The sequence below is a fragment of the Ixodes scapularis genome, unplaced genomic scaffold (genome assembly GCF_016920785.2).
Source record: "Ixodes scapularis isolate PalLabHiFi unplaced genomic scaffold, ASM1692078v2 PGA_scaffold8__174_contigs__length_109621045, whole genome shotgun sequence".
Taxonomy (NCBI): Eukaryota; Metazoa; Arthropoda; class Arachnida; order Ixodida; family Ixodidae; genus Ixodes; species Ixodes scapularis.
The window spans coordinates 17,341,870-17,413,744 of record NW_024609883.1 but is presented as its reverse complement, the minus strand read 5'-3'; the positions used below and the strand labels follow the sequence as shown (position 1 = coordinate 17,413,744).

At 48.8% G+C, this 71,875-nt stretch overlaps 1 protein-coding gene across 1 annotated transcript; it reads right to left on the bottom strand.

Annotated features, from left to right (window-relative positions):
• Window positions 1-58,860: 58,860 nt before the first annotated feature.
• LOC120836281 lies at window positions 58,861-64,430 on the bottom strand. The gene is made up of 3 exons (XM_040218535.2): window positions 63,525-64,430; window positions 62,845-63,439; window positions 58,861-59,455 (listed from the first exon to the last, which is right to left on the bottom strand). Exons 1-2 carry the CDS (start codon window positions 64,428-64,430, stop codon window positions 63,392-63,394), a joined length of 954 nt encoding a protein of 317 aa, XP_040074469.2. The 3' UTR covers window positions 58,861-59,455; window positions 62,845-63,391.
• Between the last annotated feature and the right edge of the window lie 7,445 nt (window positions 64,431-71,875).

The window sequence follows — 71,875 nt, the reverse complement described above, 5'->3', positions numbered from 1 at the left end:
GGGTCCCTTATCTGACATCCTGTCTGTCTGACGAGTGATACGAAAAGACTTCGACCTCTAAATATTTTCGATGTCACCTTAAATCCCATCAAAACGTCACAACGCCCCTGTCCAATAAGGAGGCCCCTGTCAAAATTGATCACATGACGTCACAATGAAATGAACTCGTATTCTTTATCTGTAGGTGGTGGTCTTGAACATAAAAATTTACCACGCTGCTGTATGAAAGGACAATACGTACTTTCGTTGTAGGTTACCTCGTTGAAATTCGTGCGGGCAGCGTCATTTGGAATTTTAGAGAATAGTGGACCACCTGAAGCATCCTGGAACCAGAGTTGGGCAGTTTCACGATATGACTGCGTCGCCATAGAATTTCAGTCATATATTTCGTATCTGTATTTCTGTATCGCGATACACTTCTTCACCAGTATATGTATTCTTCTATCGAAATACATTCGAATGTTTATTTGTATTACGATACAGCCAAGATGAAATGTATTTCGTTACATTTCGTCAGAAGTACTCCCCCCCCCCCCTTTCCTCCCTTCACCTCCTTCCCCCGAAAAAAAAAAACAAGTCCAAACGCATTTTTTTTTTTTTTGCTTTTCAGGGCATTAGGGTCGAGAAGATGCTGGGGCATTGCTACTATCCTGAACAAGGTTCCTTCCGATACTCCAAACTATTTTTCTATGCATCCTCTTCTCTTCTGAGAAGTCTTGCGTGGTCGGGGATTCGAACCAGGTGGCGTGCAAAGCGTGGACTCCGAGCATCTCCTGCCGCAGATCCTTAGATGTATTTCTAGAGTCATCGATTGCTGGCATCCGATGTCCGCTTATACACGTCTCTTTTGCCTTAGTTTACACAGTACACCCAGCCGGCAAAGCTAAGTCACAGTCCATTGCAGTACGAGCGTGGCGGTGGTTGATTTTAAATAGTAGGATGATTCACGCAGTAAAGTACAACAGATGTTCAAATACGTCTGCGGCTGCCCCCGTAATATTGCACGGCTCAAGGGTACGTCATGAGCCGACTTGAACGTGACCCGCAGCTCTGGTGATCCAAAACCCAGGAAGGAGGCCAGACGTGGGCCTCGCTCTCTCGACCCAGTCTTCGTACACCTGCGACTCGTCTCGAGGGCGCTGCTCGCATTTGTGCCGGCAATACCAGGTCGTAATCCACGAAGTCTTTGTTTGGATGATGCTATGCGAAACTTGGTCAGCAACTCATGCATCGGTGGCGGAGGGTCGGCAGTAAGGATCTTCACAACAGGGATTCCACCTTGTCGTTTTTTCAACCGTAACAGAAGATAAGATATGTGTTCCAAGATACTTCAGGTAGTCCACTATTTCCGAAAATTTCAAACGACAATGCTTGCACGATCTTCAACGAGGTAACCTACAACGAAAGTACGTATTGTCCTTTCATACAGCGGCGTGGTAAAGCTTCATGTTCAGGGCCACTCCTACAGATAAAAAATACCAGTTCATTCCATTGTAACGTCATGTAATCACTGTTGACGGGAGACGTCCTTATTGGACAGGGGCGTGGTGACGTTTTGGTGGGATTTAGGGTGACTTATGGCGAATACCTTCGGTCGTTTTGGAGCGCGCCGGGATCGACTTTTCTGGAGCGAGCCTATTACACTCGGCGATCGGGGTCGAGACGGACGTGTTCCACTGGTCATTTCGGATTATCTCCCGCTTGAGATCTCGATCTGGATCCGAGAAAAGTTGCTCCTACGATTTAGGCGGATTCAACCGGAAACCAGCCGGGCTAAATCCCTCGGCGCACACACGTGACTTCCTTTCTCGCGGGGTCATCTCGCCTGATCTTGCCCATCTTGCCTCAGAAGAATCCATAATGGCCCCTTGCTTACCCCTCGGCTCGACAGGTTCGTTTTCCAGGAAGGAGAAGAGAAGGTTTTGCCGCGCTACGGGCATTCCGGCAACCTTTACTACCAGCTCCTGATCCATTCCTGCCGCTCGTGCGTCGAACGCGTGTTAGCGCCGCGATTGCTAAAACGTCTTCAAAACGACCGCGGCGGCCGCGGAAAGGGGATTCCCGGGCAGTTGAATGACGGGAAGGCATCCGCCGATCCCGGAACAGTGCTCATGCTCCACTGATGGATCCGTAGGCGGCTCGATCCCGTTCGGATCGTGTGCTCCATTCCGGATCTGGTCAACTGATCACGGCGCGCTCCAAAACGCCCCGTGGAATTGGCCGTTAGAATTTATTTAGAGGACAAAGTCTTTTCGCATCCCTCGTCAGAAAGAGAGGTTGTCGGGGAAGGGACCGTGGTCAGTCCTTGATGGTACGTTTTTTGAGCCCATTGAAGACTCCTCGTCGTCCGAAACCACTACCTTCAAGGCAAAGTGCCAAGCCCACGGGAAAGACATTTCGGGATAAAAACTCCCACTTCAAACTTCAAGCTTCGTTTCAGTTCACGTCTCAAACAAATGTGAAAAATGTATTCCAGTATCAGTATCTGTATTTGTATTTCTACCCTCCCTAAAATGTATTCCTGTATTTTTATTTCCAAAGACTTTTTGCCTCTATTTAAAATGTATTTTCGATACCTATCGCGATACATTTCTACAGACCTATTTTAGTATCAGTATTTTAACTACTGTTTTAATGTATTCCAATATTTGTATTTCCAAATACATTTCTCGGTATTTCTGCCCAACCTTGCCTGGAACACATGTCTTATCTTCTGTTACGGTGTGAAGAACGATACGGGGGCATCCCCGTTCTAAAGATCCATCCTGCCCACCCTCCCCCACCGAAGCATGGATTGCAGTCCTCAAGTTTCGTATTGCATACTCCAAGTAGAGACCTCGTGGATTACAATCTGATATTTCCGGCACAGGCGCGAGCTCTCCAACAAACAGCGCGCTCGAAACGAGTCGCAGGTGTACGAAGTCTGGGTCGGCACAGCGAGGCCACGTCTGACCTCCTTCTTGGCTTTCGGATCACCGGAGCAGCGGGTTACATTCACGTCGGCTGATGACGTACCCTTGAACCGTGCAATATTACGGACGCAGCTGCAGCCGCATTCAAATATCCGTTCAACTTCACTGCGTGAGTCATCTTACTATTTGAAGTCAACCACCACCAGGCTCGTGCTGCAACTCACTGAGACTTAGCTTTGCCGGCTCGGTGTACTGTGTACGCTAGAGAAGAGAGGCGGTTAGCAGCGGGTTTTGGATGCCAGCAAACAATGACTCGAGAAACCCCTACCTAAGGACCTGCGGCACAAGATTCCCTGACTCCACTCCTGGTACGCCACCTGGTTCGTCTCCCCGACTACGTAACACTTCTCAGAAGAAAGAGCACGCATAGTAAAATAGTTTGCACAATCGGAAGCAACCTCCGTCAGCATGGTAACAATGCCCAAGCAGCTCCTTGACCCTAATGCCCCCAGAAGTAAAAGGAAAAAATGCGTTTGGATCTTTTTTTTTTCGAGGGCAGGGGGGTGGAGTATTTCTCGAGAAATCTAACGAAATACATTTCACCCTAATCGTACGCGATACAAAGGAACAATCAAAACGTATTTCGATACAGGAATACTGATAATGGTGAAAAAAATGTATTGGGATACAGAAATACAGATACGAAATGTATTTCTGAAATACTATCGCGGCACATTTGTATCGCGATACTGCCTAACCCTGCCGTGAGGTCACGTGTCCCTCATGACCTCAAGGGGATTACGTGACCTCAAGGGTGTCATTGACGCCATTGGGGTCGTGCGACCTCGTGACGTCACGACGTGACTTCGTCACGTCACGGGGTCGTGTGATCCAGTGACGTCACGTGTCCAGTGACGTCACTGGGGTCACGTGAGCTGACGGGGGTCACGTGACGTCATTGGGGTCACGTGACCTCGCGGGGGTGAAGTGACGTCACCATGGCCGCGTGACGTCGCGGAGCTCAGGTGACGTCACCAGGGTCACGTCACCTCAGGAGGTCACGTGACTCGTGGGGGTCGGGTGACCCTGTGACGTCACGTGACCTCACAGGGGCCACGTGACGTGACCAGGGTCACGCGACGTCACCGGTGTCACGTGACCTCACGGAGGCCCTCAGGGGGTCTCGTGACCCTCCTGAGGTGACGTCACGGGGTCACGTGACCCTCTTCACGTGACCCTCGTGAAGTGACGTGACCTAACGGCTATGCCTACGGCGACGCCGATGCCGACGCCGCTCAAACCGGAAACGGGGGCCTAAGAGCTGCCCTCTTGAAATAAACAGAGAACTAATCGTGAATATATTTACATACGAAGGAAGATGAAGCACGGGACCCCGTAAGGGGCGTTGAAAGTCAGAGTCGTGAGGCTCACTCAATTGTTTTGTAAATAAGCCGCGACACTCAGAAAATGATGATGAGTATGAAAATGATGAGTATGATGTCGCGAATGATTTGTGATGAGGTGGTGATGGACGAAGGCAGCGATCTCTAGAGTTTCACTGCACGGGGGCCAAAAGACTGTGCATGGCGAAGTGTGCGGCTTAAGAGAGGTTGTAAGACAGCGGGGGAACGGGTTTGCTGCAAAAAGGACGCAAAAGGAAGAGTGGAATCGGGCAGAAGTTGAGAAGTCAGGAGCCGTGCAGTCGCAACATGGCGTCGAAGGTGAATCGAAGTTCAGCTAACTAGTTCGAGGAGCCCAACAGTCAAGAGCTCACGGTAGGGTGGTGTTAAATAAACAAGCTGGTGCCTTATGATGCCGTAGGCGGTACGACGCTCTACTGACTTGAGGGACACAGTGAGTTGGGCGGATGAAGGGTCCCACACTGAGCTACAAAACTTGAAGATAGGCAACACCAAATCGTAGTAGTAGTATTGGTTCTTTACTGGCTCAAATGCGACGAAGGCCATACTACGCCAAACAGATGTAATAATGTTGCTCAAGGTAATAGCCTTGGAAGGCTCACTGTGAAATCAGCTCTCCAACAAAAGTATTTTATTGGTAGAAGATGAAAAAGGGATATGGAAGTCAAAATCGACGTAAAAAAACACTCTTTTCCAAATACGGGATGACACGATTAAAGGGAATGATGGGATGCTCCCCCACTAAGAGTGCAGGAGGAAAAGGAATATTGTATGCGAAAAATTCCGGGAGGCAAGCTCGTCGGTTCTGCTCAAGACCTGAACAGAGCCATAGGATATGGAGGACCGTTACTGATTCGCCACAGTGCTCACAGACTGGAGCTTCCGCTCCAGAAAGGAGATGCCCATGTTTCAAGAAACTGTGTCCAATTCTAAGGCTGCAGTGGAGAACTTCGATAAAGCAATTTTCATGAGATGCACTCTCCCACAATCCTAAACCTGGTTTTACCATATGGAGCTTATTTTCACTTTCTTGGTCCCATTCAGACTTCCACGTTCGAAGGAGTGCTTTTTAATGAGGGGCTTCACATCTTGGTAGGGTAGGCCAGTAGCAATAACCTTAAATTTTTGTGTGGAGGTAGCCAACTGGTGTGCTTTTTCATTGCCAAAGAATCCATCATGGCTGGGTATAGAGCAAAACTTTATATCATGGCCACGAACTAAGGAACTATTAATTTTAAATCGTACTAATTGGGTATTTTCGGTATCTTTTAGTGAGTAGAGAGCTGAAACAACACTCAGTGAGGCCACAAAGAGAACAGCTTTCATAGTTTTGCTTGCCATAATGTATTCAATCGCCATCAATACGCCATAGAGCTCTGCGGTGAAAATACTAGCCATGCATTCGAGTCGTTGGGACTTCGTTACTTCTTCAGAGTAAACGGCAGTTCCTAATGAGGATTTCTTGGATCCATCAGTATAAAAGTGAACATAGTTGCGGTATTTCCTTTGTAGCTCAACAAATTCTTGTTGAATAATAGGTGGATAACCGCCATGTTTGCTGAACCGTGTAAATGTCCAGTCACAAAAAAACGGGAAGCAGCTCCCAAGGTGCAATACGTAAAGGCTTCTTAGGAGTTTTGTCCCATTAAGGTCGAGTTCAAGAGATTTCTGATCACTTCCCACAAGAAAACTTAAAGCTCTAACCGTTGTCCGCTTGTTCTCGAAAAGACGGGCGTGCCGAGATCGCTGCAAAGTTGTAAAGGCTGGATGATCGAGGTCATCCGGGAAGCATAACTCAGGCCTAAATTCTGCCGTCACTTGGCAAGGCACATCTGGTGAGATTCCACATACAATTTACAGGGAACGTACGGAAGGCGCCCGTAGCGAACCGCAAGCCAAGGTGGTGCACGGGGTCCAGCATTTTCAGGGAGGATGGCCGCGCTGAGTTATAGGCTATTGCACCGTAGTCAAGACGGGATCGCACCAGAGAGTTATACAAGCGTAACAAAATCTTTCTGTCTGAACCCTATGTTTTTGTGAGACAAAACTTTGAGAATGTTAAGGGATTTTAAGCATCTCTGTTTTAGTCGTAAATAGGAATTAAAATTTAACTTTTTGTCGGAAGTAATGCCCAGGAACTTATGTTCAGCTTTAACGGCTATAGGAGTTCGGTTTATTTCGAAGCTCGGATCTAGCGATGTCCCACGCCGGAGAGAGAAAGGTGGGCACACAGTTTTCTCAGCTGAAAACCGGAATTCATTATCATCTTCCCATTTGCTAATTTTGTTTATTGCTAGCCGCAGCTGGCGACCGCAACTGGAAGGATTGCAAAAGGAAGAGGAGATCTGCAGGTCGTCGACATAGAGCGAATACGCAATGGAACGTGGTATCACTTTAGCAATCGTATTGATCTTGACGGCAAACAGTGTGACACTAAGGACGCCTCCCTGCGGGACCCCATTTTCTTGTACAAAGATATCGAACAGAGTGGTGCCTAACCGAACCTGAAAAGTTCGTCCCGTTAAGTAAACTTTAATGCAACGGAGCATGCGACCTCGTACTCCATAGGCAAGGAAATCCTGTAGAATGGCAATCCTCCAAGTAGTGTCGTACGCTTTCTCTAAATAAAAAAAAAACGCAGTACTGCATGTTTACAAATGCGTCCCTAATTAATGTTTAAAGGCGTACCAAGTGATCCAAGGTGGACCGACCCTGTCGGAAACCACATTGATTCATATCCAAAATATTGCTAGTTTCAAGAAAATATACAAGTTGCCTGTTAATCAGTCTCTCATGTGTCTTCTCCAGGCAGCTATTGAGTGTAATTGGGCGGTAACTTGATGGACATGAGGGGTCCTTTCCCGGTTTCAGGAAGGGTATGACATGTGTACATTTCCTTGGGTCGGGAAAGTAGGAGTTTTCCCAGAGGCGGTTAAAGAATTTAAGCAACTGTACAAATGATTCCAAGAAGAGCCCACTAAGCATTTCATTGTGGATAGAATCGGGACCTGGTGAGGATTGTTTCTTGGTGTCAAGAGCCAGTTTTAGCTCACAACCCGTAAAAGGTTTGTTGTAAGGTTCAAAATTCGCACCTGATAACTTCAGTCGCTGACACTCTGCATTCCTCTTGAACAGTTTAAAAGCAGCATTGTAGTTATCAGGGGAAGACACACCCTGAAAGTGCACGCCGAGGGCGTTTCCTATATCCTGTAACGATGCAGGAGACGGGTCAAAGAGATGAGGAACAATGAAGCCACGGTAGTCACCCCTAATTTTACGGAAGCGGTCCCACACCTCTTTCGCGGCGGCAGCGCTGCTCAGGGAAGAGACTTATTTATTCCAGGATGTCCGTTTTGCCTGCTTTCGTGTCCACCGAGCCTTCCCCTTTCTTTTTCTAAACTCCACCATGTTTTGGGGAATTGGATACCTTCAAAAGGTGTCACATGTTTTTTTTTTTTCGCCTGGTTGTGCTCCACTCCTGGGTCCACCACGGCTTGCACCGTTTTGGGAGGTTTGCGGATGTCTTGGGGATAGAGTTGTGTGTCGCATTTATGATTTGCTCGGTAACATAAAGTAGTCTCCTCTGGTGTCATATTCTCAAGCATTAATGGGTGAAATGTGGCCTCCAGTTGAAACTTTCCCCTGTCACATTATTAAGTTTCCATCGGAAAATTCGCTTTAAAATAGTGGGCAATGGAATATGACTTTCTGAAACGATGGGAAAGTGATCACTGCCAAATAGATCATCAAAAACTTTCATGAAAAACGGGAGAATAATGTAACTGATAATATAGACAAGTCAATACATGTAAAATGTTTTTTTTTACTGTTTAAAAGGCATAGTGAAGACTAAAGTAAAAAAAAAAAAACGTTCAATGACTTTTCCACGATTGTCCAACCGAGCGCTTCCCCATACGGGGTTATCTGAAGTCAAATACCCTAAGATTAAAAAGGCTTCGGCAGCTGGTTCAGCAGGTCCTGCAAAACGTAAAAATCAGTCGGGACATCTGGTGGATCGTAAAAGAAGACAAGCGTAATGAGTCGATCTGCAAGAATACGCACTGCAACAGCCTCCAGGGGTGAGCGAAGAGGAACTGCCGTGCAAGCAATACAGCCTAGTACCACAACAGCAACTCCACCCGAAGAGTGAGTTGATGTACGGACTTTTTGAAAAACATGGTGACGACGAAACATGTTGATATGAGTGCTATTGAGATGAGTCTCTTGCAGAGCAACTGCTAGAGCTCGCAGCTCATCCAGAAAAAAGTGCACATCATCAATGTTGTGAAGCAGTGCTCGGCACTTCCATTGCATAAAACTTTAACTATTTATGGTGGAAATGTTAAAAGGGGTTCCTGCTAGACGCCCTCAGGCGGCTTGGGCAGGGTTACCCGTGGTATCGGTTTCTTCTGGGATGACATCTTTAGTTTTGAGTCATCAGGAGGAGCCAAACAAATGGGAGGAGACTCACTCACATCCATCCGCTCCTCTTCAGGTGAGACGATGGAGGCAGCAGGGGGGGGCCTGCTGCTCCTTAGGTTTGGACGTCTCTTCGAAAGGCTTGGGGCGAGGTGCTCGCTCCTTCCTCCTAGGAGGATACCGAGTAATCAAAGCAGGCATATCGTTTGACAGCCTGTCCCTCTGAGTGGGAGGGGCACCAGTGCCACCTTCCTGAGGTGGAGGGCACGCCGCCACCTCTGGTTTCTTGGTAGGTGGCGGCTGAGCGACGGCCTCCCGCTTCCCAGACGGAACCAGGAAGGGTCGAGGCTCCGAAGGTGGTTCAAGCCTCCTACGCACCACCTCGAAGAAGCCCCAATTTGCCAAGAAGGCATAGCGCTTCCTGGCCTCGGGGTATGAGAGGTTGTTATTGGCTCTCAACGAAAGGATCTCTTTCTCCTGTTTTCATGTGAGGCATGCGGGCGCGTAGGCGGGATGTACACCATCGCAGATCGCACACATCACTTCACTCTCGCAGATGTCAGCAACGTGATCAGTGCTTCCACACTTTGCGCAGATGTTCTTGCCTCGACAGCTCCGAGCGCCATGACCGAACCGCTGGCTCCGTAAACACCGCAGTGGATTCGGTAAGTATGGTCGGACACGGCAGTGCCTTCACGAATGCTGAGACACTGTGTCTTTCGAACGTGAGAATAACATGCTTGCTTGGAGTTTCCGCACCATCTCGTTTCAAAATGATCCACTTTAGAGCAACGACACCCGGTGGTCGGAGGCCATCGAGGATTTCCTCTTCACTAGAGTGTAGGAGGTCGTCCTCGTAGAGCACCCCTTCAAAGGTATTCGGTGTGCAGTGTGGGGCAGCTGTTACTCAGACATCTACGATGCGGGACAGTTTCTGGAGCGCCATGCTTTGATCCATGGTGTTCACTTCGACGAGGAGATCACTTGAGTGCATCTTTTTTGCTTTTAATTATAACCAATCAAGTTCTCAAGAACTTTTGCCACAACTAAAGGAGACATTTTTCCCACGGTGCGCTGTTCATCTTCCGAATGAATAACAAAGAATCTTGTGAAGGTTGCAGGTTCAACATCTTTTACTTTGGTTAGTTCAGCATAAAACCATTGGACGCTTGTCCTAAAAGGGTTTGGTAGAGGACGCTACGGAAGGCAGTACAAATTCAGCATCTGCGGCGTACCGCCCACCATGGAGCCCAACAAGGGTACTGGCAGCACCTCATAACAGTCAGGGCTTGTCTGAGTATGTTGCTCTGCCAGTACTACCAAGACGCTATAACCAAGTGTGGTTCTAGGAAAGAAAATCTTGCCACCCAAGGTTAGCCCTTGCCGGGCTAACCTTGGGTTAGCCCGGCAAGGAAGAGAAATCAGAAGAGTAAAAAGAAGGAGAAGACAAGTCTCTAAGAAAGGCGGGGATAGTAAAAGAAGTGCTAACTGACTGAATCATCCTGGTCGGGCGAAGCCAGGAGAGCCGTCTACGGAAAGCAGGGGCCGAAGTGGTGTACTGCCTCACCCGGGGGGCCCCGAAGGGTGCAAACCTACCCTGGGATCCACTCAACCACACGGATGCCTTTTTCCCGGACACGGGAAAGCCACGCACAGCCAGACGTGGGCGGGCGAACCCGCATGGCTCGGGGTCCGTGGAGACGCCACTCTTTAAACACCTGCTTTCACGGGTGCCCCCTGCGGGGAGCACCAATCCTAGGAACAGGAATGTTGGAACATTAGGGAAATCTTCTCTTGAGTATCGCCCTCGCAAAAATATGTACGGACATTCCTCGGACGTTCTATAGAGCACCGCTCATCGGCACATCATAAGGCATCAAACGGCAGACCACGACTATGCTGCCTTCGTGAAGTCGTTCTCTGGCTGCCCAACAAAATATTGGCCAACGGACGTTTTATGGACCTCCTATTTTATTGACGACGGAAGGTCATCCTATGCCCTCACTATAGTAAGACACCCTGTGGGTCGCCTAGCAATATCGCCCGATCAGGCCGAGTTCTACTCGCTCCGAGGAAGTCACATGGGGAGCGCTATCATGGAGAAAAACAATATCATGATACCCAAGTTGTGCGTAGGATGCTGCGGAAGGCAAAGGCTGCCTTGTGGTTCAGGGCTTCTGTCGAAATGGCTGTCCCGGCACCGGCTCTTCTGTTCGTCCACCACCCTTGGAACTTTCTCTCCCTCTTCTCGCGCCCGCCACGAGCCTCTCCCTTTCTTTCTCTTCGCCGCTCTCGGCGCCGTCCCTCTGCGTGCCGTGCGGCTCATTGTCCCCCAGAAGCCTCCGACGCCGGAGGGGGGGGGGGGGGGGGGGGGCGAGTCCAAATCATCCTGAGTCACTCGACCGTCCGGCAAGCACTCTTCCCGCTAGCCCATCTCCGCGTCGCTGGAGGCGCTAGACCCGGATGGTGCCACAGCCGTTTAGCGGGGGGCCGGCACCGGTGGGACCGGTGCGTGTAGGGGGAAGAGGCCGAGCGCCGAATCTTCGGCGACGGCTCCGTCGACGAGCACTTGGTAGGGGGCAAGACTCCGGCTTCCAGTACTTTGGGTGAAGCCGAGAGCCGCCGGAGCTGGAGGTTTGGCCGATCGTGGCGAAGCAGTTGTACTGCCGCCGTGACGCCGGCGGGGGGCCCATTTTTTTCAGGAGATCAGTGTGTCGGCGGCTAGCGTCGTGCGTGTCCCGGTGGACCACCGGAACCTGGCTCAGCCAGCAGGCGTCTGGCTGGTCGTCGGGCAGCGAAAAACGGGGTAGCGTATGCCCCCGGAAGGGCTGCGGGACTTGACTGTCCGGTTGAGTCGGGTTCGGTCTGGGCTGGTTCCGCCAGAGTACCCTCGACACAAAGTGGACGGCTTCTTGGTCGTCTTGGGCCGTCGAAGTTGCTACCATGTGTCGGGAGGCTTGCGCGGAATCTGATCTCCAGGTACAGGTAGGCCCCCTCCGCTGCGTGGGGTGGAGCCTCCTGTGGTCGCCTGGTCCCTGGGACTTTCCCGGTACTCCGCGTCTGCGCCGCCCTACTTTCGTTGACGTGATCGCGTCGGAATTGCTCGCCCCCTCTCTGCCACCCAGGTTGACAACCCTGACGGTTGGTCTCCCTTGATCCTTGCCATCAGTTTTGACCACCCTGTCGGAATGTCTGGCCGGTCTCAAGCCGAACGGGTTGACCACCCCGTCGGCTGGTCTGCTGGGTCTCCAGCTGGACGGGTTGACCACCCTGGGAGTTGGTACGGCTCGCCCCGCCGGTATCCCGGGAGGTGGAAGGTCGCCCTCCTGGGTGCCTCCGCCCATTCTGGTCCCCCCGGAGGCATTTCTGGATAGAACAAGCTCTATTAACATCTTGAATAGATTAGATCAAGTACTAGGCCGCAGATTATAGCGCCGCGCAGAGCCCATCTGGGATCTCTCACCGACCGGTTCGCGCACTACTCACGGTCTTCCGGATTGCAAAACCCATCTCGACAATGTGTTCGTCTCAGTCCCTGTGTCTCTCTGTTGGGGCGATCAGCATGCTCTTCAAGTTTAGGTTCACTCCTTCAGGGATATTAGCCTGAGGATGGAATGGTGTCCTCCTTTTTGTGCTTTATGTTTAGCGCCAAGCAGGAGTCAGTGAAAACTCTGCTGGTAAAATAACTAGCCTTTTCACTGATGAGAGAGGTGGGTGTGCCGAAGCGCATGAAAGTTTCCAACAACTTCTCACAGATGCGCTCCGAAAGTAGCTTCTTCAGCGGGTGCAACTCCACCCATTTTGTAAAATTATCGGTTATTACCAATAAGTACTGGTTCCCACGGGGACTTTTTGGCAGTGGGCCGATGATGTCGTGACGCGAACAACCATCTCCCACGGGCAGTGACTCACTACAGGCTGCACCAGGCCTGGGGGCTTTACCCCTCGCGGCTTCGCTTTCTGGCCGGCTGGGCAGCTACGGGCGTATCGGAGTGTGTCCTGTCTCATCCCCGGCCAGGTTGCGACGTGACATAACTTATGAAAAGACTTGTTGCCGCTGCCTTGACTACCCAGAGCCGAGTCGTGGAAATATCACATAAACCGCCTTTGTAGGCTCCTAGGCATCACCACCCTGAACGGAGAGTCGCTCCCCTCCCTGTCATCGATTGTTGTAATGTAGCGGAGCAATAAGGCCGTCGTGGCCCAGCAGGTATGAGTCATTATGTTCGTTAACTTGACCGCCAGCGTTCCCGGTGTTGGTTACCATTTCCGCAATTTTCCGCAACACCCGCGGACAAAAAAAAAAAAACCTGCCTTTTGGGCCTCGACAACCTCTTCCTTGCTCACCACTTCACCCCAAGCCATGATCCTTTGTTCCCTCGTGAGGCCTCCTAACACAGCGACGAGCTCCTGTTGCATCGATCCCTCCCCGCTCTCTCGCGTATGAGCGGCCGCGCGGGAAGCTCGTCTCTCGCAGTCCCCTGTTTGCGTCTCCTGCTTGCAACCACTATCAAGGGGCGCCCTAGAAGGTGAGTCTGCAACGTTGTTGGTGGAGCTCTTTCGGTACTCGACAGTATAGGACTATCGCTCCAAAGTGAGTGCGCACCGAGCTAACCTCCCAGCCGGCTCTTTCAAACTTTGAATCCAGGTTAGAGTTTAGAGCGGAGTGGTCTGTCTGAATGGCAAAGGTGGTCCCGTCTTAATGAAGTCGAATTTCTTTAGAGCGAACTTGACGGCCAGCCCCTCCTTCTCCGTTACGCTGTAATTGCGTTCTGGCGGTGTAAGGCTTCGGCTGGCGAATGCCACAGGGCGCAGCTGTCCGTGATGCTCTTGCAATAATACCACACCAACGCAGTAGTCGCTCGCGTCTGTCTGTATCACGAACGGACGGTTAAGGTGTCGCAGGCACAGGTTAGCCGTGGCTGCTATCGCCTTCGTGAGGCAAACGAAAGCTACCTCTTGTTCTCGGCCCCAGGCCCATCTGAAGCCTTTGCGGAGCAGCAGGTTCAGTGGCCGTGTGAGCCCAGCGCACCCTGGAATGAACTGCCGATAAAAACCGACCATTAAAAGAAACGTTTCTAGGCTCTTCGCGTCGCGCTGTGGTAGGTAATCAAGAATTGCCCTCAACTTATCTTCGTTCGGCCTCAAGGTACCATCATCTGCAATAAAATCCGAGAGGTTGACCCTTGAGGCCACGAGCTGTACCTTCCTTGGATTAATCGCTAACCCTAATTTATTCATTCTGCTTAAGATGATCTCAAGGTGTGCAAGGTGCTCCTCGAATGACTTTGAAAATACGACGACATCGTACATGTATGCCATGGCAAAGTTTATCTTCGCGTCCCCCAACACGATGACCATAAGCCGTTGGAAACTCGATGGCGAGTTAGACAATCCGAGCGGAAGACAGATTAACTCAAACAGACCACTGTGACAGGTGAACGCCGTCTTCCGGACATTGTGTGGTGCTACCTGAATGTGCAAAATGCCTCTGCTACAATCAAAGTTAGTGAAAACCCTCGCGCTACCCAACGAGTACATGATGGACTCAATAGATGGAAAGGGATATGAATCCCTTCGTGCCATCTGATTACGTCGGCGGTAGTCAGCGTAGAGGCGCGCGGTGCCGTCTTTTTTGACGCTAAGACCACCGAAAAGCCCAGGGGCTCTGTGACGGCCGCACTCCCATGTGTGTGTTACCTCATCGAGAGCCTTATCTAGGAGAGCTCGCTTGTGCGCATTCAGCAGTCTGGGACTACAACCTCATGATGTAGCATCTCCTGTGTCAATTCAATGTTGTAAAATGTTTTTAAGTCCCGGCCTCTCGGTAAACATAGCTGCGTGTCGATGCAAGGTGTCTGCTAACCTCCGCAGTTGTTCTACCGGCCCGTTGTAAGAAGCGACAATCGCTTCAACGTTTCCCGATACGACTCGCGCAGCTAATGCTTGCTCCTCTCGTGATCCGGCGAGTGAGCGTTCTGTGTCCTGACCGAAACTCCGTGGGACGGCAAAGGGGATAATGAGAATAGACGGATTATAGTGGTACCTTTTATTCAAGTATATGATAATCCGCTCCCGGCAGACGAAGTCCTGTCCTAAGATCACAGGAATTCGCATGCCTAACAGATAGAGAAAACGCTGCCTCCTTCGTCTGCCGTCGAGGCTAAGGCGAAGGCGTATTGCGCTTTGTGCTGTAGCCGATCCTGCTACTAAACGCCGCGCGGCGGAGACTTCCCGCACGTGCAGTACTCTTCGGCGACAATCTTCGTAGACTCTGTCGCCGTAAGGAAAAAGGTCGAACCGGTGTCAATTAGTGCGTAGTAAATGTTACACCGACCTCGACGCGCACGTACAATCCCTTCTCAGATGTCAAAACCTGAGTCCGACATGCCGACGGGGAAAACACCAACCTGTCGCTGACCGCAACTCCAGCCCCGTTGGCAGACTGATGAGGGACCTCGGCAGCGGCTGCCAAACAGCGAGTCGGGATGTCCAATTTGTGGCGCCCACCTCCCCCGTTTCCCTGCGATCCATGGGGGAGAGGTGCGGTCCATGTGCACTGACGCTTGATATGCCCAAGCTGATGGCATTTATAGCACCTGCCCAGTCCCCTGCCATTGTGTGCTGAGTGTCCGCCGCTACCATCACGCGATGCAGTGTCGCGCCAGGGGTCATTATAGTTCCTGCGACCCTCGTATGATTTGCGACTCCGTGGTGGTCGGCTGTTCCGCCTCCTTTACGGGGATGCGCCCTGGAAGAGCCCGCGTTGGATGCTCTGCGCCTCTGTTTAAAGGCGAAGGAATGTAAGGCGCGGGGCACAGCAGTTTCGCCACTCCTATGTCCGGTAACGGCCCCGTACGGCGTACGTGAGTCGTCGCAAGCTTCCGGGCCTCGTCCTGTCCAGGCGCAACCCAGCTCGAAAGATTCCTCTGCGCGTGGAATGGTGGCGATACGTCAACTGGGCGAGCAAGCTCGCCCGTACGATGCGTGCCTGTCTGGCCAGTAATTCCAAATCAGCGAAATCACGTTCGCGCAAGCAGGCTTTAAATCTAGGGTGACACGGGCGGATTACCCTAACAACCTCCTCCGCGTTTCAGGCTCTAGATTCAGCTCTAGAGTAGAGCTCCTGGAGAGCGCGGATGTATTCTACGAGGCTCTCGTCCGGATGTTGAATACGTCTGGCTAGCTCCTCTCTGATCCGCATCTCATAGTCGGGAGGCAGAAATTCCTCTCTGAATCGTGCCCGGAAATCTGCCATCCAAAGGAACGGCCTCTGTATTCGTCTCCAACGCGCTGCGTCACCCGTCAACGCGATTGGGACGATCTGTATCAGAGCCGTTTCATCCGACGCGCACAACGCGTCAGCGTAAGCGTCTATGTCCTGCAGGAAATCGTGAACCGATGCTGCGTCGGAGTAGCCCGAATATATAGGTCGGCGTCGGCACGCTCAACTGCGGGCAGGCGCGGGCTTTGACCTGGGATTCACCACCCCTGTGGCCAAACCCATCTGTCTAGCAAACGTCGCTAACATCGCCGTCATAGCCTGCATAAGTCCGCTGACGTCTCCCCTGTTCACCGGTGGAATTGGGGGCTCTAGCGCTACCATGAAGGTCGCTTTCCCACTCGTGCCTTCTCCCACGTCGCAGTCACTATCCGCCGCAGACTGGGTTAAGGCCTCGGGATGGGGGGCCTTCTTCCCTGATCTGGACATGGCGGCAGGTCGCAAACACTGGTGTCCAGCAGAGTAACAAAATTAAAATGGGAAAACAAACAAAAACTTAAATCTAGAAATCGCGATTTGTGGGATTCCCTGGGATCGAACAAAAAAAAAATGAAAGCCGTTTACAACTCCCTGTAACACCGAATTGGAGCGCAGCTCTTGAGGAGGAGGAGGGAAGGGTACTGAGGGTTACCTGTTCTCGGGGCGGGGGGGGGGGGGGGGTCATGTGACCTTGGGGCTCACGTGACCCCCCAGGAAAATTTTTCCGCTAGATTTAGCGGGAAATTTTTTCCGCTAAATCTAGCGGAAAAATTTCCCCCGCTAGATTTAGCGAAGACATTTTCGCACATTGATACTTTAGAGCCATGTTGTTGTAAAAAAAAACTATCTCCAAACTCCGGTCCAACAACATGCTTTTCGTGCAAGGCTCGTCAAATTATGAGGCGCTGGAGAAATGCAGCCTTCTGCGTTATGTCCTTATTTCGAACTCTTTTTGTTCGCCTTCCGCCCATTGAAAAGCATGCGGCAAGGGCCTTAGAACGCGCCTGGTATAGCTGCGCCGCAGCGTTCTTCCGCATCAAAAAGTTCGTCTGCTTTCCTCGCAGTCACCATGGCAACGAACGCCGAATGAATAGAAGCACGCACGGTACCGCCGCGTGAAGCCAGCAACAGCTGACGCCATTTTACGAACGCCGTCTGCTAGCCAAAGCCGAACGCGGTGTGTCAGATCAACCGCCTCCGCCGGTGCGCCGCTAGCAAAGACGACGAAGCTGAGGCACGCCGACGGCGATCGAGCAAGCAACAACACCGCGGGACGGCTGCAACGGCGGCATTTATTCGGATCAAAGGCCGCCTTCGCCGGTGCGCCGCTAGCACAGACAACGAAGCTGAGGCACGCCGACGGCGAATGGGCGAGCAACAGCACCGCGGGACGACTGCAACTGCGGCATTTATTCGGATCAAAGGCGCGAAATAAGCAAGAACAATTTTTATTTGAATCATCACACGCGATATCCCAGTTGGGGACCACATACCTTTGCTGGGTCTTTCCTGTGAACTTTTTACAGAGACACGGGGTGCCACATTCAAAACACGGCTCCGTTTGCAAAATATGGGGGCCCTGAGAAGGGCCTTTTAGACCGCTACCAGAACCTATAACTGACATAACGAGCACTTGACGAGCGGTTGGCGCATAAGTCGTCTTTATGCTCGCAGGCGGGCGACGGGCTCAGCGCAGCGGATCACTCGAAGTCACCGGGGCCGTCAGAATCCTCGTCCTCCGCACTATAGGGAAGATTCCTGTCTGCGTCGGGGCTATAGATTTTGGCGGCCGCGGCGACGAACGACTGGAATCTGTCAGTGTTTCCGCGCGCCTTCTCTCTCCTCCAAACCATGAACTTTGCACGGTGACCAGTGAAATGGTGGCTCTCGCGCCGTCCAGATGGAAGAGAGTTTTTGACGTGGGCCCAGGTGCCCTCCACCGTACTGGTGTGCGCACCAGTGTTCGGGTCGACAAAGTGCAGCTTGTGGTTAACGGTGAGGTGCGTGAAGCGAGCGTCATCTGCAAGCTTGCGATAGCCAGCCCAACAATCTGTGATTATTCTTGTTCCAGGGCGGACCCACTTGGCTATTAGCCCTAGCAGGGTATTAGCGTCACGGGTCTCCACGGGAACAAGAAAGCAGCACCCGCTGCCACGCTCCACACCGCCGAAAACCCACTGGCCAGGCCTTAAATACCCGCGATGGTACTTTCGCCGCCCGAACATACTCTCGTCTAGTTCTACAGTCACGCCTTCGCCGCCAATCATCTCTGAATGCGTAAAGACGGCATTTACCACAACCTCCCGACAAAGGCTCGTCCAATCAGTTATTGTCTTACTTGCGACATCAGTCTCCCGCTGAATGACGGCGCACGGTAGGTTCTGGCACCAGAGGTAGATGATCTTCATGAGTTGGGGAAGCGTCAGGTGCGATCCCTCGAAAAAGGAACCGCTCCGTACCGAGACCTCGCCCCGGCACTGAACCTTGACCGGCTTCCTCTTGGGCGCCTCACGAGTCATCCACAAACCGCATCTCCACGAATACCCATCTGCAGATCTAGCGCGGACTTGCAGCGTCATCGCAGCTTCGCACTCTGGGCAAGCACGAGAAGCGAGGAGCAGGCCCATGCCCTGAAGCAAATTAATTGCTTCAAGAGGGTCTTTCATGGCGTCATGAAGACGGCACAAGTTAAACGCCATGGCACTGCGACGCTCGCCTCTGGAAGAATAAAGCGCCAAGGGGGCTAAACGAGCAGAAATGCGCGCTTCTTTGCATTTATTATTTTTATTTGATCCGCCATTTTATACCTCGTGACACTCTTCTAACGAACTGATTGGCTAATCGGTCGGGCCATGTCATCGCGTGATAAAAGAAACGCCAATCGTATGACCAGAACGGTTGCCACGGTCGGCATCGTTACAAAGAAGAGAACAGTCGGACCCAACAACAAAATAAAGTAACAAAAAGAATAAAAAAAAGAGAAAAAAAAAAGAAGGGAGCCGTTTTCGGGCGGCGTGTTCTTTGATGAAAGGTGTTGCTCGCAATGGTTACTTGTTTTTCTTTTTTGTTTCTTTACCCTAGAGAATGCCACGTCCCTCATTTGAAACAAACCGTTGAAACGAAGGAGGAAGGGAGTCTTGGCGTCAGAATTCTTGAAAAGAGCCTCATGACGCCGTAACGCCGCCGACGACCGTTAGGCTATTTATTTTGTTTCTTTAGACTTTTATCGCGACCACTACTCCACCGTGCCTCAGATTTTCCAGGGAAGGTCCGGCAGTTTTTAATAATTATTAGTATTGTCGTTTGAAGGGCACTCTTTTTATGCTGCTTCGTTTTTGTTCCTGACGCCATAAAAATATTCTTTCTCTTTTAGATTATAGGCGCGAAAAATCCACGCTGACTAGGGAATGAGTAACAGCACCTAGATGTTGGCCTAGACTCTGCATTACTCAGACCCTAGTCCGTGTGGCTTTTTCGCGCCTACAGTCTAAAAATAAAGAATGCCATACACACACATCACACGCTCACGCACTCAAAGTTGGTCCAGAAGTTCAGTGTCCCTGACGTGTTTTTGTAGCGCTTTCAAAACGATACACTAATACCTCCAAGTGTTCTCCGGCCCAGGATTTTGGTGACATTAAATGGTCTACGGTCCAGCACTTGCAGCGTTCGTCTCATGTCATATCGTTGGGTGCTGCATTTCACGCATGCACACAAAAGATGCTAATAACAAAAACAAATAATTGGGCTAATTAATTATTGGACTAATTGCATCCACAAACCAATCCGACCTTGAACTAAACTTTTTTTTTTTTTATTTTTTTGTTTTACGTAGGGCAAACTTTTTCCGCCCATATTTTTATGGCGTCAGGAACGAAAACGAAGCAGCATGAAAAGAGTGCCCTTCAAACGACAATACTAATAATTATTAAAAACTGCCGGACCTTCGCTGGAAAATCTGAGGCACGGTGGAGTAGTGGTCGCGATAAAAGTCTAAAGAAACAAAATAAATACCCTAACGGTCGTCGGCGGCGTTGGCGGCGTCATGAGGCTCTTTTCAAGAATTCTGACGCCAAGACTCCCTCCCTCCTTCGTTTCAACGGTTTGTTTCAAATGAGGGACGTGGCATTCTCTAGGGTAAAGAAACAAAAAAGAAAAACAAGTAACCATTGCGAGCAACACCTTTCATCAAAGAACACGCCGCCCGAAAACGGCTCCCTTCTTTTTTTTTCTCTTTTTTTTATTCTTTTTGTTACTTTATTTTGTTGTTGGGTCCGACTGTTCTCTTCTTTGTAACGATGCCGACCGTGGCAACCGTTCTGGTCATACGATTGGCGTTTCTTTTGTCACGCGATGACATGGCCCGACCGATTAGCCAATCAGTTCGTTAGAAGGGTGTCACGAGGTATAAAATGGCGGATCAAATAAAAATAATAAATGCAAAGAAGCGCGCATTTCTGCTCGTTTAGCCCCCTTGGCGCTTTATTCTTCCAGAGGCGAGCGTCGCAGTGCCATGGCGTTTAACTTGTGCCGTCTTCATGACGCCATGAAAGACCCTCTTGAAGCAATTAATTTGCTTCAGGGCATGGGCCTGCTCCTGGCTTCTCGTGCTTGCCCAGAGTGCGAAGCTGCGAAGACGCTGCAAGTCCGCGCTAGATCTGCGGATGGGTATTCGTGGAGATGCGGTTTGTGGATGACTCGTGAGGTGCCCAAGAGGAAGCCGGTCAAGGTTCAGTGCCGGGGCGAGGTCTCGGTACGGAGCGGTTCCTTTTTCGAGGGATCGCACCTGACGCTTCCCCAACTCATGAAGATCATCTACCTCTGGTGCCAGAACCTACCGTGCGCCGTCATTCAGCGGGAGACTGATGTCGCAAGTAAGACAATAACTGATTGGACGAGCCTTTGTCGGGAGGTTGTGGTAAATGCCGTCTTTACGCATTCAGAGATAATTGGCGGCGAAGGCGTGACTGTAGAACTAGACGAGAGTATGTTCGGGCGGCGAAAGTACCATCGCGGGTATTTAAGGCCTGGCCAGTGGGTTTTCGGCGGTGTGGAGCGTGGCAGCGGGTGCTGCTTTCTTGTTCCCGTGGAGACCCGTGACGCTAATACCCTGCTAGGGCTAATAGCCAAGTGGGTCCGCCCTGGAACAAGAATAATCACAGATTGTTGGGCTGGCTATCGCAAGCTTGCAGATGACGCTCGCTTCACGCACCTCACCGTTAACCACAAGCTGCACTTTGCCGACCCGAACTCTGGTGCGCACACCAATACGGTGGAGGGCACCTGGGCCCACGTCAAAAACTCTCTTCCATCTGGACGGCGCGAGAGCCACCATTTCACTGGTCACCTTGCAAAGTTCATGTTTTGGAGGAGAGAGAAGGCGCGCGGAAACACTGACAGATTCCAGTCGTTCGTCGCCGCGGCCCCCAAAATCTATAGCCCCGACGCAGACAGGAATCTTCCCTATAGTGCGGAGGACGAGGATTCTGACGGCCCCGGTGACTTCGAGTGATCCGCTGCGCTGAGCCCGTCGCCCGCCTGCGTGCATAAAGACGACTTATGCGCCAACCGCTCGTCAAGTGCTCGTTATGTCGGTTATAGGTTCTGGTAGCGGTCTAAAAGGCCCTTCTCAGGGCCCCCATATTTTGCAAACGGAGCCGTGTTTTGAATGTGGCACCCCGTGTCTCTGTAAAAAGTTCACAGGAAAGACCCAGCAAAGGTATGTGGTCCCCAACAGGGATATCGCGTGTGATGATTCAAATAAAAATTGTTCTTGCTTATTTCGCGCCTCTGATCCGAATAAATGCCGCAGTTGCAGTCGTCCCGCGGTGCTGTTGCTCGCCCATTCGCCGTCGGCGTGCCTCAGCTTCGCTGTCTGTGCTAGCGGCGCACCGGCGAAGGCGGCCTTTGATCCGAATAAATGCCGCCGTTGCAGTCGTCCCGCGGTGTTGTTGCTTGCTCGATCGCCGTCGGCGTGCCTCAGCTTCGTCGTCTTTGCTAGCGGCGCACCGGCGGAGGCGGTTGATCTGACACACCGCGTTCGGCTTTGGCTAGCAGACGGCGTTCGTAAAATGGCGTCAGCTGTTGCTGGCTTCACGCGGCGGTACCGTGCGTGCTTCTATTCATTCGGCGTTCGTTGCCATGGTGACTGCGAGGAAAGCAGACGAACTTTTTGATGCGGAAGAACGCTGCGGCGCAGCGATACCAGGTGCGTTCTAAGGCCCTTCCCGCATGCTTTTCAATGGGCGGAAGGCGAACAAAAAGAGTTCGAAATAAGGACTTAACGCAGAAGGCTGCATTTCTCCAGCGCCTCATGATTTGACGAGCCTTGCACGAAAAGCATGTTTTTTTGGCCATCCCGCGTCCTGTTTTTTCTATCCGTAACATGGGTCTAAAGTATCAAACTGCCGCGTCAGTTATGTGGCTCGCTCATCAACATCGCCCGACCAGGCCGAGTTCTACTCGCTCCGAGGAAGTCACACGGGGAGCGCTATCACGGAGAAACACTTTATCAATACTCAAGTTGTGCGTGGGATGCTGTGGAAGGACAAGGCTGGTTCATGTCTTCTGTTGAGATGGCTGTCCCGGCACCGGCTCTTCCGTTTGTCCACTCCCCTTGGAACTCTCTCTTCGGCTCCTCGCGCCCGCCACGAGCCTCGCACTTTCTTCCTCATCGCCGCTCTCCGCGCCTTCTTTCCGCGTGTCGTGCGGCTCATTGTCCCTAACGCCCTATGGAGTCCATACGGGTTTATGGGGTGTCTACACATGATCCGCATAGTGTCTATAGGGTGCGCGCGGAAAACCCGTACAAGGTCTACAGAGAGTGCCGCAGGGAACCCATAGAGGGTCTACAAAGGGTCTTTATGGGGTCTGCAAAGAATTCATACAATGCCAGCACGGAATACCTACGGGGTCCGCAGAGAATCCACTCAGTCTGCAAGAGGTGTTAGTGGCCATATGTTTCGGTAGCGCCCTCCTATGGTTGCCTTTCGTGACGTCATTACCTTGGGAACAACAAGTTCGATAGTGATTGTAATTAGCGTGATTAAAGCTTGAAATCATTGCGCTCTAAAATAAACACTGCTAACACCGTCTAAATTGAAGTTCATAGATTACTCCTATTTCTGTCGAGAAAAACTTTTCTAGCATTCAGCCAATCGTGGAAGGCCGACAACAGCGACGCTTTCCATCGCGCACGTCGCCAATAGGAACTATTCATTGGACGACAAATTTGTGGGTGCTGTTTAGAGCACATGCTCAGAACAAACTCACATCAATAGGCTGCTAAGGCCGGCACTCTCGATGGTGCAGAATGCACGTTCCAAAAGAACTGTAGAAGCTCGCCATCAGCACGCGCTCAAAGTTCGCGCACGCAGTTAGGGCCGCCAGTGAATACTCCCTATAGCTGCGGAACACTGTAGCTGCGGGGTCCCCAGAGACCAACGTTACTAGAACAAGTAACTTCTGAAAATGCCAAAGAACCTGCTCAGAATAATTGGCAGCGATCCCTACTCGAGAACCGAACTAATTACATTTGCAACGCCGCCATTTCTCCCGCAGTGACCGCACGGAGAACTGCACGAGCGCGTGTATTGGATTGGGAGTGTCGATTTGAGACACGACAGGTGTAACTGTTCTATTTTGGCTTTAATCGGCCATTCTGGCTCCCGAAAATACACGGTAAAGGGGGTTTCATGGATGAAAAACCCCGTCTCCCCGGCAGACGCGCCGCGAATAACCGCCCAAGTTAGGACGCTTGAGGTGTTTGTATTGAGTTTTTTATTCTCTGCACGCGATGGTGCTTTTGAAGATCGGCCGATACGAACGAGAAACACGAAACGAAGCATTGACCAGACATTTGTGTGGTAGTGTAAAAACTTGGATAATAAAAGGAACTCCAACCAATTCATAAAAATTAGGGGCCAAAGTTTTAAAACCGGCTTAGTTGTTCTTCAGAAGCGGCTATAATTCTTTGGAGAGCAGCAACGTTTTCTACTGTTGTGGTGATGTTTTAAGGTGAAGGGTTTAGTTGTCCCATTGCGCAAAAATAGAGAAAAAATGACCATAAAATATGAATGAGCGGCACACGCTGCTCAATGGACGACCCTAGTTCTCCCATTACTTGGCGTAGTCCTTGCGGTCGTCCTAGAAGTCGTCCCAGACCTCTAGGACGACCTCACTAGTCACATTACGTAAAAAACTAGCTTCGTCAGCATGTGAACGAAATATGTTCATACAAATAAGTCAATAAACGTTATCAGCGTGATGTCATCAAGCTTCATCATTAGTCATCAGCTTGATGTGACCGCCGAAGCGCCGTGTGCGAAAAGTGCGCTTCGGACAACAACGTAAAAGGGGGGTTAGAGCAATAAACTGCTATTCCGTTCACCAGAAAAAAGTAACTGCCCATTGACTGTCGCCATGCTGTACGATTTTGACCACTGAATACGTGACCGCACCAAATCCTGCAGCTTTTGCACAAAACTGAGCCGAGATTTGTATTTCGATAGCTGCAAAGGATTATGATAAACTAATTTTTCAATACTGCTAGCCCCAGGGATCAGTGTCTGGGTTCGTAAAAACCACAAATACAGCATGGCAGCTGGCGGCCTGCAGCGGAGCCATTGCGAAGCTCCCCGAGGTTTTGTCGTAAAAGCACGATTTTGGCTTAGAAGAAACGAAACATAGAATATCTCGTCAGTACTATTACAAAAATCAACAAGCAATTATCGTTGCGCGGTACATTGCTAAAATCTAGACGGAAAACTATAACGTCACGTGTTTCGATGTCAAAAATGTGCAACGGGGCGGCCGGTTGAGGGTCACTTTCTGCAACCAGTTCATCGCTCTAAGCCCCTCTACCTCGTTGGCTGCAGACTTCATTTGTGCTCGTTGTATGCTTTGTGCAATGAACTGTGAGGCGACTCACCCACAATTTCGACCTTGACTGTGAGTAACTCGAGGAATTCTTGTGGAGCCGTTTTTCTGCGGATCTGCAATGGCAGTTTTTACTTCAAGTATTCTTTCTGTTTGGGATGAGCAGATAGTCCTCAAGCTCGATAGGATGGTTGATACCACCGATACTTTGCGTCATTTTACGTTAGGACTCTAGTGTTCAGGGCTTGGTCTGAGTTCCTTTTAGTTTCTTAATAAGCCAGAGGCATATTTTGTGTCCCCATTTTCTTTGTAAAGGTGAGTTACGAAAGCTTCATTCCAGTATTTGGATAATATGAGCGCTTACGATAGCCTCAGGTAAAACGGTCTCCTATCGAAACATGTTATTGGCAAGAAAAAAACAGTGATTAATAATTTTCGTCCAAATATCTGGTGAAACGCAGTTCACGCTCACTGCGTATTCGCGCGCCCAATTTTGTTTTTTCGTTAACAATTTTTGATATCTTCTAGTAGATGGCGTTGCAGTTTCGATCTTCATAAAGTGACTATATAGGCTCTGCTGGAGCAAGAGTATTGCGTTCTTTTTCATTCTGCCGCCATCTCCATATTGGCGGAGAAGTGGTCACGTGCGCCGGGCTGGATCCGACCGTCGTGCGGAAAAACGACCTTGCAGGCGTCGAGTTTCAGGCGGATCTTATTTCTCGCCTTGCGTTTGCAAGTTGTTCTTGACACATTAAAATAGGGCGAATCGGACGATTACTTGTCCATTCAAAATTATGTGCAGCCACTGGATACAGTAGAACGGAGTCGTTTTATAACGCGAGCGATGTTTTAAAGCATGTTTTGAAATTCTGGGATGAAGACACGGAGGACAATCGCGTAGCTCGCGTCTGCGGCGCTCGAGGAATGATATGCGTGTGGCACATCCGGGCACTCCGGACCAGACAAAAACGTGCAGGTATGGCTTGTGAAAGTACGACGTTTTTGTCGGCTACAACATTCTACCGAGAGCATACAGAGAAAGAGGAGACAAATGACGGGACGACGCTCCAGGCACACATGTCTCCGCACTATATCTTCTCTGCTGCGCACGACACCACACAGCCAAGACACCGGCGCATCCATGGCTCTTGCAGAAGCGACGGTCGGTTCCCGCAGTGCGGCTTTGGATCCAGCATGCTGTACTGTGCACCGCAGGTGGAGCGTATACAACTACTCTAAATCTTCAAGGCTGATGCCGGAATACGAGATAGAAAAAACGTGATAAAACCGAAATTGTTAGGAAAAAAAATAAACCCTGTGTGTGGTTTTGCTGCCTGCAGGAAACACTCGTCCGCAAAGTGAACGTCTCAGAGCGGACAAGTTGGCTTCCAACAGTATTCGTAAATTTTCAACAAATATCGGGCCTCTTAGTTCGTCTGGGTTTCACCTGGAGGGTTCTTGGTTAAATGTTTTATTGGCGTTTCAAGGAGGGGTTTTGAGGGGCTTTGTTTTTTATATTTAAAAACCGGAAATTCGCTGGGACGTCAGACGGGAAAGGAGTTGCGCGTGCATGATTTTACTGCGTTGTGGCAACAAACAGTCGCGAGTTACCGGATCATTCATGCTTCTTGCGAAGCTTGACAACCGATTCAAGACGATTGGGAAGCGGCATAAGACGCACGAATGTCCTGGTTACTCGGAGTCGCAACGCCGTACAATTCTCTCAAACAAAAAACACTCCACAGCTCATCGCGGCAGTTGCCCTCACGAACAATGTGTTCCAGCGATACAAAGGGTTTATTGTTGACGTCACCTCCAGTTTACAAGAGGCGGTGTCTCGCGAAAGACACACGTCAATTTCGGTTTCGTTGATTAATTTTACTCAAAAAGTAAGCTTAATAAAATTGTAAAAGATGAATGAATATATTTTTAGGTCCTTACAAAGTCTGAAAACGCACGTAAACTGTCTTCACTTATCATTATGGTATATTTAAGGCTGCACATATTATCATAAGAAACTGTTATAACTGTAAATTTATTATTTATTTTTGCAGTGCGATCCAAGAAAACCAGGAGGATGCCCAAAGAATTGCAAAGTCTGCTCGCCCGTAGGCGAAGCCAAGAGATACATATGCTTGGGAGACGCGTTTTATATGTCGTATGGCCGAAAGTAGGCGAATGCTCTTTGCTACCACAATAAAATGCGAGTTTTATTGAAACTAAGGGACCTTTATTTTTGCGGTCACTAACTGCTGACTATGTCGAAATCCGAAGGGATTGGTCGTCTTTCATAAAGACTGTAGTTTGTTGAATAAATTGAGACAAACCCTAGGGTATGCAAGTATCCTTTAAATGCCGGGATATTTTAATCTGATGAAAGCCTATTAGTTACTCAAAAGTCTGGTTTGTAAATTGTTTAACCGAATAAAAATGCAGCGTAGTCATCATGGCAGCATGTGTCTGGCATCGTTTGATGGCGAAACTCTTACCTGTTTTACCTGTGTCTAGATAATACAGCGAACACACAGTGCCCCAGGGCGCTTCCAGTTCTGATCAGCGACGCAATCTTCGGTCCTTTTCTTTTTCCTGCGAGACGTTGCGAAGGAGACCGGAGCACATCCAGGAGGCCCCTCACTTTCATTCAGGAGTGGGGTGATTGTGACACAGAAAAATTCATCATGGAGAACCGCATTTCAAAGAGTTTTTTGTCGGATGACAGACACTTGGAGCGAGCCACGACCTGGACTTCCGCGATGACAGAACAGGAGCTCCTTCCGCAAGGCCTTATGTACTCTTTTCATAAGCAGCAAGCAAACGCCGGAGAAGAGGAGAATGAATATGAGAAAACAACGAATCATGCCGAACAGAAACCGTGGTGAGGGGGCTACAGCGTAGCATGTTATGCTATTTTCCGTGGAGGTCATCATGAAGAAACGCCTTCGTATTTAAAATTGACATAATTTTACTAGCTCCTCACAGAAATGTCTCGTCCCCGGTGAAAGGGCACGCCTTGGATCAACAACATCCGTGTCGCTGTGGAAGCAAGATATTAGATAATAAGCTTTAGCATAGCCTCCCCTATACTGAAAAAGCCTGCAGATCGCCACGAGACGCGGCCGCCGAAAGGGAAAAGGTGGAGCGGGAGACAACGGATGAGAGGAGAGCCATGCAACAGGCGCCCCGCTGCGGTGAGATGCCGAAACACACTTGTCCCAAGCGATGGAATGTCCGTTCGTGCTCCTCGCGTTCCTCGGGCTACCGCTTCCTTTCTCGTCGGGTTTAAAAACAACAAAAAAAACATTCGGGTCTTTGACGCTGCAAAAGCTTTGCGCTGAATACCGGACTCTACGAAAAATGCACTGTGCTACCAGATCCTCGCACTCCAAATATGCGACCGGGGGTTCTACGGCTCCGTTGTTGAACTGTCAGGCTTTCTGAGTATAGAGGAGGCTATGGCTTCAGTTGATTGCTTCTTCTCCAGGTTGCTGGCCTCTCATGACGAACCACGACACGTCATTTAGAGAGGAAAACTGTCGTATGTGCTTGAAGTCGGGGTGACACCATATTTTGTGTTGGCATCGCCACCGACAAATCTCCAGCAACGGCATCGCAACAGTGCGGTGCCTTTTAGGCAAATAAAAGAGTCACACGTAGAGTAGATTGCCCTTATGAACTGATAGTTTAAACCTTTAATACTCTCCAGTGCGCGCTAGCATCTAACGGAATTGAGACAAACCTCTCTAGTCGGGGCGCTAGATAAAATGCTTTACTTCCTTTGAATACACAACCCAGAAGTTAAACAACATATCGTTGTGGAGTGAACACTTCTCGTTGAGTCCACGTAACTTCGTAAAAAATCGGGGCCTTTGAGGTATACATTTTTACTACTTTTGAAAATACGCTTCCTGTTCAAAATTGGACGATTTTACTGCTTTCGACACACTTCGGCGTAGCCTTTCTTTATACTATAAAGGCACTGAAAGTATCCTGTAAAGGCAGCTTGTCTCCTACTTCAATAACTATTTTAATGTACTTCTAGGCAGTTTTACAGGGCAGCTCTTAGTAGGGTGACCACCCGTCCCGCGACTCGCGGGACTGTCCCGCATTGAGGGCTCGTGTCCCGCGTCCCGCAAGAGAAACCAAAATCTTTAAAATGTCGCGCATTTCACATTGTCGAAGCATTCGACCACGCAAATTATGACGATTCCGAAGAACGGGCCACGGGGTTGCGCGGAGGTCACTGATAAACGTGTGAATCTTTGTGGTATGCCATTTTCTATACAAGCACTGCGGGAAGCGACCGTTGTTCTTGCAGGAGTTGGACGCGCATGTGCCGTTGTGCCACTACAAAATATTGCGTACGAAAATTTCTCTCCAAAAGTTGAAAAATAGACTCTTGTAATTACTTGTAAATTATGCTGTGTCATGCGAAGGGTTGTTATGGGAAGATTTTTTAGTGAAGAAGGCCACACAAGGCAAAACACCTGAAACTTACACGGGTTGTAAAAACAACAACATGAGGTTCTAATTTTGTGCAAGAGCATGTTAGTATAAGAGTATATATTATTATATATGTAGTTAGTTTATACCGACAGTAAACAATACTTCGAAAAAAGATTTACTGCTTCTTATTTACCTTTCATGCACTGGGGTCTGCTGCAGTCGATTTATATGTTTTCAACTTAGGCACTCATAATAAAATATTTACCATTACAATGAAACAAAAATATATCACTGTAATTGGAAATTATTTTAGCTTAATAGGTGACCGGCGTTTGGCAGCAGCCTCAAAGCACGCTGGGTATTATTCACTTCCGGTTCGTAGCTAGCAGCCGACGCAGCCCCACGAAGGCTATGGAAGCGTGTGCGGGTGTTGAAACCCGATCAATCCGGGCCACCTTCCTCTGCTGCTGGGTGATTTACGCACTTCTGGACGTCTCAAGGTACTTCTACAGATATGTTAAGTAGTAATCGGTACGCAGAAGCATCGAGAACAGCCACGAAAGCGCAGAGCGAGTGCGGCCGGCGGCAAGTTGCACTCGCAGAGCGCTTTCCGGATCTTCGCATGAAAACTCAGTTTATATGTTTCGTTTTCCTTTGGAGCCAGCGTTTTTCATTTGGGTTCTGTTTATTTTTGATGGCTACGTTAGATCAGATCCAAGACTGAGATAGGCGCGAAGGTAAGCCGTGGGACGCGGCCAGCTGAAATGCCCGATCTCTGGCGTACTTCTCTCATTTTGTTAGAACACCCGAGTCTGGGTAAGAAAATCTTCAGACAACCAAAAGTAGAAGACAGGGAAATAAGTCGGTCAGACAGCGTTTGAAACTCAGCTAATATGTTTTCTCGCGCGATTGAAACGCCACTTCCGAACAAAAATTAGTGTCGACGACATCTGACTACGTGACAATCCTTGCTTTTTAACACTTACGCTTTTTTGGTACTTCAACTAAGTTACCCCCCGTGAACTACCATAACCCTCCCTCCCTCCCCTTCCGGCACGTTTTTTTAATGATGTCGAGTAAGAAAGCCTGCGTAAACGAGCACCGATTTTGATATGAGCTACGCAGGGTCGTACTACTGCTTAATTATCAGTGAATATGAAGGTGCTGCCCATTTGCTTTTGTTTCTTTATACTACAGAAAGCTCGCCTGCCCTTTTGTTTATTTATATTAAGTCACCCATTTACGCCGCTTCGCGGGAACAGTCTGCGACGGCTCATCACAAAGAAAGTGAATCGGAGCTGTTCATGTAACGATTAAACGGCCTGGCGATGGCACTATATATCGACGAAACGTCGTGCCATGAACTGATGGCCTGCGAGATCGCATCCCGCGTTCTCACGGATATGACAAGTAGTGCAAACCTTTTCGCGGCTTAATCAAGAACTTTTTGGTGGGTGCCAAAAGTCTGTTACAGGTCGTTATTTCCCACAGAGAACACGTTGTACTGGCCTGTAACAATATTGGCCGCGCATAAACGGTCACCGACGTTTGTCTGTCACAGGTCACCTCGCTCCATCAGTCGGTTAACAGCGACGGCCCATCGCTGCTTCCATGCTTTGTTTCACGGGAACTGGAACATGTTAAGCCCTCTATGGCTCGCGTTAGAACAACGTACCGCGGAGTTGTAAACCATTTTCACCGCGAATACAGCACGGCTACCACGCCTAGAAGTGCTCTCGGTGCAGCTAGACGAACCACGGCCAGCACCGGATGAACCGGAAGCAAGGTATATATATGTGTACATGGGTACCGAAGCTTCCATAGAAGTACAGTGTACTAGAATACTTGGGTAGTGCTGGGACCGGAGGTTCCCGCCTGAAGCGCGTGGTATTGATCGCGACAGGTGTCGACACCGGCGCGCTATCCAGAAGGTGTGCGTGTGCGCGGCTGCACGCGCGAAAATATGAATCTTTGGTGCCGCTTTGGTGGAGTGCACATAAGATTTCTGATACAGCTACGACCTGCCAGCGGTCGTACCGCGGCACCAATTATGCTGCGGCACGATCGTTAGCAACATTATGCTTCAGTGTATTGGACGGTGCAAGCTACATTGCCCTTCCTTTACATAAAAAAATTGCGACTTTAAAGAAGCGGATTGCAAGTTGTTTCAACGTAGAATTAGCTACGACTTTCCGTTTGTCGGATGGTGAGCATTTTAAATGAAATGCCCATTTCCTTGGTCGCAAAGGACGAACTTTAGATATTTGAAAGGAATATCTAAAACCCAGAAGCAGTTTTTTTTTTTCTCTACCTTATTTTACAATGAAACGAAACGGCATATACTGAAGTCCGAGATTGTTTTAGTATCTTTTAATAGCCCAGGTTAACTTCTCTGTCTTCTTTACTGCGCGTCTTCTTTTTTTTCTCGACCTTTGTTAGCTCGCTTCACCTGTCCTCATTCTTGTGCTCATTTATGACACGAACCACCCAACCGACGGTCGCAAAGAAGTGAGAATGTTTCATTTCTTCGTGGCTGTCACAACCATCCGAGGACCACCCGACGTTCACTTGTAAGAAATGGCTTATAAGCCGTGACAATTTTTTTCACTTGTTTTAACATTGAACTTAAGTCCAAAAACTGAGACAACGGGGGCTGAACAAGTAATGCCTTATAAGATTCAAAGAAAACAAGGAACTATTTCACATTATTTTGAGCAGAAAACATGAGCACACGTAGATCAGGCAAGGAAAATGTTGTAATTGTTTACAGCATGGCATTGAAATAATAGTTAGAATGCGCAACGCGTACATTGTTACTATATGCAGCGCATTATCCTCTTGAGGGTAAACCATCTGAAACCCACACGCCCATAACAATACATTTAACCGACAGCTGCTTTCTGACAACCAGGTAAGTCTCGCCTGAGCAGGGTATTCGAAGGGAAAGACCCATGGTTCCACAGGAGGCGTATCTGGTTTACGCAGGCATACAAGGTGTTTTTGTTTTAGTCTTTAAAGAACTTTACATAGCTTAGAAAAAAAAGATGTGGCAGGTATGCCGTCTTCCGTTATATATGTAGGGCTCGGTGGACAATAAATGGGTGAATAACCGTTGCAATGTTTAATAATTAACTAGAATCTGTTATTAGCTTGTTTATTAACGGCTTAATTGGCCATGGTGCAATTGCAGTTTTAAAACGAGTCATTATTAAAGGCAAACACAATTTCGACAATCCGCGAAAAAGCAACGAGGTTCGCAAAATTTATTGTAAAATTTTACCTTTCTTCGCTGATTCAGAAACCGCGTTATGAAAATAATACGTAGAATAGTGACTTAGTCGTCTTGATGTGTGGCGCCGGCAAGTCGACCGAAGAAACGCTGTCGAGTTAGTGACGAGGGGACAGAAACCACTCTGTCATTCTTCTATGCATCAATATCAGCATAACCATATTCGCACTTTCAGTGCGCGGTTTTTTAAGTAAGCGAAGAAAGGCAAAATTTTAGCGATGAATGTCTAAGGACAGAACCAGCGGGTTGCTAGAGATAATTAAGCTTGAGAAAGAAAACGGGAAGGGACAGAAAAACACAACAAAAACGAGCGCCTTGTTGCCTTCCCTCAATGCTCGTTGCTTGTTCGCGAAATTTCTAAGTTGGGTTGGCATATAATAATGGCTCCCTTTAAAGCTGCAATTGCACCATGTCACATCAAACCGTTCTTCAACCCTTTGCTTACCTCAAAAATCAAAAAAAAAGATTTGAAATTGCCGATTTTTTTATGTGCCCCATAGGAAGTATTCACTGGACGCCATATTTGTGGGTGCTGTTTAGAGCACATGCTCAGAACGAGCTCACATCAATAGGCTGTTAAAACCGGCGCTCTTGATGGTGCGGAATGCACGTTGCAAAATAACTGTGGAAGCTCGCCATCAGCACGCGCTCAGCATTCGCGCACACAGCTATGGCCGCCAGTGAATATTCCCTATACTCTGTTTCACCTTGTGTTGTACCGCTGGAAAGGCTACAAGCGCGAGCTCCTTGCTCTAGGGCACATCTCGGCGGGACAAGCTCTCGTGCGGTAAGAGTAGCTCCCAACGCTATAAGCTCGCGCTTCTAGCCTTCGCTGCGGTACAACCTAAGGTAAAACGGAGTGTATAAAATCGTGGTACCGACAGGTGCACCGCTCAAAGTAAAAAAAAAAAAAAAGAAAAAAACGGGCTGCGTGAGGTTTTTCAGATAACTTGACTACAGCGCCACCACGAACTGTCAATACACGCGCCCTCACGAGCTCCCGTTGCCGAGCCGCTCCGGTCCCAACACTACCGAAGTATTCTAGTACACTGTAATAGTAGCCCACATGTCGAAAAAATGGCGGCCCATGGGGCTGCTTTAGCGCCATCTATGAGTCGTGGGGACACTTCCGGCGGAAAAAAAAATCAGCAGGAAATGACGACACTTCCGGGAAAAACGTGACGTAATGCGTGCGTGCGGTTTGGCGCGAATATTAAACAAAAATAATTCCAGAGACCACAGGTAAATGAACGACATATACACTAAAGAGTCTCAAACATTGCCCCGTGTTTGAGCTTTGTTTGATACTTTTTAGCATATATGTCGTTCTTTTTACCTGCAGTCTCGGGTTTTTCTTGGGGCGTTTACACCTTGTGTTTACTCTATACTGGAATACTGGATCGTTTACTCCCTTCTTTGCCCTTGCTCTTATATTTTGTTCGAAATGTTCTTTTTTTTCTGCAGCCGACTTTGTAAGCCGACCTGCAATGATAGTAGTTTCATTTCGACACACAATCGTGTCTTTGCACTGTGGTTAAACTCCAGCCGGAGTGTTATGCTTTTTGTTCCTTCAGGATCCCTTGTAAATATGTGAGAAACCTTAAAGCAAATGATGTAATGTCACAAAAAAAGAGTGAATCAAACTGCTGGAGTGTTGTTGGGCGTATCAAATACACAACAGTAACTCTAATGTTAGTCCAACGTCGCTTCAACAGTCGCGTTTTATTTGTTTTATTCACTTACAATCATTCACTCAGATTACTCACTAGAATTATACAATTGGTATCAACTAGTTTGAAAACGTCATGGTCGAAGAAAACAAGTAGATCGCTACATAAGGCACACTGTTATAATAAGATATTGTACAATCGGCTGGATGTTGTGAGGACATTGACAGCTTATAGGCAGCCACTAATAACTCGGAGGTTCCACAGTGTTCCGAGGACAACTAAGGCCACCGCTGTAATACAAAGAACAAAAACTACACTTTTCTACACATTCCTTGGTCAAGGTACCATAATGTTGAAAATATCTTAACTTGCATCTGCTGGTGCTGCTACACTGCACCGCAGCGATTGTTTGGTGCAGGTCAAGGAAGCCAAGTGAAGTAAACCGTCTTGGAGCTCTGTGGCATGCTGCACTTCATAAGCCAGTGTTGCTTCACAGCTTTAAACGCTATATATGTGAGTCAGTTAGAAGACTACATTACTCCTCAAGAAACCGAAGAAAATGAAAGGCTCGAATAGAACATGCCTGCACAGCTTTAAGAAGTACTCTGGGTGATCTCACATACGTAGCCTGTGGACTTGCTGCCTAGCTTTACACTTTGGTATTGTATAAAATATTTCAGCTTTTTTTCCGCGCGAACCAGTGCTGAATGACTCTTGCTCTCAGAGAAAAAAAATCATCATAAACACTTTCGTCACATAGAGGAATAGACTTTGGAATCTTCTGGTGAAAAAGGACACAAAGAGTTCCCATACGTTCTCCTTTGAAATTAGGTTGTTGATGCATGTCTCGAAGACTTCCTCACAAGCTTCAACAAATAATCTGAAAGAAGCAGAAGGAGCTCAGAGGATTCCAAAGTGGGAGTCGGCAGTGTCTTTCACACTCAAATACAAGAGCACTTGATTTACCTCAGAAAAACACGCATTTTCTGTCCTCAGCTCATATTTCTGGGATGTTCCTACACAGGAATGAACCTTAAGAAAGTTCCATGCCAACCACCCAGCAAAATAAACGATGTTGTTCTTTTCTATTGCCAAAGAGTAGTCTGAAGGCGAATCGTCTGCCGTGGTAAGAAAAACTGCGCTTCCTAGGGCAAGAGGAGGAGAAGGTGCCAAAAGGCGTGCTGGGAGCGTAGCAAAGAGAGGCATGTCGTCAGCACAGTTTGATTTTTTCCAACAGCTTAAATAGGTTTCTAATCGAAAGGTGCGTGAACGCGGCCTGAAATTGACGGAAAGTGGAGTTCGTGTTTGCACCTGATATTGAACGTATAACAGCAAAAGTGTTTTCAAGGGTGTCCTCGTTCAAATGGCGGGTTTAAAAGTGGGAAAAACCATAATTAACCGCGAGGTGATTGCTGAGCAGCAGCAGTGACCTAACTCTCAAGCGGAGGCCACGAATGCACTGCGGCTGTCTTCTACATCCGAGCACTTGCAGGCTTTTAAAAACCAGAATGCACTCTTTCAAAAACTTAACATCGATAGAGCCGTTACACATTGCAGAGGCATATGGCGTCTTTGCAGATTTCTGCAAGCTATTTAGGCTGTCAAAGAGACGGTCGATTCTTTCGACGAATCTCGCTGTATGAACAGCTGTGGCTGGCAATTGCCAGCCACAGCTGTTCATACAGCGAGCCACAGCCAGCACATCTTTGACGAGAAGATCCAATTAAAATACTTCTCCTTCAGCTTTGGCATAGAACGGATGTCATGTTTGCGGTCCTTCTCATAAGCGTCCTTGATGTATTAACTTTTCACTATGTAATCACCAACTTTTTAGTCGTATTTGAATAACATGTTTCTGAGTCACTTCAAAAGGTGCGGAGCATCGAAAAGGAAAAAAAAGTGGCTAGCCATTGATCTCTACGTAAGGCTTTTCGGCAGTTACGTTGCTTGAAAAAGAGACACGTTCTGACACCCTTCATCGCATACAACAGCTACCGTCTCTAGGTTAGCGTCCACAAGGGCGCTGTAGCACTGGAAAAAGAGAACTTTTAGTACATCTAAAGGTGTGCCTTTGTGAGCGAAAAAAATAGCCAAGCGGCTGCTTCCACGGTGTTCCGACTCCTTTCGCCCTGAACATGAGAATCTTCTTTGCCAGCTTTTTGCCTTGCTGCCCACTATGTTCTTCAAGTCCTTCAAACCTGTCAGACGAGGGGTTGTATGAAAGCTTTTTTTTATATGCATTTCAATCAAAGGCTATGCTGCAGGCGTTATCCGCTCGAGAAAAAGAAGCTGCCCGCCTCTTTATCAGCTCGAAAATAACAGGGAAAAATCCAACCTTCAGTGGCACATGCTGAAGCCATAGCTGCAGTGACCTTACTGATGGCAGCCTAAGCAGTCGCCTGCAATACTTATAGCCTTTGGGGCTATGAAAGTAGAGGCCTAAAGTCAAGGCTTTGTTGTGGCTGCACCATATCTGGCCAAACCGGCTCACATTGCTCATTCTAAGCTGGGCTTCAACGAGTGCGGCGACAGGAGGAGACACATGAACGCGGACCCTCCCAGCGACTTCGGCAACAGTCTTCATCTGAAGTTGTCTTTGCAGCCTTTTTTGCAGCCTCTTGTTACGCTCTTGAAGCTGTTGCACCTCGGCTCTCAGGGCGTTCACCTTCTCGTTGTCGATGCTGCGGCTTTTGCAGAGTGCTGCGATTTGACAAATGACCCAGATTAGGTCTCCAAGAAAAACTTGCATTCGCCATCAATTTATTAGATGTGCTATTCACGCTCAAGAATATTCCTCAATAATTTTAAGTGTCTTTAAACAAGAACAGAAAGTGTGACAAACTACACATATGCAGTTCAAGTTTAGGAAAGCAGCAGTACATCTTTATGTCGGACAGGGTGCTTCATGTTGGCCAGAGACCTGACAGTCCAAAAAGACAAGGGTGCACACAGAAAAATTCAAGTCAAAATAGGCATCCAAACTGTGAAATGCATTTTCTTAAAGCTTGGCCATACGTTACCTATGCCCATGGCACTGTAAGAGTGAAGCGCTCGCACAACAACAGGCAACTAAAGTTTGGCAGATAGGACAAGGGACCATGACAGGCTCAGCATTAAACACATCTGACCACGGCAGCTTTTCGATAACTTTAAAAAACACTGTCTTACGTGAGACTTTGTGGGAAGACTTATGATTCAGTGAAACCGGTTCAGCTGTTTTGATTTGACGGTGTTAACACCTGCGTGCGGAACAGTTTTTTTTTTGTGCTCGACAGTGACAATACTGTGAAACAAGTATGTGGTGAACTTTGAACAAACTTCGATTTGTAACTGCTAGCTAGCCGGTCTGGTGTTATGTGACCCCAGGCGTCATCTGCTCTCAAGATAAAGTTTAGTATCCCCTGGTGTTTTTCGAACCTTGGCGTTTTATGTTTGCGGCCTGACCTTTTATAACTTCACAAAAAAAAATTGCAAAAGAAAAAAATGTTCGCGTCATAGAAAGCACTCACATTTCTGGGAATACCCAGCTGCACAGCCAGATAGAGTTCTAGGCGACGGTGAAGAAACCAAAATCTCCATGTCAGCCACGTCCCCGCTGGACTCTTGAGCAGGAGCAGCATCTTGACGTAGAGCGTAGCTGTGATCAACCGCACAAAAAGAGAAAAAGAAAGAAAGGATTTTGCAAAAACTGCAAGTAAGAAAGCAAGTTCAACAGAGTGCAAAGTTGGGCGAGTTGGTCGTTCATTTAAGCTGGCAGAAACAGTGCCTCTCTGTGTACATTTACAGCGCCTGTGTGTATACTCCTTGTTTCCTGTCCTTCGTCAAGTTGCGCTGTTTCTACCACTTAAGAAAGCAAGCTCACAAAGAAAAGGGAATAAAAAGGTACCACAAGTAATATTCGGCCACCACTTATTATGGGCCCCTAATCGACTGTTCTCTAGTAAGGTGCACGATTATGTGTGGTCCAATGAAGCCACCGAAATACGCTCTGCAAATTTAATGCGAACTTAACAAAGGTGTAGAGGTTGAAGTCCTCCCTTATTCCTCTATATGAACGCATAAAAAGTATATTCACCTTCGTTCATGACAGGTTTAATTCAGAAGACTGGTCGTCAGGGTGACTACAGGAACTCCACCAGTCTGAGTGGCCGGAGTACGTGCAGCTCGATGAGGCTGGCGAAATCCTGTCTGCACATTTAGCATGAAGTTAGCCATGGAATAGTAGTTGAGTTCCTTCCTGAGTCTATTCTAACACACGACAAAGGAAATCACCTTGTTCCCACGAAAGTTTCATTTCGGAAGACTGGTCGTCAGGGTGACTACAGAAGCTCCGTGAGTCTGGAGTGCCGAAGCATGTGTAGCTCGATGAGGGTGTTAAACTAACCTCTGCAAATTTATGGTGAATTCGTATATTTTAACACAAAATGTAAATCACTTTCTTTAATATGCAGCTTTATTATGGAAGACTGGGTGTCGGCAAGGCAAAAGATGCTCTGTGGACCGATATTGACGTTGATTATGTCACTTCAAGTAAAGGATGTCATTATAAACGGGCCTGGACTGAACTTCTAGCAGTACCTCTATCCATGTTCTACCAGCTTTTCCCAGCTAATCTCACCTAGTTTTTTTGCAAAATGCTCAAGTCATAAAGACCATGCATGAGGTAATGCAGTGGTGCTGGCAGTTGCTGCCACTTTATGTTGGTTAAAGTGAAAAAGCTCGCCATGCACAACTGCTGAACCTGGAGAGCTTTTGCTGGAAATGTCGCCATGTGTCGTCTCTGCAAATAATAACAAAATGTTATGAGCCCACAAAAACAATATTTCAACCCCGTGTGGTGACTATTTTTCTAAGAGCGGGTTAACCATGCTTAGTTACAAAGTACACGGAAGGTTTATTGGTCTGCTTATTTTTTGTGGGAAGCACATTTGGCAACGCATTGTGACGCAGGTGTCCAGGGCGCAGGAAAGCTGACTCCTCAAAATGTAAGGAGCAAACTACCCTGCTTCGTAGCTGCCATGGAGTCTTCCCCTGTAGACTTTGGGTTTTGCAGAACCGAACCCAGGCTTCGCGCGTGACGATAAGGCATGGTGCTATGAGGGTGCCGTGAATACTTACGAAAAAAAAATGGCCAAAATGTCCACAGACCAAAGCAAATCAGAGCAAGGGCATTAACAAATGCATGACATCAACGCTCTGTGTACATCATAAAGAGTAAAAACACGAGTCTTATGCACAGGTACCCTATTATATATTTGTGTTGTACCACTGATAACCACGCCGATGATCACGACTCTAGGCTCCTCTGAGCCAGGCCGGTACAGGTAAATATTAATATCGTGGGCACTTTTATAATGACGGCACACAACACTGCGAAGTCAACATTCCTAGTATAGCATATTACGCCTTCAGGTGTAGTTTCTTGTGCACATCCAGACAACCTTAATATTTTAAAGTAAAACTGACAAGACTTAAGAAAAGACCGAACAAGGGGGCATACACATCACACAGCAGGCATGTCACTGAAAGTAGCGAAGTCTCACCTTCGAGAGTCGAGGGGAAACCGGTGTAGCGAGATTCCAGCCGTGCGGATGTCGCTTTCACACATTTCCACGGAGCACCGTTTCTTTGCGTATCGCGCTGTGCTCAACGTCGCAAAAGACGTTGAGCCCCTTCGGCGCAGTTGCGTCCAAGATTCAAGCGCACGACAGCCGAGTTCCCGCGCAGGTAACTGGGCTAATCACGCCCGAGAAAACAACAAAACTCCCCAAACGGTGTTAAAGGGGCCATGAAACGAATTTGGGTTCGGATGAATAATTTTAAATTGGGACTTTACTAATCGCATATCGTTCAGTGGGCCAAAAGAAAGAGGCTAGCAAGTCAAAAGCCAGCTTTTCGGTACGAAGATTTGAAAATATAGCGGACTATTTTGTACCTTCTTGCCTTCGAAAGCTCTCCGCCTTTCCACTATGATACATCCGCGGTTCCCAAAATGCGTCTCCGGCGCAAAACTGACGTCACCAGAGCCCAGCTCACGCATTGGACACGAGAACTGCGTCACTCGGACGTATGCGCTCGTCAACAATCAATCCGTCGACGAATATTTGGATTCGCGTTCGTGGCCAATGAGTGCCCTGACGGAACTTATTGTCACTGGGGAATGACAAGTTCTATGGTGTGCATAAAAAGCACGGTGGAAGCTAGGAGTCATCGCACCGGTGCCGAGGGAATGTCACGACCACGTGATTTCACAATTCGCATTTGAGTTGAGGACTAAAGCTAAGGAGGAAGAAAATAGGAAAATCGTTTCATGACGCCTTCAACTGGCGCTAAAACAATTAAAAGCGAAGAGCACGTGGAGGCCCAAACACAAGCAAGCAGACGGACGTCAGCAGCCTGCCTTTCCGCGCGCCACGAGGTCTACAAAAAACTGCAAATATCGCTATTGCTAGTCGGCCTTTTTGCTAGTGGCGTACAGAGGATGCTAATAAGAAGTATGCATAGTATTAGCAAAAACACAGACAGTTTTGAATTTTGTAGCGCGTTAAATATGATTCATATTATCTAATAATTATATTTAGCTTGTTTCAAAATACTACTGATTATACTTCGAGTCACAAACTAATTAATTTTAATAATGTTTGTCCCCACCTCTCCTAGTCGCGCTTCAATCGCATCCTTCACGTGACCCCCCAGGTCGATGTCGCTGGCGATTTGTTTTGAACTGCTTTTTGGCCGAAGCTTCGCTACCCATGTACATTACCTTGCCGGAAGCCTGAAGTCACGCGGTGCCTCGCTTCGGATGACGAAACTTCCGGCTCAAACGCCGGTCACCTATTGCCGACACAATTTTCAGGTGTATAATGTGCTTTCGGACTGCACAGGCTATCGGGATTTGCGGGATGGTCAATTTTTTTAATAGTTATTTCTTGAGTCGTGAAAATACCGTCCTAATCTTACCCCTTACACCCCCCCCCCCCCCCTCCCCGGTCAGGGTGTCCCGCGTTTCGCCTGCAGGAAGGTGGTCACACTAAATAGCGCCCGTTTACACATTTTACGGCGTCGGCGTTGCCGCCGGTGTCAGCGTAACCGCGCTAAATTTAGAGGAAATATTGACCCAAAACCAATTCAATTCCCTGCACAATTTAGCGAGCAATTCAGTTTCTACGCTAGATTTAGCGGAAGAATTAAGTTTTCCTGCTAGATTTACGTAGAAAATTGAAGTCACTTCACCTCAACAACAATTCAGTTCCTTGCTGAATTCAGCGGGGAATTAAATTGGTGTTGAGGTCAGTGACGTCAGTTTTCCCGTTTAATTTAGCGCAGAAGCTGAATTTGTTCAGAGCTGCCCTACTCCCCTCCCCCCCCCCTCAGCCCAAAAAAAAAAAAAAATAAACAAATAAAAGTTTGGAAATAAACCTGAAAATGAATTCGGTGTTTCAGTCCGCCATGTGGAAACGGAGGCAATTTCGGTTTCTGGAATCCGGAAAATAAGCCGGTCCCTAATATGGACAGCGTAATATATTCATATTACGGTAAAAGCAGTGGAATTCCATACCGCATAAATCTTTATTGCATCCCCATGTGACGTATGGGGATCCAACAAGGATTTAAAGTTCAAGTGTATTTAGCGTATTATGAATATTAGAATCCCAAGAAATGACTCCTGTATTCTTGCGAACACCAATAAAGCTATATACGAGTTGGAATATCACGTTCAGCACGATATCTCGTTGGAACGCTAATTCTTCTAGTTTGTACTTCTGAGTGATGAAAAACGAAAAAAAAAAGTTGATGTCGTCAAATTATAAATGAAGAAGAAAAACACTGTGCATATACATACCAAGTATATTTAAGAATAATCGTAAGCTGGAGGAACCGGCTTTAACTGCCAAATATTGTATTCCTTAGAATCCTCATTCAAAAACTTGATGTTTGAAAACAGATTGTGAGATACGTTTTAATGAAAACAGCACCTGCTAGCTGCAGCCATTTAGAAACTGCAAGATAAATTTTTGTGATCAGTTCGCGACAAGTAACAGTTCCTCACTGAGACGGATTGATTCAACATTATGTCCACGTTCATTTCGGAAAAATCAGCTTCACAGAAACTGCCTCGAGTCATTCTGAGCTCGGTCAATGAAATATACGTATCAGCTGTCTGCTCCCAGTATTCCGGCTTCGAACCGAAATAGAGTATCTGGAATGCACAGCTTTGAAGAAAAACGAACTGGTGCCTGCTGGCTTGTAGGCCGTGGAAACTGGAAGAGAGATTTGCGATTAGCTGCGTTCAAAAAGCAATTACTTTGGCAAGCCACCTACAGCACGCTAAGGCAGAATGATTTAGAAGTACATGAAAGGGACGTAGATATCCTCTTCCAACGTGACTGGGCACACGTCGTTTTCGTCCGTGCGTATTACAGAAAAATAAGCTTTAATGCAGGTGCCACCAGTCGCTTTCAGCTTCGTCAATTAAAAATGCTGTACCGGTTGTCTGTCTTTAGTATTCCTGCTTCGAACCGAACTAGAGAATCTGCAACTCTCACTTTTAAAAAAACAACTGGGGCTAGCTGGCTTGTAGGCCATGGAAACTGCTGAAAGATTTGCCTTAAGTTTCGTCCAAGTAGAAATCCTTTCGAGTAGCCACGTAAAGTAGACTAAGCCGGAAAGATTCAAGATTATAAGCGCACGACATACATATCCTCTTGCGACGTAACAGCCCTATTGAAAAAGGGCAATATGAACTCGGCTTATTGGAACTATTGTATTCCAATGAAGTTGATGGACACCGACAAAAACTTAATGTTATCCGATTAACTTTATACGCACAATGTGAATTCATATCGGATCACAATATCCCGATGTAATATGCGGTTATTGGCATACAACAGGATATTGGAGCTCACTACCACAATATAACTTTCGGGTATTGGTATAAACACGATGTCGGAGCACAATACCGTGATTTAATGCGCGGTGATTGGAATAGAATACGACACGGCGCGCAAATTGGTGACCGACATGGACATATACTGTATATCCAGACGATATATAAATATCGGTCGTCGATCACGGGCCCAAAGCAGAATCCAATATGATGTAGCTTGCATATATCTTTTAACGAATTCCAAACTACCAACATGAATTAGGTCGGCATACACTCTTAGAAAAAAGGGGACCAAAAGGAGGTAACAGACCACCTTTACCACCCTCCTCCCGGCCAGGGGGGAAGCGCTCCGCTTGTTACCTCCTCAGGCGCAGCGGACACTAGGAATGCGGTGCTACAAGGTGAAGTTCGCCTCGAAGGGGCACCAAAAAGGTAAATATTACCTCCCAGAGGGTGCACGTGTTCGAGCATTGCCAAAGCCTGGGTGCTGCGATTGGCTGTGGAAAGGCGCAAACCAGTTCGCTAATTGGTCTCCTCATATGACACGTCATTCTTCGCGCATGCGTGGGAGAGCTCTCGCCCGGCCGACCGGGAGCGTCGGCGCCACAGGTCCGGCGCCTTCCCCGTCGACGCTCCCGGTCATAACGGCATAACGTTCTTTCTTCTCGAACATTCGACGGAGGCGTCCCTGCGCAGGAACGTTCCTTATTGTTCTGTTCGGCTCAGTCTCTTCTTACGAGGTCACTGAGAGCACTGCATTGACTTCATTCGAAGATCCAAGTCGTGTGCACCGTATGCAGGTAAGGAAATATTCTGCGCGGGCGGCAGTTTGCGTCGGTTATGACCGCCCGGGAAGGCGACCTCCGTCTTCCTTAGACAAAGGCTTGGCGGACATGTTGGCACGTTTGAAGGCGTCGAGCGTTTGATAAAATTAGTGTGGCGCGAACGCAGACACGGTTTAGGCCATCGAAATTCATAACGAGCAAGAACAGAAATGACTGTCGCTTGCACTAGCGCATATTTAGAAGGTTGACATTCGCCAACCAGTGGCGTAACCAGCGGTTTTTCCCAGTGTATTTGTGTGCGGGTGGAGGAAGGGGAGAGCGGCGGTTCGGCGAGCCGGGCGGCCGGGCGACAAGGCGCCTTTTGGATCGGGGGTCGCCTAGGTTTAAGTCGTGAGGGGGTAGGAGGTTTCCTCTTTTTGGGGCCGTTGGTGTGTCGCATCGGACGTTAAATTGAGGATCTGATCAAATATTTGAAAATCTCATCAGGTGGTTGCTGTCTTTTTTTTTTCGCAGAGCAGTAGTCGATCAGGCATTCATTGGCGGCACCGGCCAACAGGCGCGATTAATTCTCAACGTCGTTGATATTTGTAAAAGTCAGTGTTGAACACTGATTTTTAATAGCAACGTTTTTGTTTGTTTGTTTTTAATTTAACGAGGTTTAATAGATAGTTTGGCAAAATGTCACGTTATGAAATGCCGAATATAAATGTCTGAGCTAATTATTCGTGCGCTTCACAAACATTAATAGTAGTATATTACGGAATGAGGTCATGAAGGTGTTACCGGCAGCGAGACTAGCAATTATATTGTCTTGGCATTTTCTTTGCGTGTGATCAGGCATTTATAAAACATCTTCAGTAGGCGAGTTAGATATAACTCAAGTTTGCATTATTTGATGTTGATTGAATATATTTCTTTCGTCCTGCGGCAACGTTGTAGGGTGATTTCGTCGAGGGTACTGGATGCCTGCTACCTTGGACTCATCTCGTGACAGTTCTTAACACTGTTAACTGCAGGTAAGCGTAGTTCGATATTTTATTCTGATTTTCTAGTTCCCATCTGTGCACTTGAAATGGGGCTCTTGATCTTTATGTTTATTTTGTGTGTGTGCTGTTTGTTCATTTTCGAGAGAAAATTGAGGGTATTTGGAGTAAATAAATTAGGGTAAGACACACAAGGCGCTTGAGTGCGTCTCTTTCGGTGTTCGTTTTTTGTGTTTTCGTCCTTGTGCGCTGTTGTTCTCAGGTCTAAATAAAACATACATTGAATTTTAATCAGGCAAATCACTTCGGCAAAACTATTTACATATTTGCCGAAGTTCGACATTCGGCAATTAGAAATTATTCGTGCGCTCCGCAATCATTAAAAGTAGTATAAAATATATTTAATCAACTTCAAATAATGCAAACTTGAGCCATCTGACTCGCCCAATGAATGATCAGCTTTTAAAAATGCCTGATCAGACGCAAAAAAGAAAAATGCCAAGACAACAATATACTTTCTATTCTCTCTGCCGACAATAACTTAATGACCTTATTCAGTAATATACTACTATTAATGTTTGCGAAGCGCTCGAATAATTTCTAACTGCCGAATGTTGAACTTCGACAAAGATGTAAAATTTTTTGCCGAAGAACTTTGCCAGATTAAAATTTAAAATTGAATGTATGTTTTATTTAGAGATGAGACGAACAGCACAGAAGGACGAAAACACAAAAAAGAACACCGAAAAAGACGCACTCAAGCGCCTTGTGTGTCTTACGCTAATTTATTTACTCGAAGTATACCCTCAATTTTCTCTCAGAAATGAAAAGAACAGCACACACACAAAATAAACATAAAGATCAAGAGCCCCATTTCAAGTGCACAAATGGGAACAAGGAAATCAAAATAAAATATCGAACTACGCTTGCCTGCAGTAAGCAGTATTAAGAACTGTCACGGGATTTGTTCAAGGTAGCAGGCATCCAGTAACCTCGACAAAATCACCCTGAACTTAACGTTGCCGCAGGACGAAAGAAATATATTCAATCAACTTCAAATAATGCAAACTTGAGCCATACCTAACGCGCCTACTGAAAGATTCGACTTTTAAAAAAGCCCAAACACGCACAAAAAAAAAAAAAAAAATTCATGACGACATTATAATTGCTAGTCTCTCTGCCGGCAATAACTTAATGACCTTATTCCGTAATATACTACATTTTTACCATATTTGGTCACTTTAGAAAGCGTTAAAGCATGCAAATGAATTATTCACAACGTTTTACAGTTCATAATTTATTTAAATCAAATCAAAAGATTAAAAAATAGCCCAACCAGGGCGGCCTAGGCAGGGTCGGCGGCAGGCTCTGCAGTAGACAGCGCAGAAGGCTGGGCAGAGGGCTGGGTGGAGAGCTGGGCGTAGGACTGGGCGGAGGGTTCGGCAATCGTAGCCGCAAATCTCCTCTTCCTTCCACCGCCCCGGTCCACAGACCCCGGCAGCCACTTCCCGATGACTGCTAGGGCCGTCGTCTTGTCAACGGCCTGCTTCTCACAGATGGCATCTGCAAGCGGACACCCAATTTGAAGACAAAATCGAAAACTACTTTTTAGTTCGTCAGTTACAGCTTAAAATTCAGCAACTCAACCCAAACGCAATTCTGAATATTAACTCTTTCAGTATTGCAGATGTACCTAGAATACTAGTGACTTCTCGCAGGGATTTTTGTTTTCTCCGCTCGAGTGTATGTCCTGATGGTATATCATTTTCTTCTGGATAGTTGTTTGCAGTGCTGCAAGATTGGAGCAGTAGCATTGCCTTTAAATTATTCAATGTGCATGCTAGGCTTAGTAGCCGCCGGGAGGTATATGCAGGACGAGATCTGCTCCTCTTCATTTTCAACTAGACCCTGATTCAAGTTGTCTAAAAATTGTGGTGGCATCACTGGGACACTGTGAATATACTGTGGTTATCACCATTGGAGTGGTACGCTGCGTGATAGGCTCAAATAAACTTCCGAGGTCACCCGACTGGATCTTGCTTGCTTCTCTGCTGTCTGTAGTTATTGAAGTTATCTTACTTAAATCATGTTCTCAAAGCAACCTTCTTCCACATGCAGAACGAGTTGGCATGAAATGGGTCCTGTTTATGCTTCAAAACAGCTCACTGACATTGAGATATAGGGCCATTTGTGGTGCCATCACATTAATATTGCTCGCGCAGTGACCAAAATGTAAATAGCAGTAAGAATCTTTACTATACTGAGAAATAGCGCACAAAATGCAATGTATGAGCTAGTGCGCGAGTCACCAGGACATGTCTTTTGTATAATGCCTGCAACGTATCCAAGAAGAGGTTAGCACATAATATGCAAAGTATGACGTGCCTGTGACCATTTTAATAAAAAAGATAGTCTTCCAACTAAGCCCTTATCCTGGAAAAAAAAATTTGTGCCATAGCGAACTATTTTTTTTTTTTTTTTGAAACAAGATTGAGACACTTAAAACAGCTGCATAATGCTTCGAATCTACTATGTCACCGAATACTTAAGCTGTAATGTCTATAGCAAAGCACACTGCCAGCCACTAGGAGTAAATGATGAATTAGGTTTGCAGATCAAGATGTAGAGATAATATATCACCTGTTGCCACTCTGCACAGCTGCCTGCCGCTAAATGGCCTCTTTCCTTTGCGCCCGTAAAGAGAAAATAGCACTTGGACAGAGTGGCCCATTAAATCTTTCATGATGTTGGCTGTAGTTTCCAGCAGGGTCCTCCTCCAATTCTGAGAAGCTGCTCCTTCTGCAAAACATGAGATATGATAAAAGAAACTAAAATTATTACATGGATCATACACCTTTGCAATGTCTTCAAATCCATACCATAGCACGCAATTTCCACTGGCCAGCATGCACATGTTTGTGGCTGCGGAAAGCAAACGAAGTATGTGTCTGAAAACACAAATTCCGATTAGACGATTTGCAATTTTCCCAAGCGCCCCGGCCCGCGCGCGAGGAATTGTGGGGAGAGGCTGTCCCTCGCCTGGGGGCCACTCTGCCTTCATATGGCATTGCCTTGTCTCTCCTTAATCCTGTGTTTTTCGATTCCATTACCTATTTTATCTATTACAGTATATTTGTTATTGCTTCTAAGTGTTTCTATTTCTTCTGCGCGTGATACTTGTATATATATATAGAGTGTTTGTGTCTATTTTGCCTTTTTCGACGGGAGTGCCGACAAACAACACGCCGCTTCGGGCGTCGTCCCCGGGTGAGTACTACCGTTGCTACCGATTCCTATTGCGCTGTTAGCTGTTCATTTTGGTTCATTTGACCCGCGTGCGGTCGAGAGGAGCCGTTTATGAACACCCGAGCCTGTCATAGGGGTAGGCAGAGCTCTAAATCGACAATCGCGACGTTCGAGAAGAGTGCGCCGTGGTTTGGCCTCCCGCACTCGCTCCATTCACTCGCACTGTAGCGAATGCCTTCGAGTTCCGCTTACTTAACCAAGATACTGCGCGCCGCTTTGTCGCCGCGAACCATTTGTCCGAATGTTTGCGAAGCTGAGGCGTATGCAACGCTGCGGCGCCTGAAAACTGCGTTCAGCGACGCGAGCTCTTCGCAAGCGCCGGTGGCCCAGAGTCGCGGCTTGTATGCGCTTATAGTATGCCTTCTTAATATCTATCTGCTAAGCGGTTGTCAGTTGCAAACACCCTTTTTCAAGTGCAGAAATGTGCTGTCATCCAGGTAGTTATCTTAAAACTCGTAGTTCCTTCTATAATTCTATTTTTCTAAACAAGATGTCAGCTTAGGGTATTTTATTTTTTTCGGTCACCCTCAGAAGCAACATGCGCGATGGCACAGTTTGCTGTGTGCCAGGCTGTGTAAACAATACTGTCAGCGCACAGCATGGTGCCTGGCACCGCTCTCCAAAAGACAGCGTCCAGCGAAGCATTTGGGTCAAGACATCTGCGTGCAGTTGTCTTGACCGAAATGCCGATTGGTGTTACAGCTTCGCAGGCATTCGGACAAACGATTCGCGGCAACACATGTCTGCACTTGAAAAAGGGCGTTGGAAACTGACAACAGCTTAGCAGTTAGATTACGAAGGCATGCCATAGGCGCATTGAGGCCGCGACATTGAGCCGTCGGCGTTTCAAAGGGATTGCGTCGCAGCGCGCAGTTGTCAGGAGCCGCAGCATTGCATATGCCTCAGCTAAGCAAACATACGGACAAATGATTCGCGGCGACAAAGCGGCGCGCAGTATCTTGGTTAAGTAAGCGGAACTCGAAGGCATACGCTACAGTGCGAGTCAATGGTGCGAGCGCGGGCGGCCAAACCACAGCGCTTTCTTCTCGAGCGTCGCGATTGTCGATTTAGAGCTCTGCCTACCCCTATGACAGGCGCGGGTGTTCATAAACGGCTCCTCTCGACCGCACGCGGGTCAAATGAACCAAAATGAACAGCTAACAGCGCAATAGGAATCGGTAGCAACGGTAGTACTCACCCGGGGACGACGCCCGAAGCGGCGTGTTGTTTGTCGGCACTCCCGTCGAAAAAGGCTAAATAGACACAAACACTCTATATATATATACAAGTATCACGCGCAGAAGAAATAGAAACACTTAGAAGCAATAACAAATATACTGGAATAGATAAAATAGGTAATGGAATCCAAAAACACAGGATTAAGGGGAGAGAAGGCAATGCCATCTCAAGGCAGAGCGGCCAGGCTAGGGACAGCCTCTCCCACAATTCCTCGCGCGCGGGCCACGGCCATTGGGAAAATTTCAATGCTAGTAGTGGGCACTTGTTAGGAAATGGGGGCTTACTCGGCATTTTACAGTAGATGCAACTTTGGCTCTAACCACTGCAGCGCTGGTAGCGCTAATGAAAACCGTGCACAATCTCCAATCCGGAATACGTTGGTTGTACAAAGCACATTATCGAAAACCAGGCTCTATGTCGAAATCCGGAACACACTCAGTCGCTCTCGGCGATTACAGGCACAGGATCGATGCTCTCGAAGCGTGTGCTTCCATAGTTGCCGTGACATCCTGTCTTCACAATCAACGAGATTTGCGCATGCTTTCCTCCTTGTTAGCACATCCTCCACTTGCATTCTTTTTGGGGGCCTGGCGATTCCGGGCTTCTGTGCGGCTTTCTTTTTATACTACGGCCTTGTTGCTGCACTCAGCATGCACCACTGTGGCATCCTGTTGCTTCCTTCGTATATTGTGGATGTGTTAAATGCATACAGAAAAAAACCACATAACTTTTTGAAGCTCAAGTTGGGGCTGCATTAATTATGTGAGTGCATTGAGTATGCAAGTAAATATGGTAGATTAGTACTGCAAATATGGTAGAGTACTGTCGACCAATCGTTTGACATTTAGAAAAAATGCTTTCTTCCCCCATTCACTGTGCCTCAGTAGCTGCCATCTTGGTTTTTACCGCTTGGATAGATAAAGCACCCATATCAAGTTTAACCATTTCTTCATTAAAAGAGGGGTGGGCGCTTCGTCAGTATTGTACAGTAGGCGTAAAATTTCAAGATCAAGGATAGTGTGTAACAGCGCAGAGAAATACAGGATAGGGATAGAGAGAATCAAGAGGTTGTTAATACCAAGACTGTGGCTACAGTCTCGTCGTGAATGGCTGCCTCCGCTGCTTCCAGCTCCTTCAGGCTGCTGGCTGGCAGCCTCGGAAGTTCCCGTGAAAGAATCGCAGCCGTCGGGATCGATGCAGCTTGCCCCATTGGCACCTTTAGAACTGCTATTTGGTCCGACAGCTGCTGGACATCCAGCCTCAGCTGTGTAGTCTCGTGCAGCATCTCACGGTTCTGCTGTCTGCAGCTGGGCCCCTGAAACACGAGGGGCTTCGCGTGGCGAGCCAGAGTCAGTCTCGCCTTGGCGTTCGATCCTGCTGTTTCGCCGCCATCGACGCCTGCGACGCTCTCCTTTTTCTGTTCTGTTGTTTGGGCACAGTTCGCCTCATTAAACGTTTAGTTTTTTTTAGCTATTCTTCGCCTTATCATTTGTCATTCGTGACAATATGCCGGTGAATCTCTAGGATGATAGCCCCTTAGTTTGAACTGTGTATTGATTTCTTGGGACTTTACTTGTAGTCCTATTACATTTTTTTCCCTTCCATACTGGTATCTTTTTTTGTGTGCGTGCAAATATATGTCCGGCTCTTTTTAAACGCTGTCTCTCCCGATTCTTTTCTTACCTACCCCGGACGAGCCTGTGACATTAACACATTTTATACATCTCTACAAAATATCCGCAGAATATAATTATATCTAATAATTTACTCGACTGTCATCTAATTCCCATTTACAGCGAAATCATATGAAGCAGATATATTCAAAGAGCCCAATGGCACGACTCAATTGTGCTCGAACCAATGTCCTGCCGTTGCCGACACTTAGACGCCGACAAGGGCACCATGACAGAACAGCACAGGACATAACAGCACGCGACAAAACAGCACGGTCAAAACAGCACGGGTCCAAACAGCACAGAGTCAAAACAGCACGGCACCAAAACAGCAAGCGTCAAAATAGCACGCGACAAAACAGCAAAACGTCGAAACGGCACAGCGACAGAACAGCACGTGCCAAAACAGCACGACGTCAAAACAGCCTAGCAACAAAACAGCACAGCGTCAGAACATGACAATAACAATATAGCTAGGGTTCGGCGTTTTCGGTTTGTATTATTTGAAATTCCGTGCACTTTTCTTTTCGGTTTTTATTCCTAACAAAGGTTTTCGGTTTATTGCGGAGAATATTTGTAGACTCATAAACTTCTCAGCTACATTAGGTTTATTGACGAAAACCAGTTTACTAACGAAAATGCAATATTAAAAGCGTTTGTGTAAAATCTATTTGAGTACCAGGTACTGGTCTTATTTGTTGCCGTCTGTGGCAGCCGACGCGACGTGTTTTGTAAGATGCACTGGGGCCTTATCCTATATGACATTATAGTCGTGTGCTCGTATTTGTACACAGGACAAGCATGAGCTTCAGTACCACTTCGGTCGGAGTGGCAAATATCAAAATGAAGAAATGAGCAAGCATTGTACTCGGTGCGTTTTCCCCCATTTTCACGCCTAATTCACGCTGACGGCAGAAATGACAATAAAACACTCGTAGTTTTGCCCTCCTCTAGTAGACGGAAGCTAGGGGTGTTAAACAATGCGCGGCATTGACAGACGCTCTTGATTTCCGTTGTTTGATTTCACGATTAAATGATTTTTTTTTAACAGAGAATTCGGCAAAAATCTCTATCAGGTGAAAAACCCAGATTTCGTCCTGAAGACCCCTGCGCCCCCGGAGCTTATTTTGAAAGTTGAACCGATCTCGCAGACAAGCTGAAAACTGCGAAAGGAAGTGGTCATATGGTCAGTAATGAGTAGGGTTCCGTGTTTTCAGAGTTTAGCTTTCGTCAAGTTCGGAGGGTGTTTTTCTGAGTTTATTTTTCGCCGAAAATTCGGAGTTCATCGGAGTTTATTTTTGTTTGATTCAAAATTCTCCGAAAATCGGAGCTCAATTTTGCAGTGTTTCCTATTAACAATAAACAAATATTATCCAAATATAAACGTATGCTGGAAAAAAAAAACGCGATTGTATCAATTAATGTTTTCTTCAGTTGGATTTGGCGTTGGTGCTATTAATACTGGCAATACTAATTTGTCCTAGAACAAAAGTGGCACACAAGTGTTATTTCGATAAATGTCAATACATTAAAATCAGTAACCTACTGGAGGTAGTCGCTGGGAAGCCTGTATTCATTCCATGCTATTCCATCAACCTACAGCGCGGCCGCAAGAGGTAGAGTGGAAAAGGTTAAAATAGAGAAGTTTCAACTGTCCTCTTCCCCACTTTATGTAATTTCTATCGTCCATAGCTTTCACGGTTACAAAAACACAACCTCTCTTTCCTCTCAGGCACAAATAGTATGACCCAAACCAAAAACATAAACAGTAACTTTTTTCTTGACCTGATAGTAAAATGTAGTAAAATGACCCGTTGTCCTGACCGAAATTTGAAACATAAGTGTGGTGGCATTTTCCCAGGACCATTTACTCTACGCGCTGATTAAACCATTAATTGTAAAATATATTTGTGTGTGTGTGTGGGGGGGGGGGGGGGGGGGTGGGGGGGCGGGGATTGGCACATCGGAATTAAGAGTTTATCAGATAAATACGAATAGACGAAACTTTTACCGACGGGTGTTTTTCGAATTTATCCGAAAACTCGAAACCCTAGTTTTGAGTCACATCCCCCCCCGCCCCCCCCCCCCCCCCCCCCCCCACACACACACACCACTCCAAACGCCCTCGAAAATACTGAACTTTTTCAGTTAAGACCGAATGTCGAAAAATGAATTCGGCGTACTTTTACCGGTTATATTTGGTTTAACCCGAAAACGCTGAACCCTAAATATAGCGTTTGAAGTTGAAAAATATACGTCTCAAATAAGGCCCCGTAAAGGAATTGAGGTTCTAGGCCAATTCGTCGAAAGCCAACTCATCGACGGCCAATTTTTCGAATCTGTTCTTTTGGAAGCAAGTTCGTAGTGGGGACTATAGGGGGTATTCACTGGCCGCCATATTTGAGGTCACTGTTTAGAGCGCATGCTCAGAACGAGCTCGCATTAATAGGCTGCCAAGACCGGCAATCTTGATAGGGCGGGGTGCACGTTGCAGAATAACTGTGGAGGCTCGCCATCAGCACGTGCTCAGTATTAGCGCACACAGGTAGGGCCGCCAGTGAATACACCCTATACTCGATGCGCGCATAACGGTTCCCTGGGCAGTACCGAAGCCCCCACTGGTGCGTATTTTGGCTATTTTGTAGCATGAGCTACACTGGCCGAGGTTCAGCAGTTTCACTTGACTCGCATAATGAGCCCTGCTCCGTGCTGCGCATGCGCGAGGAGCAGTGACGTCACACGGCGCACAGCTGGCGCGCCTGAGCCGCCGCCGCCGTGCCCTCCTCGCCGGTCTGCGCATTCCAGAGGAGTGACGTCTGAGCCGCCGCAGACGCACTGGCGCCGCCGCGTGCCCAGCTGTGCGCATCCGTTGCGCAGTAGCCAAGTATGACGCTGCACCGGAGCCGATTGATAGCGCCTCTCATTTTGTGCGCATAAGCTCACGCTACCTATATCCTGGCATAGCCGAGCTAAGCCAGCGCAATTTTTTCGAGTAGTTTTGCTCACTTTGACGCACAAGTTTGTTGGTGATATCGTCTACAATAAATGATTCAATCGCACGGTAATGTGCTGTCGTTAGTTGGTAAAAGACAAAAAAAAAACAACAGAAAGCGCGTGCGGCAACGGTGTGTTCAGTCCATGCTGCAGTGTAGGGCCACAGCATTCAAACTGCGGCATGTTACTGCTTCACCGGTTTCCACTTGATCAAGGCCTTCGTCGGCAATAATTTGTGAATTTAACTCAGAACGTACAACTTCTCGCCTGCAAGCTCCAGCCGCTTCTTTCCATCAGATTTTATTCACGGCGAATGAACCCCGCAGAATCGGTGCCCATAGTCCACCTTGAATACGCTCCACATTAAAGTCACCTTATCTTACCGGTTCTATCAATGCATCTGTAATCGGCGCATCACCCGCTTTTTTTTTTCTTTTTTTTTGATGGGGAAGGGACGTTTTACGCTTAGGTGGTAATTATGAAACGACGAGTACTACGAAACCTCACCGGACCGCCACAAACCAGGCAGTTCATAACTTTAACTTATGGATATCTTTTTCCTAATAACTTTTCCTCTTTCCCTTATACTTAAAGAAAGGACCAGACAACGCAGCCAACATCGACGGGAAGGTATCCCCTCTAACTACCCAGTCTCTTCAGAGATTAGCGTAGTTAGGTAGTAGCAACTACTGTTAACTTTATTTGTTTTTAGCATTCACACAGCAGCAGCACTCGGACACTGTCTTGAGTGCGATCCCGTCGCCGCCAGCGTACAGTTTTTTTTATTGTTTCTCCACTAGCTGTTAAATATTGCCATGCAATGTCCAACCCTTTTTCTTTGCGTTCTGTTTTATTTTCATTAAACGCTACCTATTACAGCCTCTTTACATGCGTGCTGTTTTGTCGTTGTGCTGTTTTGACGTCGTGCTGTTTTGGCACGTGCTCTTCTGTCCTTGTGCCGTTTTGACGCCGTGCTGTTTTGTCGCGTGCTATTTTGACGCGTGCTGTTTTGTCGCCGTGCTGTTTTGACGCTGTGCTGTTTTGACGCGTGCTGTTTTGACCGTGCTGTTTTGTCGCGTACTGTTTTGTCGTGTGCTGTTCTGTCGCGTTCCCGCCGACAAGCTGTCGCCCTCTTAAGCAGACGGGGACCTCGGATTCATCGTAACGGGACCCTCGACTTTGAAGGTGATGTCAGATGAGCAACGTTGGCAATTCTAAAAGGGGTACGGACACGAAAATGGAATTATTAAAATTTCGTTCGGAAAAAAAGTCGCGCATGACGGATAATAACCGTAATGATAATCGCACGTTTGTATTTTGAACTTGTTCAGAATGTAAGCTTGGCCGTGTTGGTAAGACATGAATATTTAAAACGTACAGCGAAACAGGCGGACGTGTTGGTAAGGCCCCCCGTGAATTGTCTGCCAACAATACGGGTTGAATCATACTTTAAAGAATGCTTTGGCTTTGTTAGCTGCTGATAAGGAGGGGGGGGGGGGGGGGAGGGGGGTTGGTTGTCACGGCAAAGGAGGTGTACGGCAAAAAAAGCTTGCGAGGCAATTGCTTCTACTTTCAAACGTGCTAACGATACTTCACTTGAAAAAGCCAAGAAGGAAGCTGTTTCGGTCGCTTGATTTGAGTCATCTGCTCAAGTCAATTGATACTACAAAAAGCCTCAGTCTACAAATGATTTTCACTGCGAAAACCCATAAGGTTGACTTCCCTTTAAGAGTGGTAGTTTCAGAAATGGGGACCTGGCAAAAATCGGTTCCCCTGTTTTTGCAAGAGAACTTATACCTACTTACTGTCGACGACCCCTTTCTTCTAAGGGACTCCAACCAAACTATTGGGTTTTTAAATGAACATAATCACAAGAGAATCAACGCATGCTCTTTGGACATCAAAAATTTGTTTTATTCACTACCCCACGGGAAGTTGCTGTTCTCTGGCGAGAAATGCATAGATAGGTTTTGAGTCAGTCGCTTTCCAGAATGCGACAGGGGTGTCAGTCATGAGCTTTCTTGAATTACTTTCCTTTTATCTTAGATCAACGTTCGCCTCGTGGAAACAGAGCCCTTATTTGCAAGGAGGGGTGCGTGCATAAAGTCTTGCATTGCCCCCAACCTCAGTGGCATATACCTCGAACATCATGACAGAGATCTTTTTGGCCTTTTTGAGTGGTCAAAAATGTTACATACGTTGACGACTATCTCGCGATTTCTGATAGTACTAACCATGACGTGACCCTTTTTGTGCCAAGTGTATTGTCTGTGTTTGGTGACTGCTTGGCGTCATTGGTTTTGACTCACAAGTTGGCTGCCAGTGGGTCCATACGTTTCCTTTACCTCCGTCTTCATTTTTTTTTTTTTTTTGGAAGAGCACGTTTGTTGGCCGTTCGAACCTCGTAGACTGAAGCCACTTTTATCTTATCAATCCGCCGATTCAAAATTGGTAAAAAGGGGCATCGCAGTTTGTGCTTTTCGAGTGTCCTGAAGAAATTCTGCTTCCATCAGGCACAGGTGAGCTTTGACGCTCAAGTTTCCCGCCTTCGATCAGCATATTATTCGCAACACCAATCGGCGTCGGTAGCAGGCGCTTAGTTAAAAAAAATTAAATTAGACGGCGGTGCAATTATAGAAAACGCTCTTAAAGAAAGAAGAAACAAAGTTGCTGTGGTCCCCTATTTACATAACATTTCCCATGGCTTAAAGAAAATAGGAAAGCGAGTAGACGTCACTGTGGTCATATCTGCCAGGAACAAGTTGTCTAAGATTTGCAAAAATGTCAATCCGTCTATTGGTAGGCCTCTGTAGTGCACAAAGAAGCATCACAATCGGTTTGTTTATTGTACAAAGAAAGTGGTTTACTCCATTCCGCTATCTTGTGGTAAACAGTACGTAGGTCAGACGGACAGATTCCTTAATGATAGGTAAAGAAAGCATCGTTACAATGTAAACAGGGTAGTATCCGGCCACTTGGGCATTCATTGTCGTGACTGTAGCTGTGAGGCGGAATTTAAAAAGAAATGTACTGCCACTGGAAGAAGTGCCAATGCCTTGACCAGAGAGATTATAGAGGCAGAGGCTATAGCGCGCTTGGGAGAACAGCGTGTCAGCGCCCCGTTAGTTCTTTTGTCAGCTAAAGAATTATATTTTCTTTCACGACGACAGCTTGCGCCATGATTTCGCGGGTTTCAGTGGGGTGTTATTGGCTTTGTGTGTTTCCTTTGTCTGATCGTGTATACAGGCTGGGCCCTGACTATTGAAACTTCAGTCGTAAGTTCAGCGGTCGTTTGTGTCCTTTCTTCCGCCCCGTCTCTTTCGCTGTGCGTTTTAAATAAGTATTTTGAACGACTGGCTATATTTTTCGTTCCAAACGGTGCACTCGAGCAAGCGCTCCAAGAGAAGCGAACGGAGAGCGCGATGCGTCATGGGATATCAGGTGCAAACAAAAACAGAAAAGAAAGATTCCCCGCATTCGTGATGTAGAAAGGCTGGCGTGGTTATGAGTTTGCTGTTGGTGGTGTTGTCGACATTGTCACTGCGCTACAACCGAGCCGTTGGAAGTACCCATGGAGTGACGAGCGTGTGGCTGGCCCAAGAAGCACGTAGCTTCCACAGAACTTTCAGCTTAGGGGTGAACGAGGTGGGAAAAGCAACTTCTGTCCAAATTTTAAGTGACGGGCTAATCTTTTAGGGGGAGAATGGCTGTGTCCGTTACACAAACGTGGGTCTGAGCAAGAGGAGAGTCCCGCCTTTCTGTCTTCTTGAAGTGCTTGGTACAGTGCGCGATTTGTGAGTTCAGGAGGAACGTTAAAAAGGAAAATGCTGAATTGCAAAAGCGGCGCTCCTCCGATGGAACTTGCTACATCATGACTGCGTAGCAAGTTCCCAATCGTTGCTAGATTGCCGTCCAAAATAGGCTCCACATCCATTCACCAAGTACACATTAAAGATCGAATTAGTTTTCTTGTTCCTTTCAACTAAAGACTGGTGTTTTGAGGCTATGCTGCAACATGCAACAAATTAAAGCTAAAAAAGGAGCGCTGGAATTTTGTTTGCGTTTAAAGGATCCGTTGTTCCGCCACAAAAAATGCAACTGCTGACGCAAACGCCGAAAAGGGGAAAAGTAAACCAACAAAAATGTCTAACCTTTCAAAGAAGCTGGTTAGAGAAGCACAGTTGGCTGGCTTATAGCAAGCACTTGAACGGCGGATTGTGCAAGGTCTGCATCTTATTTCCTCCAAAGACGCGGTGCTCGTCTTACAACCTAACATCTTTCAGAAAAAGGCTTTGCTGAATCTGTCTAAGGCGTGTGGGAAAGAAGGATCACTCGACTCTCACGAGTCCAGGGTGGGTCATAGGGATGCATTACTCCAGGCAAACACCTTTAAATCAGCGCTAGAGAATCCAGCTAAAACGATCCCTGCTATCCTCTTAAAGGCAAGAAAAAAATTATACGAGGAAAACATGCATATTTTGAAGTGTGTCGTGTAAACAGTTCTTCTCGGTGACAAGCAATCAATCCCTCATCTAGGCCAAAGGGACGACTTTGAAAGCAATTCTGCAAACTGTGGAGACTGAAGAAAAGACAGCCGCTTCACTGGTGTCTACGCCCGTTCTACCCCAGCGTCAGCAACAGCGACGAGTTCCGCTGTGTCATCCGCTTTTCGGGGGGGGGGGGGGGGGGGGGCAGGGAGTTTCGTAATCAGTTGGTTACATTTCGTCGTCGCTGAGTCTGATGTTCGCCAGTTCTGGTGGTAAGGGTAGTGTTCGGCGCAGGCGTTCGGGGCAGGCACGGCCAACAATAAGGAGGGCGGCCTCGATGTCGGCAGGTGTAAGGGCCCGTGATTCAGCTCGCACCAGCGCCCGCTGGCGGTCTTCTCGGTCGTGGTGAAGTGCTCCTTGATGATGTTGTTCGCATGAAATGAGTGGGACGCGGCAAAGTTCACAGATGTCGGCATATTCTTCCTCGTCGTAGGCGGCGGGTAGATCTGCAGCACAGCGCTCCGTCAGTGTCCGTCGCCGGAAGGGATGGGGAACGTCTTCTGGTGCAGTCCCTTGTGGCACTTGAGGTTGGTGTTCCCAGGCCATCCGGGACGCGAATGTGACCATTCGACCGGCCTCCATCACGCACCAGGTGGCAGCCTCGGCAGTGCGTGGCGGTTGCTGACGGCGGTTATGTCGCCTGGCGCGGCGCGAGTGGCCCCGTGGGTTGAATTGGGGGCGTAGGGGGGATCGGGAGCGGCTCCGAGAGCGTCGGAAGGAATGGGTGTTGCTGCGTCGAGGTGGCATGCCTGGATAGAAAATAACCATGAGCAACAATCTTTCGTGTGGCAAAAATTGACGGGGGACTGTGTTTCTTAGGACATCCCTAAAGGGTGACATGTCTAGAAACAAACGGCTTCAGATCACAAATGTTAACGGGTCCAGTTAACGACCCGTCTTCGACATGTCGTAACCTATACACCAAATGTGATACCCGTGAAACAACTTCCAAGGGACCTTCCCAACGAGGAGCTAGTGATGCCGCGAATCCCTTTGCTGCATTACTAAGCGGGTGCACGAGCCGGAGAACGCAGTCGCCTATTGAAAATTCTAGGGATCTCCTGCCTTGGTCATATTGGTTCCTCTGATCGAGCTGCGCTAACTCAATATTTTGTCGAGCCACTCGCACAGCGTCGGTGATTTTATCACGAAGTTGTTCAGCGAATCTCGCGTACGAGGTGTTTGGTCTTCGATTATCGTCGGAAAAGCTGTTCTCGAGGGGAAATCGCAGCTCGCGTCCGAAGTTTATTTGGGAAGGTGTGAACCCTGTCGTACGGTTCTCCGTAGTTCGAGTGGCGAAAGCCATTTCCGGGATGTAATTGTCCCAGTCTTTATGTCTCTCGGTGTATACCACTAGCATTGCTTTGAGGTTCCGGTTGACCCTCTCAGCTATGTTGGCTTGAGGGTGGTAAGGAGTGGTGCACTTGTGCTGGATGCCCAGTGTTGCGCAACAGTCCTCAAAAACCTTACTTGTGAAGTAGGATGCGTTGTCGGAAATTAATTGGGAACAGAACCCGAAGCGGGTGAAGGTGTCCCTCAATTTGTCCCAAATGGTCCTGGAACTCAGTTGGCGGAGAGGGTGAAGCTCCACCCACTTTGAGAAGTGGTCGGTGACTACCAGGAGATACCTGTTTCCTTTGGGGCTGCGTGGAAAGGGGCCCATTATGTCACATGAAACAATCTCCCATGGATAACGACTTTCCACTGACTGCATCAAACCAGGGGGTTTACCTCCCCTGGGTTTGGCTTGTTGGCAACGTAGGCAACTGCGTGTGTAGCGGAGAACATCCTGGCGCATCCTCGGCCAAGTGGCAACGCGACACAGTTTCTGGTAGGTTTTCTGACCGTCACTGTGGCCCGCTAGCGCACTGTCATGAAAATACCGGAGGAAAGTTTGCCTTAATGTACGGGGTACGACCACACGAAAAGGGGACGTTGTGGGGTCGGCTTCGTCTGCCTGCGGTATGTAGCGAAGGAGGAGTCCATCCTCGCTGTGTACATATGCGTCTACCGACCCATACGTCCTGTTTCCATCGGTTTGATGGGGCTGAGTCAAGCACCGAGATACCTTTTGGCACATGTCGTCTTTTTGCTGGGCTTCTCGTAGCTCGTCCCGGCTCACAGAAAGACCCCAGGAGACTTCAGCGTCAGCAACAGCGACGAGTTCCGCTGTGTCATCCGCTTTTCGGGGGGGTAGGGGTGCTCGTGACAGGGCATCTGCTGCGACATTGAACCTTCCCGGTTTGTATTCAATGGAAAAATCATATTTCTGTAAAGCCAGAGCCCAGCGGGCAAGGCGTCCAGCGGGGTGTTTAAGGTTTTTCAGCCATGTTAATGCTTGATGGTCAGTCTGGATGGTGAAGGTCGCTCCATCTAGGTACATGTCAAACTTTCGCAAAGCGAATATTATAGCTAGACATTCTTTTTCGGTTACCGTATAGTTACATTCGGCCGCGGTGAGAGTATGACTCGCGAATGCAACGGGCCGCAACGCTGCGTTATGTTCTTGGAGTAATACTGCACCTATACCGTAATCACTGGCATCCGTTTGGAGGACGAATGGAGCATTGAGATTAGGAAGTCTCAGAGACGCAGTATCCGCAATAGCATTTGCTAACGCTTTAAACGCTTGTTCCTGAGCGGAAGTCCAGGTCCATGGAACTTCCCGGCGTAATAGCTGGTGAAGGGGCCGGGCCAAATCAGCGCAGTTGGCAATAAACTCGCGGTAGAATCCCACCATGCCAAGGTACCGTTGTAAACTTTTTTTGTCTCGTGGCTGGGGAAATTCTATAATTGCTCTGAGCTTCTCTGCTTGCGGCTGGAGCGATCCTTGGTCGACCACGAAGCCAAGAAGCTCCACTTTGGGTGATGCAAGTTGCACTTTTGAAGGGTTAATCGTGAGACCAGCTTCACTCATGCGCTTCAGGACGACCTGTAAATGGTGAAGGTGGTCCTCGATAGTACTAGAAAACACTACTACGTCGTCCATGTAGGCCATTGCATAGTTAAACTTTGCATCACCCAAGACTGTATCCATGAGCCTCTGGAAGCTCGCAGGGGAGTTAGATAGGCCGAAGGGGAGTCGGACAAATTCGAACAGACCCCTGGGGCAAACAAATGCTGTTTTAGGGACGTCATCTGTTGCTACGGGAATTTGCAAAAATCCCCTACTACAGTCGAGGGTTGTGAATATCCGTGCAGACCCCAGTGCATATAAAACAGACGAGACTGATGGAAAGGGGTATGCATCTCGCTTCGTGACCGCGTTCAGAGGACGGTAATCTACGCAGAGGCGTGCGGTGCCATCCTTCTTGGGTGCTAACACAACCGGAAAAGCCCATGGACTTTTCGAGGGACGGACGGCTCCGGTCCGAATCATCTCATTCAGTGCTCCGTCCAGGAGTGTGCGTTTGTGAACACTTAGGGGCCGCGCGTTAAATCGGATAGGCGGAGTGTCTCCAGTATCAATTCGGTGTTCGAGGATGTTAGTCCTCCCAGGTGTTTCTGTAAACATATGTGAGAAATTCTCCAAAAGCTTCGCTATACGTGAACGGTCCGAGTCGGTGCCAGAAAATGACTTCATTGCCACGTGCAGATACCCCGAGGAGGGGAATCTCTCACATATTGTACCCTCTAGAGGACGAGCTGCCGTAGGCATTGGTCTGACTGCAAACTTGAAAGTAGCGGACTGCGAGCCATATCGATATTCTTCTGCTGACAAATCTAGGACTATTTTTTCCCTGGAGATGAAATCTCGACCGAGAAGAATAGGGCAGGCGAGACCCGGCAGATATGTGAAATGTTGTCGACATTGTCGCCCATCAAAGCTCAGCTTCAGTCGAGCTCCTTCAGTGACGGAGATAAGTTGGTCAGATGCCGTACGGAGCTCTCTCTGAGAACGCCGCATTGAGATGTTCCGGTCTTTGCACAATTTTCTAACGAAGTCTCCAAAAAGTGAAATTGCAGCTCCGGTATCCAAGAGAGCTGCGATCTGTTGACCGGCAATGTTAACCACAATGTAGGGTTCTGTTATACCTCTACTTTCGTGACGCATAGCGTCAAGGGATGGTATAAAGTACGTGACTGGACGGAACCTATAAATTCGAAGTAGCTTGTCATAGACTTTCAGCCGACTCACCCATGATACCATGGTCGCTAGGATTCCCATGATCAATGAAATGCTGAGGATTGTCACGTCTCGTAGACCCGCCCAGGTCACCGTTCGGTAGTGGGCACGGGGTTCCGGTTGGACCGCACGGGCCATACACTTGTCTACGGGTTTTCCAGAAGGCCGCGCTGGTGTGGTCGCATCAGCCATTTTTCTGGCATGTGGGTGGACGACGGGCGGCCACGCCGCTGCCACTTCCTGCGAGCAGCCGTTGTCGTCACGTCTGTTCTCCGGAGTTGTCTCGTCGGGGACCAGGACGCCACCGAGAACCGCTCCGTGGGAAGCCTCGGGGAAAGCACCGGCGCTGGTACTACCGGAGGCATCTCCGCGAGCGCCGCCGAGAGCGTCACCGCATAATCCGTGAGCGGGAGCGTCATCGGGCGCTCGAGCGGGCGCCACGCCGGGACCTGGGGCATCTCCGCGAGCGCCTGCGAGAGCGTCGCCGCGTAATCCGGGAGCGGGAGCGTCATCGGGCGCTCGAGCGGGCGCCACACCAGGTGCTGCAACATCGGGCTCATCACAGGAGGCCCCCGGCGGGGCTGCTCGTGAGGCTGGGCCGAGACTGCTGAAGAACCGAGACGGTGGGGTGACCGAGGGCCTGTAACAAGGAGAAGCCACCGACAGACAGGGCCCTGCTATCGGCGGCCTACCTCGTTTCCCGAATTGTCGTTTGAAACCCGCCGGGTGCAGTCCCGGCGAAAGTGGCCGAGACTTCCGCACCGGAAGCAGCGGAGAGTAGCTGAGGTGGCCCTTGGGTATCGCTCTCTGGATGGGGCTTGGTATTGGCGGCCATGCTCGCGGACTTGAGCACCATCGCCCAGTCCGTGGGTGTAAGGGTCCAGCGCTCGGGGTACCCTTCCGGGGAGAACTGGCCGTGACCCATGCTCGTCCATGGATTGCCTGGTCGTGCCTGTCCAAGCGCAGGACGGTTCCAGGCAAGCCTCCGGCGGTGGAGGAGGCCGATATCTTAGTTCGGCCAGGATGTCCGCCTGGATCTGGTGGGCTGCTTGGGCCAACTCGTCCAAACTCCGGAACACCCGCCCACGCAGGTAGGGATGAAACTGCGGGTGGCTTTGCCGGATAGCCCGCGACACTTTGTCTGAGTCGGACGCACTAGGGTCAGCCCTGTCATAGAGAGTTTGGAGCGCCCGAACAAACTCGACTAGGGACTCGTCGCGGTGCTGAGTGCGCGCCCTAAGCTCATCGAGCATTCGCGCGCCGTAATCGGGAGGCAGAAATTCATTTTTGAACTGCTCCGAAAAGTCTTGTAGCGTCGAGAAGGGTGATTGTCTCCGACGCCATGTCGCGGCGCTTCCCGTGAGGGCGATCGGCAGTACGCGTGATAGAAGTTCAACCTCAGACATTTCAGACACCGCCTGGTATTCACGCAATTCGTCAAGAAAATCAGCAACCGATTTTCTATCTGCGTAGCCTGAATATTTCGGAATCTCGGCATGTAAACGCAATGTCCCCGTCCGAGGTGTTGGAACTAAGGGTGGTAGCGGACGGCGTTGTTCCTGCAGGAGCCGCGACATCTCCGCCAGGAACAATGCCATTTGTTCTGGCAATGGGCCCAACGCGGTGAGAGGTGCAAGCGGCACCGGTGGGGAAAGGCTCTCAGCGGGCAATGGAACCTCCAAGTCTGCTGTGGGTATATCAGAGCCCGGTCGCAAGTCCTCCGCTCCATCACCAGTCGCGGTAGCACGAGCTGTGTTCGCTGCATTGGGGCGGCTACGGGATCGCGTAAGCGGGGGCGAAGTTGACATTTTAACGGTCACTATAACAAGCTCGGCGGTGAAGTAATCCAATGTCTGTATAGGCGCAGCGACTGCGAAGGCCTGCTAAACGTACCTGACTGTACGGGAATCTGGGTTCGGGCCCCACGCTGTGGCGCCAATGTGGAGACTGAAGAAAAGACAGCCGCTTCACTGGTGTCTACGCCCGTTCTACCCCGCGCTCGTCCTGAGCGCGAGCAAGTTCCGTCTGCCTCACGAGGCATCTTTATTCTTCTTCTTTTCGATCCCCACAAAACAAAGGCAACTTCTTAACAATTTCGACTCGTCTTGCTATTTAAGATGCTGTACTGAAAGAGCACTTCGAGGAAGCGCCACGAAACGGAACACTAACGTGTAAGACCACGCAAAACGACGTAATTAGATTCATAAATATATTTAGTTCAAGAAAAAATTGCATCGCAAGTTTGAAGTCAGAAAAACTTTTTTTTTTTTTAATCATGGCGGACGAGGTAACAACAGAGCCATCCTCAAACCGCGAATTTCATGCGCTTCTTCTGGGGTTCGTAGATTGCTCAGATGATATTCAGAAAGTTATCCTTGACGTGGTTTAACTGCAGCGAACAACTGTAGCGTCGATTGCTCAAGCTTGTAGGTTTCCCTGCCCACAGCCTGGAAGCCCCGGGTTCTCGTCCGTGCGGTCCACCCCGGAAGAACACGTAACAACAAGGAAGGATTTCTTACGTCTTCTTTAATGCCCGTCTCGATCCCGAATGCCCCTGTGCCTCCCCCCCCCCCCAGCTGCGCCCTGCCGGCGCGTGGCGCTGCCGTCGGGCGCCTTGCCCTCTGCCGGCGCGGTCAGTGTGGCGGCGGCCACCACACTCCTCCCCCCTTCAGGGGGTGCCCGGGCCCAGGTCCAGCTGGTCCAGTAGCAGCGCGGGGTCGGGCTCGTTTTCCGCGCCCCGGAGTGCCCCCGGGCGAATCCGGCGCAGAATAACCAGCGCGGCCGCAGCGTCGTCCTCCGTAAGCGGGCGAAACGCCGCGGCCAAGGCCGCATCTCTCACCGCTCGGCGCGCAGCGTGCAGGGCGCCATGTCGGTGGTGTTCCCAGTGGACAATTAGCACGCCGCACGCCGAGCAGAGAGCGGCGCGCTCCTCCTCGGTGAAGGGCGCCGGAGGGTCGCTGCCATGGCTCGGCGCCAGCGTCCGTCCACGGAACGGAGGGGGGCTAGAGTCGGAGGGCTCGCCCACCAGGGGCCGGGGCTGCTCCACCCAGGGAGCTCTCGACACCAAGCCCACGGGGGCTGCGGAACGTTCGGGCCAGACGACCCAGGTTGCCGTCCCGGGAACCTCCATGCCCGCGGCACGGACGGAGGCAGGCACCGTACGTGCCGCCCGGGGCGCCTGGCTCTGCCTGTTGCTCCCCTGTGCGCCACCTTGGGGGGGGGGGGGGGGGGGGGGCGCTGGTATGGCGGGTTCCTCCGGCGGTAGTTTCGAACCATCTGGGAGACAAGGCAAATCAGATGGGCATATCTAATAAAATAAGATATTTTATCCGTTAGGGAAGAGATGTATACGAGGACGGAACACTGACAGGCGACCTAGCCGTCGCCTCGCCTCTGCTAAAGTGATATCTGTTATTCATTAGGGAAGAGATGTATGGTGAGGACGGAACACTGACAGGCGACCTACCCGTCGCCTTGCCCTCTAAGAACCCAATGAGAACTTATTCAGCCGAAATAAGTGGTCGCGCCGCTTGATGGTGTCTTTCCAACTGCAGCGGCAAGGACCCTCCCGCAAGGTGCCCCCTGCTCCTCCCCTCCCTAACCTAAAATGGTCTCCCACTAATACTGTAGGAGTTTGTGTGCCTTCTTTCGCTGTCCTTACCGCCGCCTCATGTTGTAACGTGGCGGGGGTGGTGTAGGAACCTGTGGGCACTGATCATGATCACTTTCCGCTGGATCCTGAAGCACTTCTAACTCCTCGGGTTCATTGAAAGGTTTTATGTGGGTAACATGAATGGACCCGCACACTTCACCGGACTCGCAGTGCACCAGCTTGTAAGTGACGTCAGATAGTGCTTTGCTGATGCGGTAGGGGCCTTCCCACCTATTGGCCAGGGACGCCGTGAAGCCCCTAGCTGCGTCACTTAGCGGATGAGTTCGCCTCAGCACCAGATCTCCTACATTGAACCTCAAATTCCGCCTGCCTTTGTTGTACTGCTCCGCTTGCTGGAGTCTCGAGATGTCCAGGTTCTCTCGAGCTTCACGTAGGTTCCCAAAGAAGCGCTGCTGGAAATCTGCTGCGAACTGCGTAGTGGTGCGATGCACACGCGCTTGGTCTATGCAAAGAAGACCATTTTCCAGGGGAAACACGAGTTCTTTTCCAAAGTTCAGTAGGGCTGGGGTAAAACCCGTAGACCGGTTCACTGCTGTGTGTGTGGCGAATGCCATTTCCGCCAGTTTCGCGTCCCAATCCTCGTGCTGCTTCGTGTGCGTGACCAGCATAGTTAGGTACAGGCATATTGTTCACTCTTTTTTTTTTCGGTTTGGGTCAAAGCGCAGCTGCGGCATCGGAAGGATCACCCCGGGCGGCGGGGGAGACGGCGGCTTGGCCAGGAATGGGGGACTGTCGCGGGAGTGTCGCTTTCAAGGGTGCGTCGAGCGGGCGCCTGCCTAATTGGGGAGCCGGGACAATGGGACGCATTCCCACGGGTGGCTGCCGGATGGGGCTTCCCGTGTAGCAAACGGTGCCGAACATGTCGGCTTCGCTGTCATTGTATGAGCGGGCCGGTTTCGTGGGTGCGCCCATCTTCACGGCGCCTTCTTGTAATGACCGCCGAAGAAAACGTGGGGTCTTTGTGTGTTTATTTTGGTTATCTGTTTGAGACGACAACAGCATGTTATTGTTCTGCTTGTGTGCTTTTAGGACCAACCGTTGACCAGAAAGAAATCGCGTGGGAAACAGCGTTTGGTTCGGACGATTGGGAGAGGGAACCTGACTCTTTAAAACGGAGGGGCCAGGGATGAGACGGGGCTTTTTGAGGCGGATCGAGCTGGGTGGTTGTCGCGTTCCTTGTCGGGATTTTGGAGGACGGAAAGTGCCGGGCGGCGACGTCCCGTCGCGCCCACCAACGTACTATGTTAAATAAATATATCTAAGTTAAAGTCTAATACCACCTGACTGAACTTCACTTCGCAACGTGTTTGACACCAGGCCTCTTGTTACAAGTGGCCGATCATCATCAACAACCACCTCTTCTTCGTAACTGGCGCAGTCGGGACAGGATGGTGGCGACTTTCTGCGAAGCGAGGACAACCAGCCCAGAGCAAGTGGGACGAGTCCATATCTATGTGAGAAGGCACGTGGGTTCCGGCCCAAGGATACGAAGCGGCACCTCAGTGGGAGGCTTCGGCGGCTCAGGCCCAACGTGGGAGAAAACAAGTCGACATCTCAGCGAGAGGGCTTGTGGGTTTTGACCCAACGGTACGAAGCGGCACCTCAGCGGGAGGCTTCGGAGGCTCAGGCCTCACGGGATAGAAAACAAGTCGACACATCGGCGGGAGTACTTGTGGGTTACGACCAAAAGTGTGAAGCGGCACCTCAGCGGGAGGCTTCGGGGGCCGAGGCCCAGCGTGGAAAGCAACAAGTCGACACATCGGCGGGAGGACTTGGAAGTTCCAACTTCAACGCCGCGTCGTGGAGGGAAGGCAACGGGCAAGCTCGAGCCCCAAGTGAAGACGACGGGAGTTGCGAGACCTCGTCGATAACTTCGGACTTGGTGCTCGTGCAGTGGTGCGACGCCAGCCAACTGATTCGGAAGGATATCACAGAAACCTTTGCGGACGGCAGAGGACACTGACGGTCACGAGTGACATCACTTCAACGCGACAAGCCCGGGAGAGCATTATATCAAAACAGGTGGGACCCTTTCCTGTTTTCTCCGAGGTCTTGCATGTCGGTGACGAGGTCAATGAGCAAAAGAAATAGAGAAACAATGGCTGATTCAGGCGATGAGGGCGTGGGAGAAAATCAAGCATCCGCGGTGGAGAACACTGAAAGCGCATGCAACCTGAAAGAGAGGGAAATGGAAATTGAGAGCTTAAAACTTCAAGTAGAGCTGGAAAAGCTGAAGTTGGCGCAGATGCAGATGAGATCAAGCAGTGGAGACCGGGATCAGAGGGAGCAGAACAGGATGGGAGACTACGCGAAGGATCTGAGAGCGGTGCTAACCAAAATGCCAGACACCGAGTCCTTAGTGCCTGCTTGGTTTAAGAACGTCGGTACGTTGTTGGCATCCCTCAAAATTCCCGAGGAGGTTGAGGGCGCCGTTATCCTGTCCTTCTTGAACGAAAAGATGAGAACGTTCAGTGCGAGCCAGTCGTCTGGACAAATAATGCCCTACGCGGAACTGAAGGCCAAAATTCTGAGAGAGCTAAAAATGACAGCAAATGAATATCGAAGATTATTCTATGCAGCACGTAGGGAAGAGGGAGAGTCGTGGGCTCAGCTTACCACGAAGCTAGAGACGTTCTCGTTATACTACCTAAGTAGTCGAGAGATTAAAACGATCGATGAGCTGAAAGAGCTGATAATAGCAGACAGAAAGAAACAGGTGATGCCCGATGACGTGAGAACGCATGTGCTTCAAAATGAAACGAACGGGTGGCTCAGGCCAAAAGAGATAGCGGTGCTTGCCGAAAATTTTCGAGGAAAGCTGCCGGGGCAAGAAGGCTTCTGCCAAGGATAAGCCATTTGCAAAACCGTCCAACAGGGGTAGGTACGAGAACCCGAAGGAGACTAGATGGTCCGCGTCCGGTAGCACAGGACGTAATGAGGAGCGGATAAATTAACCGAGGTGTTTTAACTGTGGCGTTGTGGGCCACTTTCAGCGAGAGTGCACGCAGGCGCGACGGCAGAGGGATCAAAGTCAGAAGGACCGCAAGAGGTCCGAGCAGGACAAAGTGGTGGCTAACGTGACGTTGCTTCCGGAGCAGGAAGTTGAGACAGAGGAGATACATGAGAACCATGTAAGAGAAGATGGTGCAGCACTTAAGTGGGTGAAGTTACTGGCAGCGAACCAGCCCGTTACGGCATGCTTAGATTCGGGATCGGAGATCACAGTACTGAGATCGGACGTCGTGCCAGCGTCGTGCTTAGAGCAGAGTTGTGGAAAGATAAAGTTAAAGGGAGCGTTTGGACAAATGGTGTCTGCAGATTTGGTATATGTTCCTCTTAGCCTATCGGAGGAGGGCGGCAGCGTCAGCCAGCAGGTGCCGACATTGTGTGCAGTGACAAAGGAGCTGTCGAGTGCCCTTAATGTGTTGCTTAGTACGGAAGCATACGAGGAGCTGAAACGAGTTAGGCGCGTGTTGGAAGATGAGGCGAGAGAAATAGACACCATGGAAAAACAAATTCAGAAGGATAACTCACTGACGACTGAGGCTCTAGAAAACGATGGTATGTGCCAACCTGAAATCGAGGAGGGGGAAGTCGATGAGGCTGCCGTTGGAGCCGTGGAGGTAGAAGAAATGCAGGTAGACGGTAGCGTAAGTTACCCCAACTTTACGCGAGAGCAGAGGGAAGACCCAACCTTAACGGATGCATGGGTGCAGGCTAAAGATGGAACTCATGGAATGTTAGTCGAAAACGGACTGTTGTTCCACAAGGAGGAATGCGAGGGGAAGGTTTCCAGGCAGTTGGTACTTCCGGCCACGCGTCGTCGCGTGGTGCTGGAACTCGCTTATGATATGCCATGTGGGGGTCATTTTTCTCAGCGTAAGACAAAGCAGAGGATTAGAAGTGCGTTTTTTGGCCCGCCATGGCAGCGGATGTTAAGAGACATTGCCAAACCTGCCATACGTGCCAGACGTTCGCACGGAAAAAGACGACTGATCGGGTTCCGATAACGCCACTCACTAGGCCCGAGCAACCATTCCAGGTGGTGTATATGGATTGTATCGGTCCCCTGGAACCGGCATCGGCACGCGGATACCGATATGCTCTCAGCGTGGTGGATTTATGCACGCGCTGGGCGGAAGTGGTACCGCTGGGAGCACTAACGGCAAAGGCTACATGTCAGGCACTATTGGAGGTGTTCACAAGGTATGGGACGCCTGAGGTAATTTGTTGCGACCAGGGCACAAACTTCGCATCGAGACTGACGGGCGAACTCGCGGAGCGATTGGGAATCGGAATTCGGTTCTCAACGCCTGAACACCCACAGAGCAACGGAATTGTGGAAAGATGGAATGGAACCTTCAAGGCAATGTTGCGACATGTCATCGCCGACCACAATCGCGACTGGGATAAATACATCTCGTGCATGCTTTGGGCATACCGCGAAGTACCGCATGACACTACAGGGGTTTCCCCGTTCGAGATGATGTACGGGCGATCGCCGCACGGTCCACTCAGTATTCAAAAAAAGTCATGGACGGGCGAGTCGACACCCCCAGCTGGACTGAACAAGCCGGCCGCTGAGTACCTAAAGCAACTCCGAGAGGCGATGGCCAAGGCCGCACTAGTGGTGGATAGTCGAACCAAAGTCGCACAGAGAGCTTACGCTGACAGGTACAACCTTAGGTCGAAACCGAAGGAGTTCTGCCCAAAAGACCAGGTACTAATTCTTGAAACTGGGCAGGTCGGAAAGCTGCAGCCGAAGTGGGTTGGCCCAGCAAAGATAAAAGAAAGAAAACGGGAGAACAGTTACATTGTTGAAACGGCAGACAATGTGGAAAGATGGATTCAAGCTAACCGTCTGAGACCCTATCTGGCCCGAATTGGTAACGTAGGGGTAATCTTCGAAACTGACCAAGAGTTTGGGGAAGTGGAAAGCACCCCACTTGGAATAAAGAAAGATAGAAACGCAAGGAGCGAAAGTAAATCGGCCCCGGAGCTAAGTGAGCAGCGAAGGCGGGATTTAGATCAACTGCTAAGTGAATCTTCGGAAGTGTTTTCGGACACCCCAGGAAGGTGCAAAATCGGGTCTCACACTGTCACGCTCCTTCCTGACGCCAAGCTGGCAAAGAGTTATTCATACAAAGTGCCGATCGCATTGAGGAGTGAAGTGGAGCGGCAGGTGACCCAATTATTGGAGTGGGATTTCATTTACCCAATTGACAGTCCCTTGGCGCACCCTATTGTGTGTGTGGCAAAAAAGGATGGGTCGGTTCGAATGTGTATGGACTATCGAAAGCTGAATACCGTGACCGAACCAAACAGTTTTCTCTTGGGAAACATGACTGAGCTGCTGTTCGATGTGGCGAA

What these genes read in the sequence shown, in the direction of transcription:
- LOC120836281 (XM_040218535.2), bottom strand. Translation starts at nt 64,430, where the DNA reads ATGGCATTGTTCCTGGCGGAGATGTCGCGGCTCCTGCAGGAACAACGC. An exon ending in ACGACAATTCGGGAAACGAG is followed by an intron (nt 63,440 to 63,524) that starts GTAGGCCGCCGA and finishes TCGGTTCTTCAG; the next exon opens with CAGTCTCGGCCCAGCCTCAC.